This window comes from Rattus rattus, chromosome 2 (genome assembly GCF_011064425.1).
Source record: "Rattus rattus isolate New Zealand chromosome 2, Rrattus_CSIRO_v1, whole genome shotgun sequence".
Taxonomy (NCBI): domain Eukaryota; kingdom Metazoa; phylum Chordata; class Mammalia; order Rodentia; family Muridae; genus Rattus; species Rattus rattus.
This window is the reverse complement of record NC_046155.1, coordinates 174,464,506-174,519,883: the sequence shown is the minus strand read 5'-3', so window position 1 is coordinate 174,519,883 and position 55,378 is coordinate 174,464,506. Positions and strand designations below refer to the sequence as shown.

The window sequence follows — 55,378 nt, the reverse complement described above, 5'->3', positions numbered from 1 at the left end:
CAGCAGGTGGTGTTTACTTGCTAATTTGCTGGGCCATTTTTTAATCTATTTTTAACTCCAAGAATGGGATTATGGTTATGTTAGGAAATTATATTTATCATTTGGAATAACAGAGTTTGGAATTTATCTTTTTACATAAAAATTATCTATTGTGGCTCCTTCTGGTTTGGACCTGTGTTGGGAGCAGAGCCTCTGTTCTGAATCCCAACCAATTCAGCCCACACCCTTATGGTCTTGAGCTTGCCTCTTGCCATCTGGTTATCCCTGATATTTACTGGCCTGAGTGTTTCTGTCTGGAGACTGCTGTTTTTTCCCTGAGACATTTTTATGTTTAAGCTGGTTATAAGGCTATCCCCATGTCAAGGAATCAGAAGATCGAGTTACATATCCTGTTTGATTTTTTTTGAAATTTTCATTTGCATAACAAAGATCTTGAGGGAGTCTTCCCCTGTCAAATCTGATCCATATCACTCTGGAACAAGTCCAAAGCCTTTTTGCCTTTCCTGTCAACACAAATACAGAGCCTCTCTCCCAAAATAGTATGCCCTTGGTCTAGTAACTGGGAATCATTAAAGCTTCACCTCTCTCCAAGAGTATTTTTAATATCATAAATACCACCAAACTCATAATCATCTTCATTTTGATAATTAAAACAATTCAAAGAGGTCACTTATCAGTAAACATTTCTATCAAACTTCTCAGAGCTTCCATGTTGTTTCATTAAAAAGGAATCAGTCCATTCATGAGGGTGTCACATATCTCCTGTCATATGCCATTTCCCAACACTGTTTTACTGAAGATTAAATTTCAGTGTATAAGTTTTGGAGGTGACAAAAATATTCAAATTATAATCTTTATTTTCATTTTGTTTCCTGATGCCTTTAGATTAAATGACATGAGAAATCAACCTTAAACAGAACCATCAAGTCTTATTTTGGAACATAATTCATATCCTGTTTTATACTGAAGTACTGAGTTTTTAAAGCAATTAGGTGATTGAATTTCATAAAAGTTATCATCTTTAAAAGACAATAAAAGTTCTCTATTAGCAGTCCCTGAAAATGTAAAGTGATAGTTTTGAACTAACTTTTCCCCTTTTCTTTTGTCCTTGGTCTTAAGAAACTTCAGTTGGAAAAAGGCATAGTAACTTACAGTTTGAGACACTTCTTTGCTAGTATTTCCTGAACAAGTACATGTATCATTACTAAACCCTAAGATATTACAAATCTTTGTTTCTCCCATACTGTTACAAAGAACAGAGAGATTCTCTGCACTGGTCTTAAAATAACAAAATAACAAAGTCAAGGGATGTTAGGCAGTACTGGTATAAAAAAAACAACAGGGTAGTAGCATTGAGATTTGGGGGAGAGACACTTAGAGGTGGCTTGTATCTGAATGTGGTATTGTGTTCAGATCTGAAAGAAATAACTCAGTGACTATATGAGGAAGACAACCTCAAGCAGAGGGAACAGCAAGTGTTAGGGCTCTGAGGCCAGACTGGCCTTTTCCTGTTAGAGGAAACTGGAGTCTAGGAGCAGGAGTGAAATGAGATGAGCCTTGGGGTGAAGGGGAATTAAGGTGAGTTGGGGAAACTAAGGTCGGTCTCATTATTCTCTAAGTTGTGAATTATAATTTGGATTTTATTTCAATTACAAGAGGAAGCCAGTGACGGACATGCAGAGACCTGATATGGAGAGATGGCTCAGTGGCTAAGAGCACTGACTGCTCTGCTCTTCCTGAGATCCTGAGTTCAAATCCCAGTAACCACATGGTGGCTCATAACCATCTATAATAAGATCTAATGCCCTCTTCTGCTGTGTCTGAAGACAGCTACACTGTACTTATATATAATAAATAAATAAGTCTTTTTAAAATGTCTAAAGATACCTTTGACTGCTGGCTGGAGGAATGAGCTTTAGGGACAAAGTAGAAAAACTCTCTCCTAACCTGCTACTACTGCTTCAAGCATTGTTTCTCTGTCTCATCATTAAAAACAGGGCTTGTGAACTACCATCCATATATTATTATTTTGTTCAATTCTGTATTTCTGCCTAAGATCACTTTCCTGTCCACCCAGGGTCTATGTCAGTACCTTGGCCTTTTTACATATATCACCTATTAGGCCTCTCCCTTAAAGTCACCTTTTCTTCCTTAGCTTCTCCACATATGTTGGGAGATTGGCTTCTTTTTGCCTTCCCAGTGAGTGTCAATATCACCCATACTAATCCAACCCATAAGCTTTTGTTAAAGACCTTCCATCTCTTTTGGAACTGTCTCTGAGGTCTGCCTTGCTCACTGCTCATTTGGGTCCAGAAGTCACTTCTCTATAGAAACTAATTCATTTTACACACACGCACACGCACACGCACACGCACACGCACATATACACAGTGTCACTACTCCCTCACCTAAACTTTTTAGTGGTTCCCTTTAACTCACAACAAAGAAAGTGGATTTCTAGGCTAGGGATGCAGTTCAGTTGGTTTGCCTGGCATGAACAAAGCCTCGAGTTGGATCCCCAGTATTGCGTAAAAGCTGTCAAGCCTATAATCCCTGTCTGCACTCAGGAGGTGGAGGTAGGGGGATTAGAAACTCAAGCCCATTTCCTCTTCCAGCCAACCTCCGACACTCTCTAGTCTTACAACTTTAAGCATGTATTTCATAACTTGCTCTTTGGCTTTTCCATACATTCTCTTCTTGACACAGAAAAATAGTCTAAGCACCCTTCATTGCTTAATGTGTTTTCTAGTGCCTCCTTTGCTTTCTCTAATCCATAATTCACGTTGCTAGTGCATGCCAGAGCCACTTTCAGTTGCACTTTTGAATGTGGTCTTGCCCTCCACATACTATGCAATTTTACATGTCATAAACAGGTCCAATTTGGCAGAGGCCTCTTCAGCTGTTTTCTGTTCTAGCCCCTAATGCTGCTCAATAAATGTTGACTCCAGGAAATACCGCAACTAATTTGGTAGTTTAGACTCCCATAAGACTTTGCCATCTTGAAAGAGGTTTAGGGGACAATTCTGATGTTCTCAGAAGTGGGGCTTCATAGGCAAGGGGCTACTCAGAATTGGGTTCGTCACCTAAAAATAAAAAATAAAATAAGATAAAATAAAATAAGATAAAATAAAGGTATAATAACAACCACATTCTCGATCCCATCAAGGCTGAAGGAAGTGCTTCCTAGAGATTACTCACCCTTACCAAGCTCCAACTTCAAAACTATCTTGAGCTGCCATTTTACTGAGACTAAAACTGAGGTTCCTGGCCTACCAACCTATCCTGGCTCTCATCAGTTGGGGAGAGGTGACAAGCGAAAGAACCACACACCCTTCTCGGCCACGGAAACAAGCATAACCTAAATCGGGGTCTTTCGCCGGATTTGCGATGGACGCGCCCTGAAAATGGCCTTGGCTGACTTCCGGTAGCAGCGTGAAGCGCGCCTCCTTGAAACTACAACTCCCAATAGTCCTCGCGGTGTGCCCTGGTCGACACTTGGGGGGTGCGGCCGCCATTGTCCCTGGCCAAGGTAAGGCCTTATTCCAGACCGAGGGGCTCCTGATGTCGTTGTCGTGGAGAGCCTGGCAGGTCGTGGTAACGACCACGGAGAAGCAGCGCCTGCAGCCAGTGCTGGCTCAGTGCCGGCGTGCAACGGGTGCCTTCTCTTTTTCTCGCCGACTCGGTGCCCCCGTTGCCCTCGACCCTCCAGCTCCGGGATCTGGGTGCGCGGTTTCTTCAGACTGGGAAAGACGGCCCTAGTGGGCCGAGTAGGCCAGGACTGGGACTTTATCTCTGTGCAGGACAGAAGCCGGACGCTCAGTGCAGCAGCCCCGGAGCTCAGCTCAGCCTCAGTGCAAGGTCCGGGCAGTGGCTGCGAGCCAGGTAAGGCGGGAAGCTTGCCGAAACCAGCGCCTGGAGCTACCGGGTTGCATAGGTCTGGAAATGAGAACCAGGCTTAACCCTTCCCTTCCAAGCAAACGTCCGTAAAGGGCATCAAGCTTGACTTGGGAAAGGGCTCCGGGTTCTTTAAATATGAAGTGACAAGGGTGTGTGTGCGTGTGTGCTGTGCTGTTGAGGTGTGTGTGCAGGAAGGACTCTTGCAACTTGCTTGCCTTCAGTTTTGGTTCAAATCCTGGGGTATCTGAATCTCTGTAAGTGTGCCAGTGCTTAGTACCAAACTTAATACCAACCTAGAGGTTGCCGACCTCACACGAAGACCCGGAATCTGTTTGTGGGGTATAACTCTGGACTTATTTGTCTCTAACGGGACTACAGGAGGGGATAGATGGGCTTGAGTGTAGAAGATCTTACAGGTGGTGGTAGTTGTTGTTTGGCTTTAACCTTTGCAAACGATTATACTTTATCCTAAACTCTGAGATTCAATGGATTCGTTGAATATTCATAAAAGTGTACAGCTGTGCACTAACACACACACCGTGCCCATTCCACAACTTTTCATTACCCCCTCCTCAAAAGAACCTTCTGGCACACATTTAGGAATCACTGTGTTTCCCCCCTTCTCCAGCTTTAGATCATTAGTATATGGACGTTATATGCAGATTTTACAGAATTTGTTTGTTATGTCAACCAAAGAGTTCCATCTAAAAGGAGTGGCTGTCTTGATATTAAGTGACATACACATTTTCACCTTTAACCAGGATTGGTCAACCACCCCAACCACCGCCGCCATCCTAGCCCTATTGTAGACAAGATATGCTTCATTTTGCTCCAGTTCTGTCATTTTTTTCTTTTTCTTGTATGTGTCTGTGTTAACTATGAGGTTGGTGTTGGGTATCTTCTTCAGTGGCTCTGTCTTGGCTTGAAACAGAGTATCTTACTGGAAGCTTCTAATTCCATTCTATTGACTGATCAGAAATCCCCAGGGATTCTCCTGTCTGCCTCCCCATTGCTGGTATTACTTGTGCTCCACTCAGTGCACTGTGTGTGTGTGTGGGGGGGGGGGTCTGCATTTTTTTTTTTAAATCATGCTTCTTAGTTGTCTTTTGTTACCTTTGTGGATGGGTTCTCTTTGTTCTCACTGGATCTTTTTGTGAGACTGGACCAATTTTGTCGGGTTTTTTGTTTTTTGTGTTTTGTTGTTTTTTTTTTTTTCTTTTTTTCTTTCTTTTTTTTTTTTTTTTTTCTTTTTTTTTTGGGGCTGGGGACCGAACCCAGGACCTTGCGCTTCCTAGGTAAGCGCTCTACCACTGAGCCATGCATTTCCTTTTTTTTTGTTTTTTTCTTTCTTTCTTTTTTTTTTTTTTTTTTTTTTTTTTTTTTTTTTTTTTTTTGTTTTTTTTTTTTTTTTGCCTTGTCTCTAGGCTGATACTTGCAGTGTTCCCAGACAGGACCCTGGCTGATTAATCCTCAGGGATGGCAGCCATCAACCCATGGCCCTCCTGGGGTGAGTCCAAATCTTTTTTTCCCCCCTGCTTATTCCCTACAGAAGGCTTACTGTTACTATAAGTCAGGCTGAGAAAGGGCTGCCAGCTTTGGGAGATAATAGAAGGTCTAGCTGAATTGGTACAAAATTAGAACATACCAGTCGTTAAAGGGAAACATTCATAAAAGACAACCTAAGTTTTATATATTTGATGGTCAGCTTCTGAAAAGGGCCTCTATAAGATATTCTAGTAACTCATAGGACCCTTTAGAAGACAATCATACAAAATATATAGTCAAAATAGTTTTACTTCTGTGTTTTTCACCTTTAATACTTTATTTTACTTTTAGCATCAATCTGTACTTTAAAAACAGTGTTAATAGTAATATGTGATAGTTTTATCTTTATGTTTTCATCACCATGGACATCAAGGCAGTATCCTACTTAAAATTAAAAAATCAGATGATGTTACATCTTATCAGAAATTTATTCAGCCATTCAAAGGGTTCTGTTTTTAATTTCCTTGTTGTTAAATCATAGTCTACAGGTGTGTTTCCAGTACAAATCCAGGTTATGTTGGATTTTTTTTTTTTATGCCCTTGGATTCTGTGTAGGGCTCTGTCATGCTCCAATTTTCTTTTGTTACATTTAGTCACTAGGTTTGTATCACAGTCAAAATCTGATCCTTCTTTGCAGGTACCCTCATGGACCAGTCTGACCCTTCTGTCTCCTGGGGTGAGTTGAAAACCCTTACCCTCAACTGTGTTGCCGGCCATGTACCATCCTCTTCCTTCAGTGATCTGCCATAGCTGGGGTCAGAGCTGGTGACCCAGTGATTCTTTAGAACAGGAGCTTGTAGTTCAGCTCTCAGTACACAGCTGGAATAAAGAGGGGTCAGACAACTGTCTGTATGGGTAATGTGATGATCACATCTCTAGGGACAGATAACACGAGAATTAATGTTTAGGACTCAGACCAGAGAATCTATGAAAAGTGCTTCTCAGAGATGGTGCCTCATAGCATAGGTCAGTAAAGATTCACCTGTCACCTTTTCCAAGACCCATCTCCTTCATCTATAGGGTGAAGAAGTGGCTTTGTAAAGTGATGGTAAAGAACAGGGGCATGACCTAGGCCTTCTCATTTTCATAGATTACACGATGAACTTCTGACAGGAAGTGGTGGCTCCATGACTTCTTTTTCTGTTTGCAGCTCTATGCCCTCAGGATCCAGCATGGTACATAGAGGGAAGCCCTGAGGAGAGCAGAAGACAGGCAGGTGGGCTTCAAACAGCCCAAGTCCAGGTGAGATGGAACTTCTGCTTTTTCTTGAAAGGTCACTGAGTTCCAAGGTTTTTCCTGCCTACGCTAGTTACTATGGTTACTTTATTTACAGCAGGAAGAACATAGGTCAGGAAGTCAGGCACTTAGGGATTACTGAATGCAGGGAGGGGAATCCAGTCAGTTCTCCATGACACAGACCTGTGCTGTCACCCTGCCTGTACAAAGAGCTGAGATACATCTCTGTGATCAATTGTTTTAAGAGAGATGAATGAAAGCCATTTTTAGCTGACAGCCCCTACTCCTTCCCCCAACTCCCTTCTTTTTTTTTTTTTTTTAAATTGATAATACATTTTTACTTATTTTTTTCCCTTTTTTTCTTTATTAACTTGAATATTTCTTATTTACATTTCAAATGTTATTCCCTTTCCCAGTTTCCCGGCCAACATCCCCCTAACCCCTCTCGCTCCCCTTCTATATGGGTGTTCCCCTCCCCATCCTCCCCCCATTACCACCCTCCCCCCAACAATCACATTCACTGGGGTTCAGTCTTGGCAGGACCAAGGGCTTCCTTCCACTGGTGCTCTTACTAGGCTATTCATTGTGAACTATGAGGTCAGAGTCCAGGGTCAGTCCATGTATAGTCTTTAGGTAGTGGCTTAGTCCCTGGAAGCTCTGGTTTGTTGGCATTGTTGTTCATATGGGGTCTCGAGCCCCTTCAAGCTCTTCCAGTCCTTTCTCTGACTCCTTCAACGGGGGTCCAATTCTCAGTTTAGTGGTTTGCTGCTGGCATTTGCCTATGAATTTGCTATATTCTGGCTGTGTCTCTCAGGAGAGATCTACATCCAGTTCCTGTCGGCCTGCACTTCTTTGCTTCATCCATCTTGTCTAATTGGGTGGCTGTATATGTATGGGCCACATGTGGGACTGGTTCTGAATGGGTGCTTCTTATGCATCTGTTTTAATCTTTTGGCTCCCATTCCTGCCAAGGGTATTTCTTGTTCCCCTTTTAAAAAGGGTGGCTTATTCATTTTGATCATCCGTCTTGAGTTTCATGTTCTGTGCATCTAGGGTAATTTGGGCATTTGGGCTAATAGCCACTTATCAATGAGTTGCATACCATGTGTGTTTTTCTGTGATTGGGTTACCTCACCAGGATGATATTTTCCAGTTCCCTCCATTTACCTATGAATTTCATAAAGTCATTGTTTTTGATAGCTGAGTAATATTCCATTGTGTAGATGTACCACATTTTCTGTATCCATTCCTCTGTTGAAACGCATCTGGGTTCTTTCCAGCTTCTGGCTATTATAAATAAGGCTGCTATGAACATAGTGGAGTACGTGTCTTTTTTATATGTTGGGGCATCTTTTAGGTATATGGCCAAGAGAGGTATAGCTGGGTCCTCAGGTAGTTCAATGTCCAAATTTCTGAGGAACCTTCAGACTGATTTCCAGAATGGTTGTACCAGTCTGCAACCCCAACAACAATGGAGGAGTGTTCCTCTTTCTCCGCATCCTAGCCAGCAGTTGATGTCACCTGAGTTTTTGATCTTAGCCATTCTCACTGGTGTGAGGTGAAATCTCAGGGTTGTTTTGATTTGCATTTCCCTTATGACTGAAGATGTTGAACATTTCTTTAGGTGTTTCTCAGCCCTTCGGCATTCCTCAGCTGCTAATTCTTTGTTTAGCTCTGAACCCCATTTTTAATAGGGTTATTTTTCTCCCTGCGGTCTAACTTCTTGAGTTCTTTGTATATTTTAGATGTAAGCCCTCTATCTGTTGCAGGATGGGTAAAGATTTTCCCAATCTGTTGGTTGCCGTTTTGTCCTAACCTCAGTGTCCTTTGCCTTACAGAAGCTTTGCAGTTTTATGAGATCCCATTTGTCGATTCTTGATCTTAGAGCATAAGCCATTGGTGTTTTGTTCAGGAAATTTTTTCCAGTACCCATGTTTTCCAGATACTTCCCTAGTTTTTCTTCTATTAGTTTGAGTGTATCTGGTTTGATGTGGAGGTCCTTGATCGACTTGGACTTAAGCTGTGTACAGGGTGATAAACATGGATCGATCTGCATTCTTCTGTGTTGACCTCCAGTTGAACCAGTACCATTTGTTGAAAATGCTATCTTTTTCCATTGGATGGTTTTGGGTCCTTTGTCAAAAATCAAGTGACCATAGGTGTGTGGGTTCATTTCTGGGTCTTCAATTCTGTTGCACTGGTCTAACTGTCTGTCTGTGTACCAATACCATACAGTTTTTATCACTATTGCTCTGTAATACTGCTTGAGTTCAGGGATAGTGATTGCCCCTGAAGTCCTTTTATTGTTGAGGATTGTTTTAGCTATCCTGGGTTTTTTGTTATTCCAGATGAATTTGCAAATTGTTCTGTCTAACTCTCTGAAGAATTGGATTGGTATTTTGATGGTGATTGCATTGAATATGTAGATGCTTTTTGGTAAAATAATTTTTACTATATTAATCCTGCCAATCCATGAGCATGGGAGATCTTTTCCATCTTCTGAGGTCTTCTTCAATTTCTTTCTTCAGAGTCTTGAAGTTCTTATTGTACAGATTTTTCCTTGCTTGGTTAAAGTTACACAAGGTATTTTATATTATTTGGGATATATGAAGGTGTGTTTCCCTAATTTCTTTCTCAAAGCTTTTTCTCTTTTTGTGTAGAGGAAGGCTACTGATTTATTTGAGTTAATTTTATACCCAAGCCACTTTGCTGAAGTTGTTTATCAGCTTTAGTAGTTCTCTGTGGAACTTTTGGGATCATTAAATATACTATCATATCATCTGCAAATAGTGATATTTTGACTTCTTCTTTTCGATCTGTATCCTTGACCTCCTTTTTGTTGTCTGATTGCTCTGGCTAGAACTTCCAAGAACTATATTGAATAAGTAGGGAGAGAGTGGGCAGCCTTGTCTAGTCCCTGATTTTAGTGGGACTGCTTCAAGTTTCTCTCCATTTAGTTTAATGTTAGCCACTGGTTTGCTGTATATGGCTTTTACTATGTTTAGGTATGGGCCTTGAATTCCTATTCTTTCCAGGACTTTTATCATGAAGGGGTGTTGAATTTTGTCAAATGCTTTCTCAGCATCTAATGAAATGATCATGTGGTTTTGTTCTTTCAGTTTGTTTATATAATGGATCACGTTGATGGTTTTTTGTATATTAAACCATCCCTGCATGCCTGGGATGAAGCCTACTTGATCATGGTGGATGATTGTTTTGATGTGCTCTTGGATTCGGTTTGCCAGAATTTTGTTGAGTATTTTTGCATCGATGTTCATAAGGGAAATTGGTCTGAAGTTCTCTTTCTTTGTTGGGTTTTTGTGTGGTTTAGGTATAAGAGTAATTGTGGCTTCATAGAAGGAATTCAGTAGTGCTCCATCTGTTTCAATTAAGTGGAATAGTTTGGATAGTATTGGTATGAGGTCTTTATGAAGGTCTGATAGAATTCTGAACTGAACCCATCTGGACCTGGGCTCTTTGTGGTCGGGAGAACTTTAATGACTGCTTCTATTTCGTTAGGAGGTTTGGGGTTGTTTAACTGGTTTATCTGTTACTGATTTAACTTCAGTACCTGGTATCTGTCTAGGAAATTGTCCATATCCTGCAAATTGTCAACTTTTGTTGAATATAGGCTTTTATATTAAGATCTTATGATTTTTTTAATTTCCTCTGAATCTGTAGTTATGTCTCCCTTTTCATTTCTGTTTTTGTTAATTTGGACACACTCTGTGTCCTCTCGTTAGTCTGGCTAAGGGTTTATCTATCTTGTTGATTTTCTCAAAGAACCAACTTTTGGTTCTGTTGATTCTTTCTATGGTCCTTTTTGTTTCTACTTGGTTGATTTCAGCTCTGAGTTTGATTATTTCCTGCCTTCTACTCCTCCTGGGTGTATTTGCTTCTTTTTGTTCTAGAGCTTTTAGGTGTGCTGTCAAGCTGCTGACATTATTCTTTCCTGTTTCTTTCTGCAGGCACTCAGAGCTATGAGTTTTCCTCTTAGCACAGCTTTCATTGTGTCCCATAAGTTTGGGTATGTTGTACCTTCATTTCATTAAATTCTAAAAGTCTTTAATTTCTTTCTTTATTTCTTCCTTGACCAGGTTATCATTGAGTAGAGCATTGTTCAATTTCCATGTATATGTGGGCATTCTTTCCTGATTGTTATTGAAGACAAGCTTTAGCACTTGGTGGTCTGATAGGATGCATGGGATTATTTCTATTTTTCTGTATCTGTTAAGGCCTGTTTTGTGACCAATTGTATGGTTAATTTTAGAGAAGATACCATGAGGTGCTGAGAAGAAAGTATATCCTTTTGCTTTAGGATAGAATGTTCTATAAATATCTGTTAAGTCCATTTGGCTTATGACTTCTCTTAGTCTGTCTATGTTTCTGTTTAATTTCTGTTTCCATGATCTGTCCATTGATGAGGTGGGGTGTTGAAATCTCCTACTATTATTGTGTGAGGTGCAATGTGTGTTTTGAGCTTTAGTAAGGTTTCTTTTTTGTATGTAGGTGCCCTTGTATTTGGGCATAGATATTTAGGATTGAGTTCATCTTGGTGGATTTTTCCTTTGATGAATATGAGTGTCCTTCTTATCTTTTTGATGACTTTTAGTTGAAAATTGATTTTATTTGATATTAGAATGGCTACTCAGCTTGCTTCTTCTGACCATTTGCTTGGAAAGTTGTTTTCCAGCCTTTCACTCTGAGGTAGTGTCTGTCTTTGTCTCTGAGGTGTGTTTCCTGTAGGCAGCAGAATGCAGGGTCCTCGTTGTATCCAGTTTGTTAATCTATGTCTTTTTTATTGGGGGAGTTGAGGCCATTGATGTTGAGATATTAGGAATAGTGATTGTGCTTCCTGTTATATTCATATTTGGATGTGAGGTTATGTTTGTGTGCTTTTCTTCTCTTTGTTTTTTGTTGCCAAGACGATTAGTTTCTTGCTTTCTTCTAGGGTGTAGGCTTGCCTCCTTATGTTGGGCTTTACCATTTATTATCCTTTGTAGCCCTGGATTTGTAGAAAGATATTGTGTAAATTTGGTTTTGTCATGGAATATCTTGGTTTTTCCATCTATGTTAATTGAGAGTTTTGTAGGATACAGTAACCTGTGCTGGCATTTGTATTCTCTTAGTGTCTGTATGACATCCTTCCAGGATCTTCTGGCTTTCATAGTCTCTGGTGCAAAGTCTGGTGTGATTCTGTTAGGTCTGCCTTTATATGTTACTTGACCTTTTCCCTTACTGCTTTTAATATTCTTTCTTTATTTTATGCATTTGGTGTTTTGACTATTATGTGACAGGAGGATTTTCTTTTCTGGTCCAATCTATTTGGACTTCTATAGGCTTCTTGTATGTTTATGGGTATCTCTTTCTTTAGGTTAGGGAAGTTTTCTTCTATGATTTTGTTGAAGATATTTACTGGTCCTTTGAACTGGGAGTCTTCACTCTCTTCTATACCTATTATCCTTAGGTTTGATCTTCTCATTGAGTCCTGGATTTCCTGTATGTTTTGGACGAGTAGCTTTTTCTGTTTTACATTATCTTTGACAGTTGTGTCAATGATTTCTACGGAATCTTCTCCTCCTGAGATTCTTTCTTCTATCTCTTGTATTCTGTTGGTGATGCTTGTATCTACGGCTCCTTGTCTCTTCCTTTTGTTTTCTATATCCATTGTTGTTTCCATGTGTTCTTTCTTGATTGTTTCTATTTCCATTTTTAATTCCTTCAACTGTTTGATTGTGTTTTCCTGGAATTCTTTCAGGGATTTTTGTGATTCTCTCTGTAGACTTCTACTTGTTTATTTATGTTTTCCTGCATTTCTCTAAGGGAGTTCTTCATGTCTTTCTTGAAGTCCTCCAGCATTGTGTCCAAATATGATTTTGAATCTAGATCTTGCTCTTCTGGTGTGTTTGGATATTCAGTGTTTGCTTTGGTGAGAGAATTGTGCTCCGATGATGCCATGTAGTCTTGGTTTCTGTTGCTTGGGTTCCTGCACTTGCCTCTCACCATCAGATTATCTCTGGTGTTACTTTGTTCTGCTAGTTCTGACAGTGGCTAGACTGTCCTATAGGCCTGTGTGTCAGGCGTGCTGTAGACCTGTTTTCCTGTTTTCTTTCAGACAGTTATGGGAACGGAGTGTTCTGCTTTCAGGCATGTAGTTTTCCAGTCTACAGGTCTTCAGCTGTTCCTGTGGGCCTGTGTCCTGAGTTCACCAGGCAGGTCACTTGGAGCAGAAAAGTTTCTCTTACCTGTGGTCCCGAGGCTCAAGTTTGCTTGTGGGTGTTGCCTATGATCTCTCCTCGAGGGCAGCAACCCGGGAGGACCTTGCTCAGCCTTTTTCCGGGAGCCCTTCTTGAGTCCCAGATGGAGTTTTGATGTTTTCCTCTGAGTCAAATGTGGGCAGAGTGTAGTCTCTTCTGGTTTCCCAGGCGTGTCTGCCTCTCTGAGGTTTAGTTCTCCCTCCCACGGGATTTGGGTGCAGAGAATTGTTGATCCGGTCCCTTCAGGTTCTGGCGGTGTCTGGGGCGCAGGGGACCTGCAGCTCCAGTGCCCCCTATCTACCAGTTCCCGAGGCCGTATACAGTTTCACTCTTGGGTCAGGGATGTGGCAGGGGTGGGCAGTTGGTGGTCTCTTCTGCTCTGCAGTCTCAGGAATGCCCACCTGTCTGGGTGGTTAGCTCTCTCTCCCACGGGGTTTGGGAGCAGTGAGCTGCGGGTGGGGATCAGTGAGCCCATTTTTTTTTTTAATTTTGTATTTCTTATTTACCTTTCAAATGTTATTCCCTTTCTAGGTTTCCTATCCTTCAGCCCACTAACTTCTCCCCCTCCCGTTCTATAAGGGTGTTCCCCTTCCCATCCACTCCCCCTTCCTGTCCCCCCCTCCCAACAATCCCCTACACTGGTGATCCAACCTTGACAAGACCAAGGGCTTCTCCTTCCACTGGTGCCCCATGCACCTATGCATTTGCTACCTATGCATTTGCTACCTATGCATTTGGAGCCATGGGTCACTCCATATATAGTCTTTGGATAGTGGTTTAGTCCCTGGAAGCTCTGGTTGGTTGGCATTGTTACTTATGGGATTGCAAGCCCCTTGAGCTCTTTCTGTCCTTTCTCTAATTCCTCCAACAGGGGTCCCATTCTCAGTTAAGTGGTTTGCTGCTATCATTCGCCTCTGTATTTGACATGTTCTGGCTGTATCTCTCACGAGAGATCTCTATCTGGTTCCTGTCAGCATGTACTTCTTAGCTTCGTCCATCTTATCTAGTTTGGTGGCTGTATATGTATGTGTGCCACCTGTGGGGCAGGCTCTGAATGGCCGTTCCTTCAGTCTCTTCTAAACTTTGCCTCCCTATCCCCTCCTGTGGATATTTTTGTTCTCCTTTTTAAGAAGGAGTGAAACATCCACATATTGGTTGACCTTCTTGAGTTTCATGTGGTCCGTGCATTGCATCTTGGGTAATTCAAGCATTTGGGCTAATATCCATCCCAACCCCCTTCTTTACTCCTGTGTTCAGAATCAGATTCAGGCTGTTTTCTGTCTAGTATACTCCATGCTTGCTCTGAGAACAAGAACAGATGTAAGCCTTTACCTGGAGGACCTAACAGTCCACTTTCTAAGGTGGCTCACTCAGGTAATGACACTTCACAGTTAGCCTGGCACTATACATGCTCTTTAGGAGCACAAAGCCTGAGACGTGGAGGGAAACTCTAAGCTCTATTAGGGTTGATGCCTTAAGAGATGAGACAGAGTCTGCATAGAGGTCAGTAGGGGTACAGAATTGTGAAGGGGGAGGTTACCTTGAATAATAAGCCAAGAGGTAAAAGGAATGCATCAGGTGGGCACATCCTGGTAAGCAGGTTTCTGGCCTGCCTGAAGTTCCACAGGTATGTTTAAGATCTGGGGTGTACTGTATGACTGGTGTATGCAGACAGACTGATTTTAGGTAGGAGAAACTAGGAAGAACCCAGATGGGCCTGCACTCCTTGTTGCCAACCTACGAACCTCAGAATTATTGGCCTCAGGAGGCCCCATCATCCAGAACGTGACTGGAAAGTTATGTGTAGTGAGAGGAAGGCCAGTGCGAAAGGCTGATCAGGGCCTGGAAGCTGGAAAGGAGAGTAAGATCAGAGAGATCCAAGGAGTGTCCAGCAGGGCTCTGGGTAGCTCCTCAGAGAGGACAGGACAGGAGTGTCAGTGTGGGAGTACTGTCACTGCGGGAGTACTGTCACTGCTTCCCCTCACATCTAGGTTCTTCATCAGAGCCAGCCATTTATCTTTTCTTTTCCCTTTCAAAAAATAATAGCTTTATTAAAGTGATATCTGCATACTAGAAAGTTGACCCTTTTAAGTCATACAGTTCATTGGTTTTTAATATAGTCACAGAATAGTGACTCCAGCTTCTCATCCTAGAAGATTTCTGTCTCCCGGAGAAGAAATCTTACATCCATTAGTAGTCACTCCCTTTCTTCCTACTTCTAGTCCCTGGCAACCACTACTCAATTTCCAACTCTATGGATTTGCCTACTCAGGGTATTTAGTTTAAATGGAATCATAATATGACATTTTGAATCTGGCTTCTTCCACTTGACATGTTTTAAGGGTTATTAGTTTAAAAACATTTTTAAAATGTATTTGTTTTTGTATGTGTGTGGGTGCACATGTGGAGATGGGGCAAGGGGTAGGTAGTCTGAGGACAACTTGAAGAGTTGGCTTTCTCCTTCCTTCATGTGGGTTCCAGAGACTGAATGTAGATTGCCAGACTTAGAAGCAAGTAACTTTACTCACTGACTCATTTTTCCAACCTACCCCTCATTTATTTATTATTTATTAATTTTAAAAACTTTATTTATCTATATGGGTGTTTTGCCTCTATGTATGTCTGTCTACACTGGTAGAGCAGCCAGTGCTCTTTAACTGCTGAGCCATCTCCATAGCCACTTAAAATTTATTGACAGTGTGTGTGTGTGTGTGTGTGTGTGTGTGTGTGTGTGTGTGTTCATGTGTGTGTACGCGCACCAAGGTACCCAAGGAGAAGAGAAGTTATTGGATCCTTTGTAGGTAGAGTTAAACGTGTTTGTGAGCTGCTCAACATGAGTGCTAGGATCAGAACATAGGTGCACCTGATAAAATAGCAAGTGTGTTTAAATGCTAAGCCTCGGCATGTCGGTTCATATTTTAAAATGCCCTAGAGCAATGGTTCTCAATGTGGGAGTCGTGACCTCAATAGCACTTTCACAGAGGTTACATTATCAGATATTTACATTACAATTTATAACAGTAGCCAAATTACAGTTATGAAGAAGTAGCAACCAAAATAATTTTATGATGGGGCTGGGGGGGGGGGGTGCACCACAACATGAGGAACTGAGCCACAGCATTAGGAAGGTTGAAAACTACTGATCTAGAGTTTCTTTTCATCACCCAGGCTCAGTTATCCTGTCTCCCTCTCTCTCTCTCTCTCTCTCTCTCTCTCTCTCTCTCTCTCTCTCTCTCTCTCTCTCTCTCTCCAGTTTTCTAAATCTTCATGTTTCCAAATGGAAATTTTTTATTTTTTTTAATTAATAAAATTTGCATTTATTCTGCTTACTCCCTGCTATGAAAAGGGAAAAAAGTAGTTTGACTATTTAGGTCTTTTACTTGTAACTTAAAATAATGAAGCGATAAAGTTAAGATAATGTGAAATACTGAGCTAAAACATGTTTTAAAATTACATCTCTAACTTTATGCCTTCCCTCAAATTAAAAAAATAATAAAACCTCCTCCTACAGTTTCAAAGCTGACAGGTGAACTGCATTGAAAGTATGCTGTCATCACATGGCAGTACCACTGTCCCCGAGAAGCCGAAGGGCCTGGATGGAGGGATACAGGCTGATGGTTATCTGGCTTCAGAACTTGGGTGGCCAAGGCTCACTGCTGTCACAATATGAACGTCATTTTCACATCCTATAACAAAACCACCAGCAGTAAAGGTAGGCTAGGAGTCAGTCTCAGGAGAATACAAGTTAGCTATAATCAAATGCTGTGAAGAAACCTGACTAATCACTGTAATGTACTCTATGGTTACCTATGTGAAAGACTCCAAAAATGACTAGTTATTGCTGAGAAAAATAAAACAGTTAAAATTACACCACTTTGTAATGTCTGAAGAGTTGTGATTTCTGAGAACATAGTTCTGACCCTCTTCCCAGAACACTACTTTGAAATTTTCCCTGTTGGAAATTTGGACTTGAATTTTGAATTGTTCTTGTATTGGTTTTTTAAGATCCTCGTTAGCCTGGAACTTGCTATTGAACTGGCATTGAACTCAGAAGAGATCTACTCTACTTCCCTCTACCTCCCAGTGCTGGGTCAAAGGCATTCGTCACCACAGCCAGCTAGAACTTGTCAATTAAGCAGGATTATGAGGAACGCAGTGAGCCTGCTGTTCTTGTATGGCTCTCCCCAAGTTAATTACTGAAATAAAGCAAATTACTGAAATAAAGCAAATTACTGAAATAAAGCATTCACCTGGTAGAAACATCCAAAGCTGCCATCTTGGCTGAATCTTGGAAATGTGTCAGTAAATTTTTCATCTAGTAGAACCCTAGACCCTGCTCTTTCAAGGAATAGTGAAGACTATTTTAGTGATAATATCCCAGTTTGCTTAAAAGATAACCAGGGAGCCTGCCAAATTTGGAAATGCTCTCTATAATGATCCACCAAGGCTTTTTGCATGGCCAATGAGAAGCTTGGCATACAGGAGTGACATGTACTCGCTATTCGTCATGTGCAAAGATTGTCTTTTTTTTTTATACAGAGAGTTTGTGTTGAAATGCTAATATGGTATGATAGTAGATGCTTATAATCCCAGCACTTTGGAGGCTAAGGCAAAAGTTCTGTCTATAAAAACAATAATAAGCTAGGACTGGAGAGATGGCTCTGTGCTTAAGAGTGCTTACTGTTGTTCAGAGTACTTGAGTTTTGGTTCCCAGCATCCATGATAGGTGATTCACAACTACGTGTGACTCTAGCTCCAGAGGATCTGATACCCTGCTCTGGATTTGATTGGACCTGCACACAGTGCCATACATTCACAGAGACACACATGTATAAATAAAAAAAAAAATATTACCCCCTAAAAACAACAACAGACAAACAGAAAAGACTGGCTGATAAGAGGGGCCAGCAGGTGGTGTGCTTGCCAACCAACAGTCCTTGGTGGATGAAGAGAGCTGACCTCACAAGTGTCCCATGACATATCCCCCGTATCACACAAGTACTAATAATAACTAAATTAAAAATATAAAATAGCACCTAAAAACTAAAAAAAGAATTAATAATGAAAAAACTTACGAATGCCTCAGGTTCCATGAAGGAGCCAACTTGAGGCGTTCATACAATTAGTAGCCTTACCAGGCAGACAGTCAAGATAGTCAGCTTTAGGCCCCACGGTTTAAGTGTGTGGCGAGTGTGTAAACATTCCAGAAAGTGCTTTGGAATGCCTAGGTAAAGAGAGACACAATGTACATACAAAGTAATATATATTCAAGGACATTTTCAAGAATTTGAGACATTTCTGCAAGTCATCCCACCATATAATGAAGATATAAGCCTGATTTGTGAGCATTACCTGTGTTCTGCAGTCTCACCCCAGTACCTCAGATAACACTGAATCCTTTATATCTTACCTGCTCTTGGTGATGAGGGTGTCCTCCACAGAAACTGCTGCCTACTGCCATCCACCATCACTTTCAGCTGCTGGGTCTTTCATTTGCAGACTAAAGGTATTTAATGACTCTTTATCCCTGAGATGAGATCATCTTTGATTTTTGTGGCCCCAACATGGTGTATTCACCTGGAGGACTAACTGTCTTTACAGGCCTAGTTTGATATTTCTTTTTAAATTCTGGACATTTTTGATAAGTTCTGTAATTACAGCAAAGTATAAAGAGTAATTAAATCCCATCTCTGTGTAAACAGCTACTATAGCCAGGTGTGGCATATGCCTTAAAATAACAGGACTAAAGAGGCAAAGACCAACAGATAGGTATGTATGTTCCAGACCAGTCTGGTTTGTATATCAAGCTCCAGGCCAGCCAGGGATGCATATAGAGACCCTGTCTCAAGAAACAAACCACAGAGCATGGGGGAACGACCTTCCCTGACCAAACCTAATAGTTATTGTTTTACCATATTTCCTTTATTTTTCAATCTTTACATAGTCTTCAGTCTGACAGAGCAACTGAACATGGAGGGATTCCTTGTATACAGAGTCCATATGTAGAATATTAGGTAATACAATCTTTTACACAAATCTACAAGTAGCTTCGAAGGGTTTTGTTTTTGTTTTTTAATGTGTATGGGGTGTTCTACCTACATGTTTGTCTTTGCACCAAGTGCATACAATGCCTGTGGAGTCCGGGAGAGGGCAGTGAATTACCTAAGACTGGAGTTACTGGTGGTTGTTGTGAGCAGCCTGCCATGTGGGTGTTGTGAATTGAAACCAGGTTCTGTGCAACAGCAGTGCTCTTAACCCCTGAGCCATCTCTTCAGCTATCCGTGTAGTTTTTTAAAGCCTACTTTGATAAAGTTTGAGTTATGTTTTCATTGATAGAAATAAACAGGTCCGGTTTGTTCTTTCTGTACTCCCAGGCACTAGCCTTCACCAAATTCCATTCTACCCATCCTTTTATGGATGGGCTTCTAAATCCTGCACCCCTGTCCTCAATGCCATTTTAGCCAAAGCTGTGCCAGTGTTCCTGCTATTTCACTTTGTATATGTTTAACTGCTTACTTATGTGTGACCCTAGAAGCAGAATTTTACTGGGTCTTAGGATTTAGGGGGTTTTGTTGTTCTTGCTAGTATGCCCCATGCTGGTCTCCAAAGACTGCAGCCACTGCTCAGGCTACATTCTGAGAGAAAATACCCATTTTCTTACATCTTTGCTCACACCTAATTGTTGTTGTGTTCTTAATTGTGAGGTCAGAAAGGTGTGTTACATTACTTTAGTTTGAACGTGTTTGATTGCTAGTGAGGCTGGGTATTTTTTACTATCTGTTTCTTTCTCTTTATCTCATCCTCTTTAACTCCCAGAAAGCAGACTCAGCCAACTTCAAACGACTGTAAGGTCTCTTCTCCAGCTCTTACCATTGCAATACAAAACAGAATAGGATGCTACAGGATAGAAATCAGTTCAGGGAGTGGGGGTGAAGAATTCTGTACTGGAAATAGATTCCTGGGCTCCCATCACTACCAAGATTATGACACACAAGGGGAAAATCGGTTATTTAATAATACCAATATATAGCAGAAGACTCCAGAAAGAATATAAAGATAAAGGGTAGAACTACTTTATGACATAGGGCTGGGTGGGTAGTGGTGCACACTTTTAATCCCACCACTTTCAGGCATAGGCAGGCCGATCTCTGAGTGTGAGGCCAGCCTAGTCTATAGAGTAAGTTCCAAAACAGCCAATGATACAGAGGGACCCTATCTTGAACAACGAAACAACAACACAGGGAATCATAAAAGATGCAAAAAACCACCAGCCATAAACAAAGATACACTTGAAAAAAAGCATCAATAATCATTTTAGCTTGTAAGAAGGTAACTCATATTTTCATATGTATGATCATTCATATATATGTTCAGGACCTAGGAAGCATGTGGAAAAGGTGATTGCTAGAAATCTGGGAGTTAAGAAGGATGAAATACAGAGAAAGAAACAAGGACCAGAAACATGGCCTCTCATTTACCTGCGAAAATTCATCATGCTTAGATTTTTACATTTCTCTGTCAGTTTGTAGAAACAACAGGAAATTTGAAGGAAACAGGTCTGGGACAACGTCAACAAGAAAAGTAAGGACTTGACCTTGTCACCAAGGTTGGAGAGGATTTCACAAAGAACAACGTATAGTATGTTCAACACTTTTAGGTGCTTTGTGTTGGAAAGGTGGAGGCAGAAGTCCTCATCCAGGCTTAACATCTCAAAGCAGCAGGGATCTTGGTGAGCGCTTGCTAAAAATCAGATCCTCCGTCAGCACATATGCATTGTCCCCAGATGCTACAGTAAAGGTCAGCAGCAACAATAGGCTTCAGGAAGACTGAATGTGTCCGGGTGTCTGCAGGGGTTTAGTTTTGGGGTTATAAGGCAGCCTTTGCAACAGAATCAGGGTTTTGTTTTAAGCAGATCATCTCTGAAAGTAGGGCAAATCCAGTTCTATTGGGCAGAGTAAAAAAGAAAAAAATGTTAATATATTGAATACTAGGTAGCAAGGGCTAGTTCAGACCAGAGGTGACAAGATGTTTATAAGATGTGATAAACAGACACAAAGGAAGACTATGGGAAAAGTTGTATGAAGGTAAGAAAGAGGTCAGAAACTGTTAAGGGAGGGGAGAGAGTCAAAGGACCCTAAGAGTGCATCTGACACATGATATCAGACCTGCAGGTTTGTCTTAGGGTTGATTCTTTATCAGTGATTGATGTAACCAGGGAGGGAGCCACATTCTAGTCAGTTAATTGGACTTTGAAAATAAAAGGTTGTGGGGGCTAAGGTGCAAATAGATACAGGGTTTGTGGCCTATCACCCATACACTCTGCCTGTAACAGTAACACCTCATGTTCCACTCTGAGCATGGCCAGACACCAAGTCTCACATTGATTTCTTAGAAGTGTAAATGATAGAATCATTGCAGAAATCAGACAGGTTAGATTCGTGTTCATCTTCTCTAGTTTTCTAGGTTCCATTTCCCTTTTTCCCTTTTGATTTTATATTTTTGTTTGATTAGAAACAAGTTCTTACAGGGTCATGCAGGCAGACTTTAAACTCTGATCCTTCTGTGTTGGTGTACTGAGTCCCTGAGTTATAGGCCTGTTTCAAGTTTGTTTTCTATATTTATTTTCGGCACTATATTTTGAAGGCTTATATTGAACCTGGTAACTTAACTCATACCGTCTTGCTTCAGTCCCTGATGAGTAACTGGGATTACAGGTGGAGGCCAGTTTAAATTTTTTCTAACTCAGCTGTTTTTGACAAATTCCATAACAAATTCCCTAGCCCAGGTTGCTCTGGGCCATCCTGCTCTTCCTTAGTTCCAACCCTTTGATAGAAATGACCAGTGAATGGAAACTTTCTCCTGTGATCAGGATGGCAGATTCCAGATCACCTTCCAGGTCCCAGGTCCACATACTGGAGCAGAGGTTTTTCTAACACAAGATCTCTGGTCCATAGGCACCCTCTTTTTACTTTGGTCCCAGACATTATTCATGTATTGAGACAACAGGGAATTGTCAAGGTGGATGGAATTTTCTATTCATACTGGCCATTGTTATCAGAACTAGTTTCTAATAAATAAACTGGGAAATACATTAAAGATCCTCTGTGTGTCTCTTACTGCCTCTAGGTTTCTCTTTTTCATTTTTGATGTTTAATTAATGTTGCGTGTGCAAATTCCATTCTAGGGTTTTAGATGTCTTGATGAGCACACTTTTTGCTATGCTACTCAATTAAACTTGACACATAGCAGCTAGAATCTTTTATTTAAAAAAGACAAGTCTCTCTTTACATAGCCAGGCTGTCCTGGAACTCACTATGTAGACCAGGTTGGCCTAGAGATCCACCTATCTCTGCCTCCCAAGTGCTTTGATTAAAGTAAGTCACCACACCTGGCTAGGTTCTTGATATCTTCTCGTGCATCCTTTACATCCTGTCTCCTCTCCTCAAAGGCTGTCAGCCTCATTTCATGCTTAGAAAATTTGGAAAGGTTTGCCACTGGCTGAGAAGGATCATCTATGCTCTTTCAGGAACCAGTGACTTTCAAAGATGTGGCTGTGGCCTTTACCCAAGAAGAATGGGAGCAGCTAGACCTTGTTCAGCGGACTCTGTACCGTGATGTGATGCTAGAGACTTATGGACACCTACTTTCTGTGGGTAAGGTGGAAACTGACAAAACCATTTCCTCCACAGTGTCTTCAGCTATTCTGAGAAAGAAGTATGTTGTACCTCTGAAGGGCTAAGATTATCTTGAGCTTTGAAATTCAGGGATGGAATGCCTAATATTTATGAAGTATGAAAGAAGGATGTGCATATTCTGTGTAACGAGGAGTCACAGTGGGACTAGGCAAGGGAAGATTTCTTTAGCAACTCCAAAGCTTTGTCACCAAAGTCACATGTCTTTCCTCCATGTGTAGGGAATCAGATTGCTAAGCCTGAAGTCATCTCCCTTTTGGAACAAGGAGAAGAGCCATGGTCACTGGAGCAAGGATATCCTAAGAGCAGCTGTCCAGGTGAGGTATCCCAGGCATAAGTGAGGAACTTGGCCTCAAAGCTCTCCTTTTTGAGAAATGGGCTAACAGTAGAGGAGTTGTTTTCCAGTACATTCAGAATTCTTTCAAGGGCAGTTTTATCTTCATGTTTCTTTTCCATCTACTACTGATTGAGAGCAGAGCCTCTCATAAAACTGCAATTGTATCCTGAGCCCCAACACACACTTTTCTGTCTGCTTTGTGGTTGTTCCTATTTCCTGAACCTTCTCTAAGCTAAGGTCTCAATTATTCACCTATGTAAAAATTTATTTTTTAAATTTCTAAATTGTAGTCTATGGCTTTAAACATTTCTTTACAAAAAAATAGTTTTTCAATGTAGACTATCTTCTCATGGTTTAAAAAAGTCAAAGCGACATAAAATGTATGTTGCAATCTGACATACACTCACTGCTCTGTACCACATTACCTCTTACTGGTGCTTCTCAGTGTACAGGTCACCACTTCTCTTTTACGTTGGAGTTGCTTGTTTTGTTACTGCCTTAGTGGTTGTACTGAGGATTATACTTAACATCCCTCTAATATTTTTATATGGATTAATACTAATTTAATCTTATTTGTATTCAAAAACTTTGCTTTTGTATAGCTTGTCCTCTTTTACACAGTTATGCATTGTATGTTACCAGGACACATTTGTAACTAATGACATTTTTTTAACCTTTGTAATTTTCAGTTGTTAGAATTCTTAAAATTTTAAATTATACTTATTTGTGTGGGGGTTGGGGGTAGGGTAGGGGTAGAGGTAGGTGGGCATATGGAGGGCAGAAGACGTCTTGTAGGAGTCAGTTTTCTTCCTCCATCATATGAATGTTTCAGGTTGTCAAGGTTGATGTAAATATCACCTACCCGGGTGGCCAGTGTTTTCTGGTCTCTAAAATCAGATAAAGCAATATTATAAAGAAAACACTGTAATTTTGCAGGCGTGGTGATGCATGCCTTTAATTCTGAGCACTTGGGAGGTAGAGGCAGGTAAATCTCTGTGAATTCAAGGCTGGCCTGGTCTACGGGACAGACAAAGGTACACAGAGATCTTGTCCCCAAAAACAGAAAAAAAGGGGGAAAAATATGATTTCTTTAGTAGTGTTCTTTGAGTTGTTTCTTAGTGTTTTTCCATGCTAGTCTAAAGGACTTCTTCTAGCATTTCTCTTTTAAAAAAATTTTTTTTTTAATTTTTAATTGTGTGTGTGTGAGCACCCAAGTAGGTGAAGGTACCTTATATTATAGTTTTATGACATCTGCCTAAGAAACTGAACTCAGGTCCTTGGCAATATTTCCTTAACTACTGAGGCATTTCTTCAGCCTCTGTTAGCATTTCTTGCTTACTTGCTTAAAAATATTTTAATTTTTTATGGGTATGTATATGTGCCTGATGTATGCACATTGCCAGAGCCCACAGAGGTCAGAAGAGAGCATTGGATTTTCTGGAACTGTAGTTATAGATAGTTGTGAGCTAGGAATTGAACTGAGGTCTTCTGCAAGAGGAGTAACATGCTCTCCTGTGAACCATCTCCTTATCAGCTGTTAGCATTTCTTGTGGAACAGGTTAGCAATAAATTCCAAGGTTTTATCTGGGAATCATTGATAAATTTATGGGTATAAAGTTCATGACTGGTGGAATTTTTTGTTTTAGCTTCCATAGTTTCTGATGAATAATATTATTACTTGTAATGTTATTAAGGATTGTCTCTATAAAGAGTTGCTTGTCTTTTGTTGCCTCCTGGATTCTCTTTTTGGATTTCAGCAGTTTAATTAATTAATTATGTATATTCATGTGACTTTCTAGGTTGTCACTCTTAAAGCCTCTATGACCATGTTATAACTCAGTTTTTCCTTTTTCTCTTTTTGGTTATTGTTGGTCTCACTGGTATGTTGTTCTACCTCAGCTTCCTGCCAGAAATTGTTAGGACCTTGTATTTCCTTTATTTGTCAAGTCAATAACAAGCCTTTGTTGTGGGTCTTCAGAGAATCCCAGTTAGTTAATGGTTGTTCTGGGTTGTTGACTTCAAGAACTACAAGATAATAAATCTGAGTTACTGTAAGTCACTAAGTATAAATACACTTGATTAACTTCAATTTGCATAATTATTTTACCATACTGTGCTGTTTTTCTAATCTAGCTCTTATACAGTACTCTAAAAATGATTTTGTAATGGTCACAGGAATTGCTTCTTTAGGAGAATCTTTAAACTGTGATGATATTTCCCTCTGAGCTGATAAGTCTTAGGTATTTAAATCTTGACTGGATTCTGGAACAAATAATATTGTAGTCAGAGTTTATTATAAATAACATCCTAGTTTGATATCTTCTGGTGCTACTTTACCATACTCCCTCACACACACATTATAATACAGAAGTAAATTATAACTCTATCTAATTATTTAAACATTACTTGCCAAAGTCCTGCATGATTATTCATTAAGCCCTTCCTTTCTTTCCTCCCCTCCCTTTGTCCTATACTCTTCATTTGTTCATTTGTCTGTCCCTTCCTTCCTTCTTTCCTTTCTTCCTACTAGTATTCACTCTGTCTTTTTGTCAGAGGTATCCACTGCTACCCCATTGATAACACTAGGATGACTTATCAGACTCGAAATTCAGTACCATTAGGGTTATGGTTTATTATGTAAAAGAATATAAAGCAATATCAGCATGGTCCAGAAGAAGCCAAACAGAAGTTGTGATGATCTGTGAAATTGTCTGCTAGGAAACATGGTTGAGCTTAAGCCAGAGTCCATTGTGCTTATTGGAGGTTGATCATGTAGGCAGCAACAACTGAGAGCCAGTATACTTGAGATCTTTAGAAAGAAAGCACATCTTCAGTAGAAATGTCATTACTTACAAGTTATCTAGAGAAATTGGTATAGTTTGCTTCAAGGCCATGAACATAAAAAGCTGTTATAATATGTACAGCATTTCATGTCATAGTCTTGATTCTTGGTGGTTAGCTAAGGCTGAGCCATGAAGCAAGGCAATTTAGTGATGTACATGGTTTGAGTAACTCAGTCCTGCATAGGTAACTTTTTTTCTGTAAATCCTCCTTTTCATGTGAAAGTACTCATCAATGGTTTTAGTAGTGTCATGATACACTTTCTTTTGTAGTTAGTTATTGTTTACTTTCCACTATTTCTCTGGCTTTTATGTCTGGACTTGTAAATGAAATATACTGTAGCCTTTTCCATAGTATAAATAATAAATTTCACCAGTGTATCCTGAGGTCTTTATGTACTCACAATTCCCCCTACTTCTGTTTCAGAGTGGATGAGAAATGTTGAAAGCAAAGCATTGATTCCAGCACAGAGTGTTTTTGAGGAAGAACAATCCAGCAATGGAATGGTGTTAGAAAGATACATATGGGATAATCCATGGCTCTCCAGGTTAGGAGTTTTGGGATATGGAGACCAAATAGAAATGTATCACATGAATCAGAACGCAGGTATGAGGGAAATGGTCTTCATGCAAAAACAAGTACTTTCTCAACGAGGTTCTGAATTCTGTAAACTTGGCACAGAGTACAGCCAAAGCTTAAACTTAATTCCACCTCAAAGAGTTTCTCAATTAGAACATTTCTACAAACCTGATACACATCTTGAAACTTGGAGATGTAATTCAGCCATAATGTATGCAGACAAAGTTACCTGTGAAAATATTGATTATGATAAAGCCTTCTGCCAGTCTGTTCAGCCTGTTTACCCTGCAAAATTGCAAACTAGAGATAATATGTTCAAATGTACTGATGCTGTGAAGTCTTTCAATCATATTATACAGTTTGGTGATCATAAAGCAGTACATACAGGAGAAAAACTCTATGGATATAAGGAATACCATCAAATCTTTAACCAGAGCCCATCACTTATTGAACACCCAAGATTTCAAATTGGAGGAAACCAGTATGAAAAATATAGAGAGTACGGGAATATCTTTTATTTCTCATCTTTTATGGAACATCAAAACATTGGTGGTGTAGAAAAGGCATATAAATATAATGAATGGGAGAAAGTCTTTGGTTATGACTCATTACTTGCTCAACATACAAGCACATACACTGCAGAGAAACCCTATGAATTCAACAAATGTGGTACATCTTTTATCTGGAGCTCTTACCTTATTCAACATAAGAAAAGTCATCCTGGAGATAAACCCTATGAATGTGATAAATGCAGAAAAGTTTTTAGGAATCGTTCAGCCCTTACTAAGCATGAACGGACTCACACTGGAATAAAACCCTATGAATGTAACAAATGTGGGAAAGCCTTCAGTTGGAATTCTCATCTTATTGTACACACAAGAATCCATACAGGAGAAAAACCTTATGTATGTAATGAATGTGGGAAATCATTCAACTGGAATTCCCATCTTATTGGGCATCAGAGAACTCATACTGGAGAGAAACCTTTTGAGTGTACTGAATGTGGCAAGTCTTTTAGCTGGAGTTCTCATCTTATTGCCCATATGCGGATGCATACTGGAGAGAAACCCTTTAAATGTGATGAATGTGAAAAGGCTTTTAGAGATTATTCAGCCCTTAGTAAACATGAAAGAACTCACTCTGGAGCAAAACCATATAAATGTACTGAGTGTGGAAAGTCCTTCAGCTGGAGCTCCCATCTTATTGCTCACCAAAGAACTCACACGGGAGAGAAACCTTACCACTGTCAAGAATGTGGCAAAGCTTTCAGAGAGCGTTCAGCCCTTACAAAACATGAAATTATTCATTCTGGAATTAAGCCCTATGAATGTAATAAATGTGGAAAATCATGTAGCCAAATGGCCCATCTTGTTAGGCATCAAAGGACTCATACTGGAGAAAAGCCCTATGAATGCAATAAATGTGGAAAATCCTTCAGTCAGAGCTGTCACCTTGTTGCTCATCGGAGAATTCACACTGGTGAGAAACCCTATAAATGTAATCAATGTGAACGATCCTTTAATTGTAGCTCTCACCTAATTGCACACCGGAGAACTCATACTGGAGAAAAACCATACAGGTGCAATGAGTGTGGGAAGGCATTTAATGAGAGTTCTTCCCTGATTGTACACTTGAGAAACCATACTGGAGAGAAACCCTACAAATGTATTCATTGTGAAAAAGCTTTCTGTAAGAATTCTTCCCTGATTATTCATCAGAGAATGCATAGTGGAGAGAAACGCTTTATATGCAATCAATGTGGAAGAGCCTTTAGTGGTCATTCAGCCTTACTTCAACATCAGAAAAATCATAGTGAAGAGAAACTGTAACTGAATTGGTCAAAGACTTTTCTTTTATTGTATGTTTAACAACACATTGGGTAGGGGTGAAAGCCCTATAAGTATAACCAAGAAGGAAGTTTTTCACTAAGAATTCAGTTAAACTGTCTTTACTATACAACAGGAAATCTCTTTTTAGAAGAAACTTTGAGTGACAGAAATGAAAAGACTAGGGAAAAACTTTCAGCAGTTATGTAGCCTGTATTCAATGGTAGGAAATTATAGGAAAAAAAGTTCAAAGCTTTTTATGTGGTCCACAAGGAATCCATATTTGAGGAACATGATTGGGTGAATGAAGTATTCTAGCAAAAGCTGTGATTTGTAGATCAAGATGTAGAAGTTTGTGCATTACTAAGAGGAAAGTCTTGTGCCAAGAATAGTTAGTGTTTTAACTGGAAAGATACTACCTGGAATATAGATGGAAAGTTTTGCATTAACATTTTGTGCATAATGATAGAAACAGATTTTGCTATTACAAGGGGAGGGTCTAGGTGCTCTTTAAGAGATAGAATATGGAATACTAAGTCTGAATTTATGGGGAAAAATTAGTATAGTACTGAGTGGGATATTTACTGTTGATCAAGGTTAACCTCTTTAGAAAAAAAATAGTAAATGTGATCACTAATGATAGAAGATAGAAAGGCTGTTGCCTAGAAATATGAAACTGAGTTTTGAAATAGAACCAATACTTAATAATTTAGTGTCAGTGTCCATTGGTACATATCAGTGAATTATTGGGCAGTTAGCTTATAACTCTTAGGCAATCACTATAAATTATAATTGTGGGTACTGGCAATATATGTAATAGAAGAAACAACAGTAAAAAGGACACAATTGTACATAAACATCTACTATAACATCTAAAAAAGTGTGTTTGGATAAAGACCTCTTAGATCCATGGAGAAATTAACCCAGTTAATTTAAGGTTTTTTTTTGGGGGGGAGGGGGTTGTTTTTGTTTGTTTTGTTTTACAAATACATAAGCACTTACCATGTGCTAGGCCTCCTTTTAAATTCTTTTTTTAAAATATTAACTTGTTCAATTCCCTTAACTCTGTAAAGGAGGCATTGTTACTACCGCAGACTTACAAGTGGATAAACAGAAGCAGAGATGTTGAATAACTTACCCAGGAGACACAACAAGAGAGTACAGTTGAGATACTTTGGCTCCAGAGTGTGTTTTTAACTACTGTGTTTTCTCACTTTTGTTCAATGTTTTTATAATAATATTTGATAATAAAATTCAAGAAAATCCTAACTAATGAAAACCTGGTTACCTGGTTCCTATATCCTGAAGGATTTCTACTAATACGTAAACCACAATCTCTATGGAATATGAACATCTCTGAGAAGGACATGGGAAACCACTGTGTTTTCTGGGTCCTGGGTTTAAGGGTTATAGACAGGCAGGCAGTGTGAACTTGAAAAAGTGTAAGGACTGTCCCTTGGGGGTTCAGAAGTGTCCCCTGAATAAAGCAGAGGCAAGGGTGTTTGTTCTTTGACATGTTGGAAACTAGTGCCCATTGGCACACCAGTTTTCTAGGCACCCTCTGAGTTCATTATTAGCCTATTATCTTCTCTACATGAAATGATAGCTTGATGGGAGGGAGGATTCAGGAAGAGAGTTCTGCCTGAGCTTATCATCAGCAGTGAGGAAGTTCCTTTTCAGGAGAAAAGGAGCAAAAGGGATCTATGGACTCAGGCAAGGATTGTTTCTAGATATGCTTCAAGGGTATTGGGAGAAAATTTGGGGCACATAAGATTCATCTAACTTTTTAGGGTCCTGGACTCCCCCATGGTAAGAATTGGTGGTATACTATTGTTAAGATACTATGTTCACCTGTGACTCTTCGAGCTTCAGGCAACTTAGGATGTAACATTTAGTGCCCTCCTTTGCAGGATCTAATAGTCAATAAATGTTATGGGAAAAAGTAATTGATGGCTTTTTACTGCGATTTTTGCAAAGACTCCTGGATAAAGTACTAATATGAACCTCTGTAAAAGAGTGAAAAAATGTATTTAGAGTCATATTGCCAAAATGATATGGATCTTGCATTTTAATACCCCAAACAAGCCCCGTTTCTTAGATTTATAGACTCCTGAGGAATTCCATACATCATACGCAACATTCTTACTGTCATCTTATTTTATAACCTTATTATCAAGCAATAATATGTCTCTTAAAAATGTTTCTAAAGGGGCCTTCCATGGAGTCAAAGGTCCAGGACAAATAGCATAGAACAGGATGGAAGGCTTGCTTAGCTTTTTTAAGGTGCAAGGCCTATATTCTAATCTCCAGCACCTCCTCCAAAATTCCCAGACTACTGTTCCACCCCTTGGAAGGATTCCCTACCACCTGCCCTCTCCCTACCACTTCTTATGTATAGCATTAGATGGCACTGACATGTCAAGACTATTGGTAGTATGCTCTACACTCCCAGGGTAGCTTTTATTATTCTGATTCCAGACTATATATGGTTCTTATCATTATCCCTTTGGATTCCATCTTCTACTTCTCCCAAACTCAACTCTGCCCAGTCCACCTTCCATTCAATGATGTGGATTGCTGCTTTAGCTTCCTACCTGAAGGTCTCAACTGTATCTATTGTGTCCTGTCCAAGGTAACTGCTTTCTTTTCCATCTAGCTCTCCCCCATCTAGACTGTTCTCTGTCCCTTCTCTCTAAAACACAGGTTTGACTCAGGATATCCATTGCTTCTAGATTTAGCCCTATATTTTGGGGTCATTTACAAATCTCATTGTGTCCTTTTTCTGACTCTGCATATAAACTATCACAATCATTTCTGATTTTTAAGGCACTTTGATAAATTTTGTGTCCTAACCTTGAAAGTCCTATAGTTGCCACTGACATTTTATGCCTTTATCCCCCCCCCCCCAACACTGCCCCAGTTCCTTCATTGTTGCCCCAGGAACCGTCTACTGTCTGTTAAAGCATCCCTTCCTGTTTCAATTAACTTTTGTTAGCTTCCCATTGCTGTGACAAAATATAAAAGGAAAAGGAAGAAAGGTTTATTTGGCTGATGGTTTCATTCTATGGTCACTTGAGACTTGAGATGTCATATGACAAAAAGCTGGGCATTTGACTTACTGGATACTATGTTTAGAGACAGTAAAAGTGGGGTGAGCCTAAGGAGAAAGAAAGTTAAGGACAGAGAATGAGATGACAAGCTTGGGAACAAAAGAGAATGAAAAAGAAATGGTCAGGGAGGGTCAAGTTTTGTCCCAGGCTTGAGGACTTGACCACTTTTGGGCAAAGCTCCCCTGGAGATGATTCCTTGACAGGTTTCATTCTCCCAGCCTCACCTTTGCAGCCCTCCCCACTACACTCTATTGGTCACCATTTTCCCTCTGTAATCACTTCAGGTAGACTGAAATACTTCAGCAGGAATGCTTCACAAGGAAGGTATAGTTCTTTCTCACTGTGTAGGGACAGATAAGACTTGTTCCACTCAGCTGAGTCAGAGCACCTACTAGGTTGCAGACATTGTAAGACATGGGATATAGCAGTCATTAGGTATCACACTTTAACCACTAAAAACTTAATGAAATATTAGAGTTAAAAAAGTTGAGTGATGGCTAGTGGGATGGCTCAGCAGGTAAAGGGGCTTGCAATCAAGCCTGATGTCCTGAGTCAATATCTGGGATTGGTCTGGTGAAGAAAAGCATTGATTCACACAAGATGTCCTCTTTTCTCCAAATATATGCTGATACATTTTTTTAAATGAGTTCTCTAAAGAGAAATAAAATGAGTAGTGTATATTAAAGATATAGTGCTAGGAGAGGAAAGAAGAACCCACATAGAGAAAGAGAAGATTCCTCAGGAGGATTGGTCAAGCTAGAAAGGAAAGGTTGTCAGAGGAAGTAGAAGCTGGTAGCCTATCACACATGACACAAAAGGCTGGCATCATAAATTGGAACCGAGACTTAGAAAGGGGAGTGCTTTATGACTTTGAGATCAAGAATCATGTAAACACAATGATACTTTGCTGTTGAGACCTGAACAGACTTGACTTGTCCTCCAAGGGGCTCTGAAACCTCAATATATAAAGATACATCCCTCATCGTTCAATGATGGATGTCCCACAGCAATCAATGAGCTGACAGGAAACACCTTCAAGCTGGTGAAAGACAGTAAACCAACTCTAGAGAGCAATGGCTTAAAGTTAAATCATAGATAAGCTGCAAAGAACATCAGTAAAATCACCTTTGCAAATAGACACATTAAAGTGATAACGATGCCACTAACAGCTGACTCCAGGAGGAAATATGGCAGTTGGAAGGCAATGGAATCATGTTAAAAGTGCTGAAAGTGAATAGGCCTGATATCACAGGCCTGTAGTCTCAGCCACTTGAAGGATTGCAAGTTCTAGGACTAGATGTGCTATTAATGAGTTCATTGGCAGTGAGAGTAGCCCAGGAAGTCTGTGTCAAAAAATGCAAGAAGGGAGTCACACAGAGTTGGTAAAGTGATTGCTGCACAAACAAGTACCGAAGTCCAGATCACCAGAACCCATGTGAAAATCTGGGTGTCATGGTATGGCAGTAATCCCAGAATTTGGGATGGAGGTTCCCTGAGGTCTGCTGGCCAGCCAGTGTAGTCAAATTTGCAATTTTCAGGTTGAGTGAGAGACTCTATTATATGATGAAGGCTGTAGTTGATACTATAATTACTGTCCAACCTGATGCCCTGTTGTAATGTACTCAACATTTTTCTACTAATAATAAAGTGGAGAGTACTTGAGGGAATACCACTTGGCTTCTACACTTATGTGCACATGTGTACACAAACTTATACATGCATATACACATGAACATACACACTATAACAAAATACAAAAGGGTCTGGAGTTAACACTCAATGGCCATACACTAGTTTGCATGAAGCCCTTGGGTTCAATTCCCAGTGTGAGTATGTCCAAAAGAACCTCCCCCCAAAGTACTGAAAGTAAATGTCATTACTTTTGTGTTAGTGATGTAATTTAAGAATAATGACTTAAAAGGTTCATTTAGTTTATCTCGTATGTGTATTACATGTGTGCCTGAGAAAGTCAGAAGAAGATACCATATCCCCTGGCAATTGGAATCTGGAAACATGGGTGATTGTAAGCCACCATGTGGGAGCTGGGAACCAAACTCAGGTCCTGTGGAAGAGCAGCAAAGACTCTTAATTTCTGAGCCACCACTCCAGCCCCAACTGATCAGTCTTTACTCACTGGAAATGTCCTTAAGAGCTCCCAGGTATGGTGTCTCTCTCATAATCCTAGTCTACCCATTGGTTGAGACAGGAGAAGCTCAAATGGAAAATTCTGCCTCAAAAAAGAATCTTTTTGGAAATGAAGATTAAATATCCAAGTGAGCCAACATGGACCTGCACCAAAATAGAGATGATTCTTTAGGAAGAAGGAATATCATTCAAGACAGAATGTGGGAGAGGAGATTGCAATTTTGGATGATGGAAGGATTTCCATTTCAATGTTAAATAGTGAAAGTCCCTTCAGAGAAAAACAACTCTGATCTTACAGACATGAAATGTAGGAGTGGACATGTGCAGTTGGGGATAGAGGGTGGGAGTTCCCAGCTGCTTGGTCTTCAACCTGTAAGGACTAAAGAACCTTGGCTTCTGAAGATACCATTTTGCCCTGGCAACCATCCTCCCTTGTGACATCACACAGAGAAAAACTTTATGCAGGTACAGCAGGCAGCAGTCACTTGGGAGGATCTACATGCAGGTGCATCCTCTTGGGGGGAGACTGAAGACTGTTTTGTACCACAAAGAGGAAGGGACTGTGCAAGAGAATTGGGTACCTCTGCAGCTATTCCATCCAAATTATAGAAAGAGATAAAAATGGATATTCACCACCAATTCCATTTTTCTGAGCTATGAAGGATTGAATTGTTTACTTACTAACCCTGTGAAGTAGGTACTATTTTTTTTCCTGGCATTTACACATGAGGGATCTGAAACTGAGGAGATTTAAGCAAACTGATGAAACTCTAAAACGTATCTTTAAAGTTTATTGGTGTTCCTATGGATAAAGATGTCATAGGCTTTGGTTAGGAACCTATTACAATTGTTTTGCTAAATGGACAGGTCGAAATCGCTTATATCCATATCTATGTATTACCATGCTCTCAGCCTTTGACAAAGAAGCTTATCACACAGGCAAGAGTTAATGACAGACTGTTGTGCTGATTCAAGAGGCAGGTAACATCTTTGGAAATTTTGTATACTTTGTAAAGTTTGTAAGCCCTCCAGGCAGGAAAGTGGCCAGCCCCTTTTAAAAGGTTTATTGAGAGGGAAAAAAGGTTAAAATCTACTGCACTACCATGTAATGAAAATCAGGAAAGTCAGCCAAAGGATGTTAGAAAACCAACTCTAGCTTATCCTGTAATTTATAACAAATGTCATTAAATACTGAATGCCCACAAAAATATAAAGAATTTAAATGGCCTCCCATAAAAAGACTAGGTTTTAAAAGTGATAAGGATGCAACGTTAATAGAAAAAAAATCCCTAAAGTTTTTAAGAAAAGCCAAAATGGGTTTGCACCTGGACCTGACCCTATCCCACAGATCTCTGTACCCGGATCCCACAGGGAGAGAGCTGGTCTCCCAAGAGTGCTGACACACCTGGAAGCACAGGTGAGACAAACACTTCTGCTCAGAGGGACCTGCCGAGAGCCTCAGAACATGGGAAGCGAGAAGCAGTCTAGGATGGAATCCTTCCAGTTATTGTCTGCACCCAGAGCTGACCCTGTGCCACAGCTCTCTGTGCACAGGTCCTACTGGGATCTGGTCTCCCAGGAGTGCTGAAACACAGACTTACAGGAGAGTTAAGCCACTGTCACAGACAGCAAGACCAGCTAACACCAGAGAAAACCAGATGGTGAGAGGCAAGAACAAAAAACTACACAACAGAAACCAAGGCCACTTGGCATCTTCAGAAATCAGTCCTGGATACCCCAACACACAAGAAAAGCAAGATTCTGATTTAAAATCACATCTCATGATGATGTTAGAGGACTTTAAGACAGACATAAATAACTCCCTTAAAGAAATTCAGGACAACACAGGTAAACAGGTAGAAGCAGTTAAAGAGGAAATACAAAAATCCCTTAAAGAAGTAAAGGAAAACACAAGCAAACAGGTGAAGGAATTGAACAAACCAAGATATAAAAAATGGAAATAGAAACAACAAAGAAATCAGAAGGGATACAACCCTGAAGATAGAAAACCTAGGAAAGAGATCAGTAGTCATAGATGCAAGCATCACCAACAGAATACAAGAGATAGAAGAGAGAATCTCAGGGGCAGAAGATACCATAGAAAACATTGACACAACAGTCAAAGCAAATACAAAATTCAAAAAGGCCCTAACGCAAAACATCCAGGAAATCTAGGACACAATGAGAAGATCAAACCTAAAGATAATAGGTATAGAAGAAAGTGAAGATTCAAAATTTACAGGGTCAGTAAATATCTTCAATAAAATTATAAAAGAAAACTTCCCTAAACTAAATAGATGCCCATAAACATACAAGAATCCTACAGAACTCCAAATAGAACACCAACTGTCCTAAACAAAGAATATTAAAAGGAGAAAGGTGAAAAGCTCAAGTAATATATAAAGGTAGACCTATCAGAATTATACCAGACTTCTCAGCAGAGGCTATGAAAGCCAAGAGGATCCTGGGCAGATGTCATACAGACCTTGAGAGAACACAAATGCCAGCCCAGGCTATTATATCCAGCAAAATCCTAAATTACCATAGATGGAAAAACAAAGATACTTCATGGCAAAACCAAATTTACACAATATCTTTCTACAAATACAGCCCTTCAAAGGATAACAGATGGAAAACTCCAACACAAGGAAGGCAACTTCACCCTAGAAAAAGTAAGAAACTAATCGAACTGCATCAAACCAAAAAGAAGATAGGCACACAAACATAATTCCTCTAACAACAAAAGTAATAGGGAACAGCAACCATTGGTCCCTAATATCTCTCAACATCAATGTACTCAATTCCCCAATAAAAAGACACAGACTAACAGACTAGATACATGAAGAGAACCCAGCATTTTGCTGCATACAGGAAACACAACCCAGTGACAAAGACAGATACTACCTCAGAGTTAAAGACTGGAAAAAATTGTTCCAAGAAAATGGTACCAAGAAACAAGCTGGAGTAGCCACTCTAATATAGAATAAAATTGACTTTCAACCAAAAGTTATCAAAAGAGATAAGGAAGGACACTTCATACTTGTTAAAGAAAAAAATCCACCAAGATGAACTCTCAGTTCTGAATCTCTATGCTCCAAATGCAAGGGCACCCACATTCATAAAAGAAACCTTACTAAAGCTGAAAGCACACATTGCACCTGACACAATAAGAATAGGAGATTTCAGCACCCCACTCACAACACTGGACAAATCATGTGTCAACGTCTAGTGCATTGGGGGCCTTGGGTATGGTCTCAAATAACCAGGACACAGGGGATGCAGAGCAAAGGCAGAAGCAACTGCATGCTGTTGCAAGCTTTATTAATCCTTATATAGATATGAATATGCATTACCTCAATTTCCCTTTCGGCAAGATACCATAAAATTGTTATTCCCACGTTACCAGGAACAACTGAGACAAGACTAAACAAAGAAATAAGACTAAGCAAAGGCTTCTTAAAATATTTGTATAACAAATCCCCCCTCTTCCTATTATCAAAATATACTTGTCATAACCCAGAGAGCATGAGAACTGCTTCCACAGATACAGGACATAACAGAACACAGTATAAGGTCAAATGAGAAAAACATTTTCTTCTCAAGGGCAGCATTCCAGCCTCTATTTGCACCTGTCACCAGTCCTTACTTGATCCTGCCTGGGAGCTGCATCTCTATGTCTCCACAGTTTTCTTCTCTTTTCTCTTGTTTTAAAAGTTACACTTACCATAACATAGCTAAATGCCCTTGTAGGGGTTTAATCATGTAAAAATAAAACAACAATACATAATAGACATAATATTATGGCAAAACTAGCTCCTCCAAAGCTATGGAAAATACTTTGGAACCAAGCTTTGGGATCTAATCCTGTCAACTGATCAGCCAATAATTTAGCTATTTCCTCAGGGGTAGTACCTTCTAGCTATTTACCAAAAGACATTCAAACATCATATTTCAAGGCATAAATTATTTTTGTAGCACTATCATTACCTTCTAAACAGGCTTAAATTAACTTCCAATCATGCTCTGTATCATTATACATATATTCATTAACACAAAAAGTAGTTACATTTAAGAATGTACTTATTTTTCAGTAGGTAACATCTTTCAGCCCAACCGTTCTACTGTTTGTTTTAAAACATCTACTTGATGTTAAAATCTAGTATCGGTTTTAGTTTGTTCTATCTATAACTCATGTGAATCTTTATGCCAATCTTCAACAAAATGCTTTGTCGGAATAGATGTTTTTTAATGCTATGCCGGAAACTGCTGCCAAAGTAGCAACAGTAATAAGGCTTAAAATAGTAGCTACAATGACTCTAATCATTCTTTTACTTCTCTTCAGTAGACTATTAAAAAAATTCAATAATCACATGGTTAAGAGAATCTTGAGACCAATGACATCCTAAATGAACATATAATTTTTGCTGAAGAATCATAATAGAATCTTGATTCATATTAAACTGAATAGAGGAATTAATACATGAATACAAACGACAGATAATACAAGCAAATCCATTAGTAAAATTAAATCTACCTATTAAAAAATATGGCATAGTAATACAAATAGTAACTTTTTCTTTCTTAAATGTGGTAAAATTATATTGTGCACCAGATTGAGCAGTCCCAGAGAAGCTTCCATTAGCAAGCACAACTTTTTTTTTTGTTTTATCTTTATTAACTTGGGTATTTCTTATTTACATTTCAATTGTTATTCCCTTTCCCGGTTTCCCAGCCAACATCCCCCTAGTCCCTGCCCCTCCCCTTTTCTATCAGTGTTCCCCTCCCCATCCTCCCCCAATTACCGCCCTCCCCCCAACAATCACGTTCACTGGGGGGTCAGTCTTGGCAGGACCAAGGGCTTCCCCTTCCACTGGTGATCTTACTAGGCTATTCATTGCTACCTATGAGGTTGGAGCCCAGGGTCAGTCCATGTATAGTCTTTGGGTAGTGACTTAGTCCCTGGAAGCTCTGGTTGGTTGGCATTGTTGTTAATATGGGGTCTCAAGCCCCTTCAAGCTCTTTCAGTCCTTTCTAAGATTCTTTTAACAGGAGTTCCATTCTCAGTTCAGTGGTTTAATGATGGCATTCGCCTATGTATTTGCTGTATTCTGGCTGTGTCTCTCAGGACAGATCTATATCCAGTTCCTGTGAGCCTGCACTTCTTTGCTTCATCCATCTTATCTAGTTTGGTGGCTGTATATGTATGGGCCACATGTGGGGCAGGCTCTGAATGGGCGTTCCTTCTGCCTCTGTTCTAAACTTTGCTTCCCTATTCCCTCCCAAGGGTATTCTTGTTCCCCTTTTAAAGAAGGAGTGAAGCATTTGCATTTTGGTCATCCTTCTTGAGTTTCATGTGTTCTGTGAATCTAGGGTAATTCAAGCATTTGGACTAATAGCCGCTTATCAGTGAGTGCATACCATGTGTGTTTTTCTGTGATTGAGTTACCTCACTCAGGATGATATTTTCCAATTCCATACATTTGCCTATGAATTTCATGAAGTCATTGTTTTTGATAGCTGAATAATATTCCATTGTGTAGCTGTACCACATTTTCTGTATCCATTCCTCTGTTGAAGGGCATCTGGGTTCTTTCCAGCTTCTGGATATTATAAATAAGGCTGCTATGAACATAGTGGAGTATGTGTCTTTGTTATATGTTGGGGCATCTTTTGGGTATAAGCCCAAGAGAGGTATAGCTGGATCCTCAGGTAGTTCAATGTTCAATTTTCTGAGGAACCTCCAAGCGCAAGTTCTTTTAATGCAGCAGCAATCTTCCACAAATGAGTTTGAAATGCTTTCACAGGAGGAATATCACCATCTTTCCACAGAGGCCATTATGTCATTCTCTCTGCTCATCCTGGTATCAGCAAAGTGGTAACATTCACCATCTTGGCCCCCCATTCCATTTTCAAACGCAAGGCAATTTTTCAAATGAATGATCCTATATAAGGTGTTACATGGTATGTACTCATTGATAAGTGGCTATTAGCCCAAATGCTTGAATTACCCTAGATGCCTAGAACAAATGAAACTCAAGACGGATGATCAAAATGTGAATGCAGATCGCTCATGAGAGACACAGCCAGAATACAGCAAATACAGAGGCATATGCCAGCAGGAAACCACTGAACTGAGAACATTAACCCTGTTGAAGGAATCAAATTGAGCTTGAAGAACCCCCATATATATACAATGCCAATTTATCATTTATGGACCTGAATAATTTTATCCAAAGAGCACCAGTGGAAGGGGAGACCATAGGTCCAAGACTGAACCCTTTTGTTGGGAGAGGGCGCAATGGGGGGAGGGGAGGGAACACCCATGAGGTGGGGGGAGGGGGATGTTGCCCGAAACCGAAAGGAATAACATTTGAAATTTATAAGAAATACTCAAGTTAATAAAAAAAAAAAAAAAAAAATAAGTAAATTGAGCACAAATAGGATATACTTGCTCACCAACAAATGTAATGTTATCCCAATTTTGGTTTATAAATCAAGCTGTCAATTGCTGCAAATAACCCATTTGGAGGCATGGTCTCTGTCCTAAACATAAAGGCATCTTTGAGCCAGCATAAGAAAAATTATACAAAACTTCATCATGTTTATTCAAATAAGTCAAATTATTCCAAGGAGATGAAAAAATGCTTGGAGTAGTGTATAACACCACATCTGTTTTCCCCCCAAGTAACAGGCTCAAATAAAGGTGGATTAGGAATATAAGCCCAATAACTCACATTGGCCTCAGCAGAAGACACCATAAGTAAAGTATACATTGCTAAAAATACATGCTCAGCAGTAAAGGGCTTTCCCGTATGAGAGAACATTTTTTGTCCTTCAGTGGTTAATCATTTCACCTGACCCCACGTAGGTAATGGGGTTGTCACTGCACATATCCTTCTCTGTTGTCATTTATCAAACATAAGAGAAGCCATGGCCTCAGTAACGGAAGACACCTCCTTCATCTCCGAAGGACTTCCATCAGGAGAAAATGTAGCTGGTTTAATTGGATTCCTGCGAGGGTAGGGCGCAGTTCTTATCAGTCTGTGCTTGGACCCATCTCCCAGGTAACCAGAATTGCCTCCCATCCTATAATGAGACAAAAGCCTATCTCCTACCTGAATACAGTAATGTCCCTTCCTTTCAGCATCTCGAGCAACTTTTATCCATACTGGCTGTTCCATGCCTTCAGGGGGGAGTTCAGTAAAGTATCTATCTGCTCTTGATAAAATTTCACCTTGTGATAAATTAAGAAAGTTAATAAAAAATAATGCTTGTGCCAATATAACTCTGGGATTAGTCTGCCAACTCCATTCAGGCTATGTAAGGTCATCTCTTTTCCTCCTTTTTAATTTTTTAATTTGTTGTTTCAAGGTATGGTGTACTCTTTCATCAAAAGCTTGTCCTGTGGATTTTATTTTATACCAGTAATATGTACAATATGATATTGTTGACAAAATTGTTTAAATTTATAAGAAATATATGTTGTACCATTAGCAGTTTTAATTTTAGAGGGTAGTCCCACAACAGCAAAAGTTTCCAGTAGATGTTGTATAACATGAGCAATGCATTCTCCAGGCAATGGCATAGCCTATACAAATTTTGAAAAAGTGTCTATGCTTACATGTATATCTGAAATGCGACCAAACTCAGAAATATGGGTTACAGGCACCTGCCACAATTCATTAGGTTGCATTCCTCTGGTATTAATACCAGATGGAATACATCTTATATGTAAAGGCTTACAAATAGGACAATTAGCAATAATTCCTTTGGCTTGAGAATAGGGAATCTTATATTTAATATGTAAATATCCTGCATTGGCATGATTGTGACTATGTTCTTCTTCTGGGGTAGCAAATGTCACTAATGGATCTACCATATGATTACCAAATGTTAAAGATCCAGGCAATTTTGAATGTGATCTAATATGTGTAATAAATATCCTAGAGTTTTGTATTAAAAATAGTCATTTAATATGTGAAAATAACATATTTAATGTAAGCTTAGACGTAGAAATAACAGCAGTCACAATATTCTGTACTACTCCTACAACATAAGCTGAATCAGCTATACTATTTACATCATGAGTAAAATCCTGCAGTACATTAATTATTGCTAATTTTGTTGTACTGGCCCAAAAGAAGATTCCTGTACCCAAAATTTATCTTTGATCCAATAAGCACCCTTGGTCTTAGAGCCATCAGGAAACACAGTAATGGCAGATGGTAATGGATCAACAGAAATTAGTATATTTATCACAAATTTCTATTTTCGTTTTTTTTTTACTTTTTTTATTGAGTATTTTTATATACATTTCGAGTGTTATTCCCTTTCCCGGTTTCCGGGAAACATCCCCCCCCTCCCCCCTTCCTTATAGGTGTTCCCTCCCCACCCTCCCCCATTGCCGCCTCCCCCAACAGTCTAGTTCACTGGGGTTCAGTTTTAGCAGGACCCAGGGTTTCCCCCTTCCACTGGTGCTCTTACTAGGATATTCATTGCTACCTATGAGGTGGGAATCCAGGGTCTAAGGATGTTGAGACGTTTTTTAGGTACTTCTCAGCCATTTGCTATTCCTTAGCTGAGAACTCTGTATTTAGCTCTCTACCCCATTTTAATGAGGTTATTTGGTTCTCTGGAGTCTAACTTCTTGAGTTCTTTGTATATATTGGATATTAGCCCTCTATCAGATGTGGATTGGTAAAGATCTTTCCCAATCTGTTGGTTAACATTATGTCCTATTGACAGTAGTTTCCTTTGCCTTACAGAACCTTTGCAATTTAAAGGGTGATTTGTAATATACATCTTCAACTCTGAAGAAAATGATTGTAGGCTTGGATTTGAACTTGGTTTTGGTTTCATGTCCTTTGCTTGGAAGTATGAACTTTTCCCAAATAATATTTCTCATTCTTTTAGGACATACTAAAGGAAACGAAAAAAAGACACCTTTTTCTTGTTCCAGGGAGAAAAAGCACCATGCTTGGGAATCTTCTTACCCAATTCATTGTAGTTTGCTATCATGCCTGACTCATGGTTTCTCACTTTGAGTCGCCAATCTTATCCTCTCAGAAGAACAGAGAATATAATATAGTAAAATGAAATTCTGAAAGGTAATATAACCAATTCCCACAAGCCTAGTCACAATTACAATAAGCAATTGTACGATTGAGGGAAATATAGGAGTATAGGCTATTAAGAGCATCAGGCCATTTATACCTGTAATTCAAGCGCATCCAAGGCTGAGGCAGGAGAATTTCTGGGTTTTAAGTCAAGCTTTGACTACAGAACAAAACATTGTCTCAAAAATATTTTTTGAAAGTTGGAGAAAAGTTAATAATAAAGGATATAATTCAGCCTTTACAAAAAAGAAAAGCCAAAATGCTAAGTGTTTTAATTGTGTCAAGCAAGTTCATTCAAAAGGGATTATAGAAAAGACATTCCTAAAAACAATTCTATTTCTAGAGATAATCCAAAAAGAAGGCCCACCCTTCTGGGATACACAGAAAGTATGGCAAAGGCCAACACTGGACTAGTGAATGTAGATCAAGAGAAAAATACGGCAACCTCTTTTCAAAAAATGCCCCAAAGAGTCCCCAATATCAATTCAAATTGTCCATCTCAGGTCAACAGTGGAGAAACTGGTCCACAGAATAATTAAATAACACTGCTCTGGATGTAAACATTAATAACCCAGATATCAAAACCAGAGCAGCTTCAATAGATAAAAACCTCAAGAGAGAGGTTGGGGATTTAGCTCAGTGGTAGAGCACTTGTCTAGCAAGCGCAAGGCCCTGGGTTCGGTCCCCAGCTCCGAAAAAAAAGAAAAAAGAAAAACCTCAAGAGATACCAAAGGCTTAATAAAGCAGTTATAAGAAAGAGATGCTTAATAAATAAATATAATAAATAAAAGAGATAAGAAATCTCCCATAGACAGATTAAAAAATGAAAATGTTGCCTTGTGAGAGAGAATAGACTTTTGTTTCCACAGGAAAAAAAACACTTGAGGCCCAGAGAAAATTTGGAAAATGACCAAGTCTTAAGAAAACTAGATGTGACAGTTGTTTTCCAGTCTGCATGCTGAGAAAGTTCAGGGTTAAGTGAAGTCCTGAGTGGACCAGTCTGAAGGCTTGACAAATTGAGGTCATCTGGAGAGGAAAAGGATGAAAAGAAAACGGAAGATATAGGAATACTATAGAAATAGTAGAAAAAAGGGTACATTATTGAATCTTACTCTTAGACCAAAGAATGTTAACAAGCCAAAAATCTTACATTAGTATAGATCTTTTTATATTGATACAAAACTGAGATTATAGTTGGTTACAATATACATATCAAGTCTGTTTAAGGTATTATAACTATATAATTCTTTAAAATATAAATTCTAAATGTTAAATTCTAGTCCATTTGAAATCTGCTATTACAAACTGTTTAGGATAGTAAGAAATGTAAGTTAATAGTTAATCAAACTCATAGTTATGTTAGATACTAATCTAGTTTATTACAGAAATACATTTTCTAAGTTGAACAGACAGTACATAGGTAAAACAAATATTTCAGATATGCTATAGATAGAATAGGATAGATAGATAGATAGATAGATAGATAGATAGATAGATAGATAGATAGAGTCTTAAAAAAACTTCAAAGATCTATGGAATATGGCATTTAAAGATGTCATATTAAAGGTTCTTTTGACAAGGAGACAGATCTGCTCCTGGAAGCACCCTCATTCCACTTCAAAGAAGATGATAAGCACCAAAGAACCTACTTATGGAGTTTCCTTCAAATGTGACAAGATGGCAAGAAATGGGCAAGAAAATGTCCTTGCCTCAATTGCCGACAGAATACTTTCTAAACTGGACAAACAAAACATAGGGAAGTCAAATGCTAAGCTTTATAAAGACAAGGTAGGCAAGTACTTTATAATCGCTCCTTCACAAAAGTCTGTCATATTCTGGACCAGAAGGTTAAGGATGGATGCTCCAACTTATAGAGACAATTTGCAGGTACCTATCCAGGCAGCCAGAAACCTCTGTCATTTCAATAGTTTTGGAAGCTGCTTGCTCTGCACTTCCTGCATACTCAAGTAATAGTTATTCCTTTTCAAGTTTCTGATGGGGTTGAAGACTAGTATTACAAGTAAGCTTAACTGGTTAGGAGTTAGAAAAATGTTTTAAGGTCTATATAAGTTATGATAGAAAATGATTTAAATACAGAACTGTAATTCACCAAGATAGGATAGATAATAGAGCACTTTTTCCAAAGCTGCCAAACAGAAATGGACTAGACATTGTAAAGGTAATTCTTACCTGATGGTTTTTGTAATTATTAATATTCTATATAATTTTTTGATGTAAGAGAAAGAGACTTTATTGTACTAAAAGGGGGGAAATGTAGAAAGAATCTTTTATAAACATATCTGTTAATTTTTAAAAATGGCCAATAAGTGTGGCAGGAAATAGGAGGTGGAACACTGGCAGGAAGAGAGGATTCTGGGAAATAGTAAAAGATAAAAGAAAGACATGGGGAGAGCTGAGAGAGATGAGACAAGAGATGGACCAAGGAGGTAGACTGAAAAGACAGACATAAACCAACAGGTAGATGAACTCAAGAAGACAAGAAGGAAGAAGTCTGAACTGAAGAAGACGTAATTAACCAAATGGTAAACATAGAATAGTTAAGATAAGTAGATATTAGCCCAAAAGCTCGAATTACCCAAGATACAATCCACAGACCACATGAAGCTCAAGAAAGATGACCAAAATGAGGATGCTTCACTTCAGTCCTTCTTAAAAGGGGGAATAAAAATATCCATAGGAGGGAATATGGAGGCAAAATTTAGAGCAGAGACTGAAGGAATGGCCATTCAGAGCCTGCCCCACATGTGGCCCATATATATACAGCCACCAAAATTAGATAAGATTGATGAAGCTAAAAAGTGCCTGCTGACAGGAACCAGATATAGATCTGAGAGAGACAGCCAGGGTGTGTCAAATATAGAGGCGAATGCTAGCAGCAAACCATTGAACTGAGAACAGGACCCCCATTGGAGGAATTAGAGAAAGGATTGAAAGAGCTGAAGGGACTTGCAACCCCATAAGAACAACAATGCCAACCAACCAGATCTTCCAGGGACTAAATCACTACCCAAAGACTATACATGGACTGACCCATGGCTCCAACTGCGTATGTAGCAGAGGATGGCCTTGTTGGGCACCAATGGAAGGAGAAGCCATTGGTCCTGCCAAGGTTGGACCCCCAGAGCAAGGGAATGTTGGGGTGGGGGTTAAGGGGAGGTGGATGGAGAGGGAAACACCCTTATAGAAGAAGGTGAGGGGGAGGGGATGGGGGGGCTTATGGACAGGAAACCCAGAAAGGGAATAACATTTGAAATGTAAATAAAGAAATATCCAATTAAAAAAAACATAGAATAGTTTAAATGGTTAAGAACTAGTCAGGGAATGAATCAAAGCTTACAGCCTAGTTTATTAATAAATATTTAGTCTCAGAATCATCATTCCAAGAGCAGGACTTGGAAGGAAAAATGAATTTAGAGAATGTATTTATAAGATTTACTACCTGGTGTGACTCTCTAATCAGAAGAAGCCAAGAAGCAATGAGGAGAAGTGAAGAAGTGGGGCTGAGGCTCCTGAGCTCCTCAGTTCGGCTGGGGATACCATTCTTTGGAAGTTAAAATGCCTCTTCTGGTGAGGCTTCCTCTCTGAACTATGTGACTCCTGGGCTCCCATGTGTCAGGATGCCCTTCACCTCAGAGCTGTGTGGTTCCTGGGCTTCCAAGTCCCAAGTTACCTTTCCATTCAAGCTGAAAGGCCAACAGAGAGACTCATAACTGGTCAAAGTACTGAGAACATCTATATCACTTCCTGCAAGGCTCAGGATACATCATAGAAAATCAGTAGTAAGAATGTAAAATCTAGAGCATAAGGAGGTATGTTGTAAAAGGATGTCTTCTGGACACAACATGGGCATTGTATTCATTAACTCACAGCATCTATGGTTACCTGTACAAAACCTTCAGAGGATTGGGCCTCTTGTCATTTCATCATTGATTGTGGAGGGAATCATGTGCTTCCACTTCTTCCAAATAGAGCTACTAGGCAATTAGTGGATGTTGGCCTTCCTGCTTGGAATGGAAGGTGTCCTGGGACTCAGAAGCCAAGAAACCACACACCTCCGAGGGGAGAAGGCATCTCAGTGGAAGGGCACCCTAAGAAATCAAAGCCTAGGAACCACATGGGTTCTGAGAGGAAGCATCCTCGGAGGAGGCCTTCCAGCTCCCAGGGGAGGCCATCACCAGCTGATCAGGAGTTCAAGAGCCTCAGCCCTGCTCCACTTCTTCACTTCCTCCCTTCTCTTATTGCTTCTTGACTTCTGATGACAGAGTTCAACAGACTTATTGGGAGGGTCAAGAGTATGGAGGGACAAATCCAGGGGTAGCTGCCTCTGCTCCTGAAAGATAACAGCAGGGAACTGAGCCTGCCTTTACATAGTATGTCTTAGGGGGCAGAGATTTCCAGGGTGATGGCTGTTGAGATTTCATTTCCTGAGCTTGGGGAGCTCAGGGATTGATTGGTTTTCCTGTTGAGACTTTCCCCTAAAATTAGCATAATCTGGAGAGGGTCCTATTGAGGGGCTAGAGATGACCCTTGTGATAATTAAAAAGGCTGGAAATTTTGTTATGACAGGGAGGTCTGGGGGATGTCTGGATGCTAGAGCTCTTAGGCTGGGGCCTGGCCACTTTTCAGCCTTGAAGGTTTACAAAGTTTACAAAATATACAAAGTTTACAAAAGGAGTCCACATCAGCAAAGGCTTTCCCAGACACTTAAATGCCATGAATAGCCAACAGTGGTTGCTTTGTGGAATTGTCTTAGTTGACTTTTGTCAACTTGACACAAACCTAGATAGATCTAAGAAGAGGAACTCTTAATGGAGGAAATGCCTACATAACATTAGCCTATAGGCAAAGTCTTTGGCATTTCTTTTGATTAATGATTGATGTGGGAGGCCCCAACTAACCATTGGTGGTGCTAACCATGGGCAAAGGAGTCCTGGATAGTATAAGAAAGCAGGCTGAAGAAGTCATGGGGAAGAAAGCTAATTAAATGACATCCCTCTATGGTTTCTGGTCTAGTTTCTGCCTCTAACGTCCTGCCTTGAGGTCATGCCCTGACTTCCCTTATAAATCCCTGTTACTGAAGGCACTGCACACTTAGAACTTGGGACTTAAATGATTGATTCAAGCTGTATTAAAACCAAAAGCCTTTTTCCTGGGGTCTAGCTTTCATAGTTCTAAACAGTACTATGCAGGCTTTCAAGGGAAGAAAACAGTCAATAGTCCTAATGATCAGAAAGGCAAGATATCCATAAAGGTGCAATAGAGGCATTTTTGTATTGGTAGTAACCAACTGATGTCTAATTGAACTTATGACCCACTCAACAGGAAGAAAAACATGTAGTAGGATCCTAGCCAACTTCCTGGGACTACTGACATCACGTATCTTAGATCTACTACTGCCTTTTTTCTAGGTCAGTATAATTCCTTACTACATTATAAATATTAATCTTATACCCACAGATAATTGGAGCTATCATGTCTCATCAAAGATTTTCTTTACAGCAAATAACAGACAGATACAGAAAGCCACAGCTGGACACAGAGCAAAGATCAACAAATGGTGGGTATTCTATCCCCAGTAGAAACATCTACATTGCCACAGTAAATGTTACTAGGGGGGTGGGGTCCTAACACACCTTAGATCATTTAGTTCCCAAATAAAAGACACAAAACCTTTATTTTTATCATAAGCCTTAAAAGCACTAGATCGGGGCAGATATCAATATGCTAATTTGTCTACTTCTCTGTCAATTATCATGAGATATCACTTGCATTATTCTACCTGGGCTGCTCCTACTCCAACAGGCCAGCCCTCATGACCACGACCTCACATCTACCCACCCCAAGGTGCCATCTTCATTATTCCTCCTCTCTCTTCCTCATGGTCTTTACCTCAGATCCCACACCTGGAAACTAAAGCCTTGCCTACCTCTCCTCTGCTCATCTGCAGGCTGTAGGCATCTACATTAACCAATAGTTTTTTTTTTCTTTTCATCTTTATTAACTTGGGTATTTCTTATTTGCATTTCAATTGTTATTCCCTTTCCCGGTTTCCAGGCCAACATCCCCCTAACCCCTCCCCCTCCCCTTCTAAATGGGTGCTCCCCTCCCCATCCTCCCCCAATTACCACCCTCCCCCCAAAAATCACATTCACTGGGACTTCAGTCTTGGCAGGACCAAGGGCTTCCCCTTCCACTGGTGCTCTTACTAGGCTATTCATTGCTACCTATGCAGTTGGAGCCCAGGGTCAGTCCATGGATAGTCTTGGGGTAGTGGCTTAGTCCCTGGAAGCTCTCGTTGGTTGGCATCGTTGTTCATATGGGGTCTTGAGCCCCTTCAAGCTCTTTCAGTCCTTTCTCTGATTCCTTCAACGGGGGTCCCGTTCTCAATTCAGTTAACCAATAGTTTTAAATTAAGGAACAAGGTTAGTACAACAAAAGCTGATATGTGTGGAAATTCACTTGCCTGGGAGCAACTAGACCTTGGGATACATAATTTAGCATTGTAATGCATAGCAACAGACCAAACCTCAACCCTACATCACAATCCCTGCAACAATGGCTCAGGAAACATCACAGAAGAGAGAGCAGAGAACAGAGAGAGGTAGAATACTAGTAGGAGGCAGAATACTGGGAAATTTGCTGTGAGGCCATCTCTCCTAGAAAGGGCTGTAAAAACAATATCTGAACAATGGCAATATCAATAGACATGCCAACATGGATGACAGAATATGTCATGGGTCCTATCCCTAGACAAAGAACTATAGGTAACGAATGACTTCTGAGAGACGGAGAATTAGCCAGAGATAACTCCTTTAATTGTTTATCTGATGCAGCTAGCATAGCTCCAGGGACAGACCTGAGTGGGATCAGCAAGGGAATGAAGCACAACCAGACAGATACAGGGATATACAGCAAAGCTGGCATTGGGTGGTCTGGCTCTTGGCTGGAGAAATCTCAGCTACCTGTGAGCTAAGTGTACATAAGTGCATACGTAGAGTTGAACTGAGAGGTGGAGTTATTGCATATAGCTGAACAGGAGGAAGGGCTACTATATACTGATAAGTAGGCAGGGTTTATATTGTATGAATGGATGGAGGAGATGGATTTATCTGATCTTGGTAGGAATAGCCTCTGTAAGGAAGCAGTCTTCAGGTCATAAATATCACTGAAGAAAGCTTAGGTGGCCATTTTCTGCACACACAGTCAACATCCACACTTGTCGCTGAGACTCTCTCTCCTGCGGGTTGAGGGGGGTCCTGCCTATTCCTCAATAGGTCCTTAAAGTGGCTGTGCATATGTCAACATCATATATCACTCAAGATTTTGCTAACGTAGGACTTTCTCTTCTCCCTACAGTTATCTGTGAAGTGTTTTCTGAGAGTTCAATAAAGAGGTGTTCCAGAGATAGGCAAAGTTATACCTCCCACAGCAACTGTACTTGGTAATGTGTAAGAGTCACCCAGGTGGTACTTGTTTTGAAGGCATAAAGGGGTCATGAAAAGCAGCTGAGGCTTGGCACTGTGAGAAGCCATAGAAGACCATTGGTGAAGTTGCAGTCTCAGCTGCAGTAGATGGCCCAGGACTGAAGAATTCAAGAAAAAGATTTGAGGCTTGGCACCATAAAGAGAACCTATGAGAGGCTATTGGTGAAACCTAGTTGCAGCTGAAAACCCCAGCATATTGGAGATGCCAGTACCATGGGATGATCACCAAGTGCAGCAGCGACAGTGGAGTGATCAACCTGCGCTTAGAGCAAGTACTACAGAGGGCAAAGCCGAAGGAGTGATACCAGCCCTTTGGAAGAAGGAGATGATCATTGGATCCCAGACATTGAAACAAGAAGCTATAACACTGAAGTTGCCTTGGAGATCCCAAGATGTTTGACATGCCAGAGCCCTGGGCTATCTGCTGAGGAAAGCTGCTAACAGGGAGTGGAACCAGCCCAAGAGAAAGAAGTTTGTTGCAGTCAACAAAGATGAAAAAGGAGTTGGAGATCTGAAGACCACTTTACATCAGACATAAGATGCAGAGTTTGGACTTTGTCCAGCTGGTTCCTGACTTGCTTTGGGAATTACAGTTAGGTGATTGTGATGAATTTCAGAAGAGACCTTGAACGTTGAACTTTTAAACATTGTCAAGACTGGTATAGTCTATGGGGACTTTGGAAGTTGGACTAAATGTATTTTGCATTATCATATGTTTAGGTATGGCCCCCATAGACTCATGTATTGTTTAAACAAGCTTATAGGGACCAGGGGGTAGAATGTGATGGTTTGTATATGCTTGGCCTAGGGAGCGGCACTATTAGGGGGTATGGCCTTGTTGGAGTAGGTATGTCCCTAAAGGAGTGGGCTTAAGACCCTCACCCTAGCTACCTGGAATTCATTCTTCTGCTAACAGCCTTCAGATGAAGATCTACAACTCTCAGCTCTGCCTGCACCATGCCTGCCTAGATGCTGCCCTGCTTCCACCTTGATAACAGATTGGATCTCTGAACCTGTAAGTCAACCCAATTAAATGTTGTCCTTAAAAGACTTCCCTTGGTCATGGTGCCTCTTCACAGCAGTAAAACCCTAACTAAGACATAAACTATCAGTTTGAGGTTTGGGGAACATGAGAAGGAGCAGTAGGGAAGAAAGGAAGTGGTAAGTGATGTAATTATATTTTAGTCTAAAAGGAATTAAGTTTAAAGAAGGGAGTTGGCAGAAGAATTATGATAAAGGTACTTGAATATTTATGTATGCTTTATATGTAATATATTTCCGTAAGCATAAGAAATTGTGAAAGAATAAATGGTTTAGAATCTAGACTTAAAAAAAAAAAAAAACAACTGATCTTGGACTCTGCTACTTTATGTAGCCCTTTAGGTTTTATTGCTGTGGTTAGTTTGTTTTGCCACAAGGTCTCACGTAGCTCAAGCTGGCTTTGAACTCCCTAACTTGTTATATTGCTAAGAATGGCCTCAAACTGCTCTACCCACTAAATGCTGGGATTACACATGTGTGATGTCACAGCTAGCTTCTGTCACTTCTTCCTCACGTACCACACTGAACCAAGATTCCTGTCTGCCTTCTCCCTAATCTGCATTTTCCCTGAAGACTTGAATCTGCTCTCATCCCTGTCTGCCTCACAGTTAGGACATCTGGCTTATTTCAGTCACCTTGACTGCCCAAATTCTGTGAAGGAATTCTGGGGCAGTTAAGCTGACCTCACAGTGGAGGGCTCTAATTCGGAACCCAAACATTCCACTGCTCCAGCCACTGGGCTGTTAGATAAGTATTTCTTGTGTATGAAAAAGTACTTATAATGTTAGAGGAATGCACAAGGTTTGGAGTTCTGTGTTTTTATTTTGGTTTTTATTGGAAGGCCTACTTCATGTCTGCTTCCCTTACACTGTTGAGAAAACAACAGACTCATCAGGTAGCTTCAGCAATGGCCTTATTTCAGGGGGGATAAAAATCTTTTTTCCAGGGAAATAAAAAGAAGTTAATTACATTTCACTACTACAAGTTTTCTTTTCAAGGGAGTAGACAGTTAGAAACATCTGAAACTTCTTCTATGGGACAATCCAGAGGCTTCCTTTCAATACTTCGACCAACACAAGTAAAAATCCCAGCACGTAAGTCTTTGCATAACTTATTGAACTGAGGAACAAAGCCAGATGTGTGGTGGTGGTGGTGTGTGTGGTGTAGTGTGATTATGGGGTGTATTTTTCTGTGTACGTATGTGTTTGTGTGATATATATATATATATATATATATATGTGGTATATTTTGTGTATCTGTGATTGTGTGGTAAGGTGTGTATGTATGAATATGCCTTGAGTATTTGTTAGCAATGACGTCCACAGAAGATGTAGACAGGCATTTGATAGGAAATTAAATACTCTGTGCCTTAGTGCACTATGTACCCCTCATTAAAGGCTACTGATTGTTTCCCACTTCCCTTCTCTTCAATTAATGTGCATAACCACCTTGGGCCTATCCTGATCCTATGAATGACATCAGTTGTAATTCACTCTATATGTCTCAGAGGTTGATCACATGGTCAAGATACAGGAACTTTGCAAATATACTGCGTTATTTTTTTCTTTATTTTTTCCTCCAGCTTTATTAAATTGGGTATTTCTTATTTACATTTCAATTGTTATTCCCTTTCCTGGTTTCCAGGCCAACATCTCCCTGACCCATACCCCTCTCCTTATACATAGGTGTTCCCCTCCCCATCCTCCCACCATACCTCCCTCCCCCCAAAAATCACATTCACTGGGAGTTCAGTCTTGGCAGGACCAAGGGCTTCCCCTTCCACTGGTGCCTTTACTAGGCTATTCATTGCTACCTATGCAGTTGGAGCTCAGGGTCAGTCCATGTATAGTCTTAGGGTAGTGGCTTATTCCTGGAAGCTCTGGTTCCATTGTTGTTCATATGAGATCTCAAGCACCTTCAAGCTCTTTCAGTCCTTTCTCAGATTCCTTCACCGGGGGTCCTGTTCTCAGTTCAGTGGTTTAATGATGGCATTCGCCTATGTATTTGCTGTATTCTGGCTGTGTCTCTCACGAAGATCTACATTCGGTTGCTGTCGGAAAATGGCCATTTTTACTATATTAATCCTGCCAATCAATGAGCATGGGAGATCTTTCCATCTTCTGAGATCTTCTTCAATTTCTTTCTTCAGAGGCTTGAAGTTCTTATCATACAGATCTTTCACTTACTTGGTTAAAGTTACACCGAGTTATTTTATATTATTTGGAACTATTATGAAGGATGTCATTTTCCTAATTTCTTTCTCAGCTTGTTTCTCTTTTGTGTAGAAGAAGGCTACTGATTTATTTGAGTTAATTTTATGCCCGGCCACTTTGCTGAAGTTGTTAATCTGCTTTAGTAGTTCTCTAGTGGAACTTTTGGGATCACTTAAGTATATAATCATATCGTCTGCAAGTAGTGATATTTTGACTTCTTCCTTTCCAATATGTGTCCCTTGATCTCCTTTTGTTGTCTGATTGCTCTGACTAGGACTTCGAGAACTATATTGAATAAGTAGGGAGAGAGTGGGCAGCCTTGTCTAGTCCCTGATTTTACTGGGATTGCTTCAAGTTTCTCTCCATTTCATTTAATATTAGCTACTGGTTTGCTATATATGACTTTTACTATGTTTAGGTATGGGCCTTGAATTCCTGTTATTTCCAGGACCTTTATCATGAAGTGGTGTGGAATTTTGTCAAATGCTTTCTCAGCATCTAATGAAATGATCGTGTGATTTTTATCTTTCAGTTTGTTTATATAGTGGATTACGTTGATGGGTTTCCGTATATTAAACCATTCCTGCATGCCTGGGATGAAGCCTACTTGATGATGATGGATGATTGTTTTGATATACTCTTGGATTCGGTTTGCAAGTGTTTTATTCAATATCTTTGCGTCGATATTCATAAGGGAAATTGGATTGAAGTTCTCTTTCTTTATTGGGTCTTTGTGTGGTTTAGGTATAAAGGTAATTGCGGATTCATAGAAGAAATTTGGTACTGCTCTGTCTGTTTCGCCTATGTATTTGCTGTATTCTGGCTGTGTCTCTCAGGAGGGATCTACATCCGGTTCCTGACAGCCTGCACTTCTTTGCTTCATCCATCTTATCTAATTGGGTGGTTGTATATGTATAGGCCACACGTGGGGCAGGCTCTGAATGGGTTTCCTTCTGCCTCTGTTCAAAACGTTGCCTCTCTATTCCCTCCCAGGGGCATTCTTGTTCCCCTTTTAAAGAAGGTGTTAAGCATTCGCATTTTGGTCATCCTTCTTGAGTTTCATATGTTCTGTGCATCTAGGGTAATTCAAGCATTTGGGCTAATGGCCACTTATCAATGAGTGCATACCATGTGTGTTTTTCTGTGATTGGGTTACCTCACTCAGGATGATATTTTCCAATTCCATCCATTTGCCTGTGAATTTCATAAAGTCATTGTTTATGATAGCTGAGTAATATTCCATTGTGCAGATGTACCATATTTTCTGTATCCATTCCTCTGCTGAAGAGCATCTGGGTTCTTTCCAGCTTCTGGCTATTATACATAAGGCTGCTATGAACGTAGTGGAGCACGTGTCTTTTTTATGTGTTGGGGCATCTTTTGGATATATGCCCAAGATTCGATGTCCACTTTTCTGAGGACACCTCCAGACTGATTTCCAGAATGGTTGTACCAGTCTGCAATCCCACCAACAATGGAGGAGTGTTCCTCTTTCTCCATATCCTCACCAGCATCTGCTGTCACCTGAGTTTTTGATCTTAGCCATTCTCACTGGTGTGAGGTGAAATCTCAGGGATGTTTTGATTTGCATTTCCATTATGACTAAAGATGTTGAACATTTCTTTAGGTGTTTCTCAGCCATTCGGCATTCCTCAGCTGTGAATTCTTTGTTTAGCTCTGAAACCCACTTTTTTTTTTATTAACTTGAGTATTTCTTATATACATTTCGAGTGTTATTTCCTTTCCCGGTTTCCGGGCAAACATCCCCCTCCCCACTCCCCTTATATATGGGTGTTCCCCTCCCCATCCTCCCCCCCTTGCCCTCCCCCCAACAACCACATTCACTAGGGGTTCAGTCTTAGCAGGACCAAGGGCTTCCCCTTCCACTGGTGATCTTTCTAGAATATTCATTGCTGCCTATGAGGTCAGAGTCCAGGGTCAGGGTCAATCCATGTATAGTCTTTAGATAATGACTTAGTCCCTGGAAGCTATGGTTGCTTGGCATTGTTGTTCATAAGGGGTCTCAAGCTCCTTCAAG

At 40.0% G+C, this 55,378-nt stretch overlaps 1 protein-coding gene across 1 annotated transcript; it reads left to right on the top strand.

The window, feature by feature from the left end:
* The first annotated feature begins 3,535 nt into the window (after window positions 1-3,535).
* Znf606 (zinc finger protein 606) lies at window positions 3,536-30,156 on the top strand. The gene is made up of 7 exons (XM_032894455.1): window positions 3,536-3,882; window positions 5,322-5,404; window positions 6,080-6,118; window positions 6,593-6,684; window positions 22,462-22,588; window positions 22,849-22,944; window positions 26,232-30,156. The coding sequence occupies exons 2-7, from the start codon at window positions 5,374-5,376 to the stop codon at window positions 28,211-28,213; spliced, it is 2,367 nt and encodes a 788-aa protein (XP_032750346.1). The 5' UTR covers window positions 3,536-3,882; window positions 5,322-5,373; the 3' UTR covers window positions 28,214-30,156.
* The last annotated feature ends 25,222 nt before the right edge of the window (window positions 30,157-55,378 follow it).

What these genes read in the sequence shown, in the direction of transcription:
- Znf606 (XM_032894455.1), top strand. Translation starts at nt 5,374, where the DNA reads ATGGCAGCCATCAACCCATGGCCCTCCTGGG. An exon ending in TGACCCTTCTGTCTCCTGGG is followed by an intron (nt 6,119 to 6,592) that starts GTGAGTTGAAAA and finishes TTCTGTTTGCAG; the next exon opens with CTCTATGCCCTCAGGATCCA. An exon ending in TGGACACCTACTTTCTGTGG is followed by an intron (nt 22,589 to 22,848) that starts GTAAGGTGGAAA and finishes CTCCATGTGTAG; the next exon opens with GGAATCAGATTGCTAAGCCT.